The following is a 72,089-nucleotide window of genomic DNA, read 5'->3' as shown; positions in this document are numbered from 1 at the left end:
GCGATAAGAGTTGATGGCATTCCTTGGCGCTGCTTACGAGCCTCATTGTGTGATTGGGCAAAATACAGAGATACGTAATGAACGTGGATCCATATCCCCTTTGTTGCTGTTTCTCAGTCGCTCGGTTGTCAGACTACTTGCGACCCCATGGACTGCAGCACGCCACACTTTTCCTGTCCATCACCAGCTCCCAGAGCTTACTCAAACTCATGTCCATTGAGTCAGTGATGCCATCCAACCATCTCATCCTCTGTCGTCCCTTTCTCCTCCCGCCTTCAATCTTTCCCAGCATCAGGGGTCTTTTCCAATGAGGCAGCTCTTCGCATTAGGTGGCCAAAGTATTGGAGTCTCAGCTTCAGCATGAGTCCTTCCAAAGACTAGCCCCTCCTGGGGTGTCTTTGTGAGCCTTACAGATCTTGTTCTGGAGAGATTTCTTCAGAAGGGCTCATACAAAGGCTGTGTTTCCTTGTGGACTTTTGTTGGCTTTTTGACTTTCATTCATTCACTCATCATTACAGCTAAGCACAGCTGATAGATCACTTTCCCTGCAAAGCTCAGGGTTGGGTCATAATTGTATACCAATAAGGTATTCCCTTGTTTGCTGGCTGGAGTAAAAGTTTACTATCCTGGAGCTGGCACGCGCAATAGACTCCAAATATCCTACCTCCCAAAATAACCATGTCTCGGGTTGTTTAGGAATTCTTTTCCGAGGCCTAGACCATCGGGCAGCATCTCCTGTGCCAGGGGCGTGTCCTTCAAGGAATGTCTCGTTCAAGCCACACGGATATTCTCAGCCACCAAGCGTATGCTTTGATGCTCTTTGAAACACAGCTTGAAGCCAACAGCAAATATGTCATTTCAACTTTATTGAAACTGCGAATCTTTACAAAAAATACAGCACAGACGTTATACATTTTTTTTTCAAAATTTGCCACTTACAAATAGCACTGAAGGATTCTAGCTCTTTCTCTGTATAACCATGCAAACGTGCACACACACTGAATAGTGTCAATTACAAGATTCAAGTGCATCTTCGGAAATTTCAGGCTTCCCTGGAGGCTCAGCTGGTGAAGAAGTGAAGTGAAAGTCGTTCACTCATGTCCGACTCTTTGTGACCCCATGGACTATAAAGTCCATGGAATTCTCCAGGCCAGAATACTGGAGGGGGTTGCCATTTCCTTCTCCAGGGATTCTTTCAGCTGGTAAAGAATCCACCTGCAATGCAGGAGGCCCCGATTCAATTCCTGGGTCGGGAAGATCTGCTGGAGAAGGGATAGGCTACCCACTCCAGTATTCTTGGGCTTCCCTGGTGGCTCAGCTGGTAAAGAATCCGCCTGCAATGCAGGAGGCCTGGGTTCGATCCCTGGGTTGGGAAGATTCCCTGGAGAACGGAATGGCTACCCACTCCAGTATTCTGACCTGGAGAACTCCATGAGCTATATAGTCCATGGGGTTGCAAAAAGTCGGACACAACTGAGTGACTTTCACTTTTCAATATGGAACTTTCCTTGTAAAACCATATTTCTCATATAATTCAAATACTTGTCTGTTTCCGTTACCCTTCATTCTGAAAGTCTACAATCCTACCTTTATTTTATGTTTTGGTGTTTTGGCCCAGAGGCATATGGGATCTACTTCCTTGACCAGGGACTGAACGCAAAACCCTTGCATTAGAAGGTGACATCTCAACGACTAGCCCGTCAGGAACATCCCCCACTTACCCTTCATTCTGAAACAAAATAGTTACTTCCCAGGTGGAGGAGCAGGGTGACCCTCTTCTAGAAGAAAAAAAAAAAATGACTATGCTTAGATTTCACCTCTGATACTTGACGGTAACTTTATTCCCATGAATTATTTTTTATTTTATTTTTTTCAGATTTTATTTTATTTTTTTTAATTTATTTATTTTTTTTAGTTTTTTATTTTTTAAATTTTAATATCTTTAATTCTTACATGAGATTTTATTGAAGTATAGTTGCTTTACAATATTGTGTTAATTTCTGCTCTACTGCAGAGTGATTCAGTTACACCCACGCACACCTCCTTTTCCCCTCTTCTTCTCCATTAGGGTTTATCAGAGCATACTGAATATAGTTGCTTCCCTGGTGGCTGAGATGGCAAAGAATGTGCCTGAAATGCAGGAGACGTGTGTTCGAACCCCAGGTCTGGAAGATCCCCTGGAGAAGGAAATGGCAACCCACTCCAGGACTCTTGCCTGGAGAATCCCATGGACAGAGGAGCCTGGCGGGTTATGGTCTACGGGGTCACAAAATCTGCCAACCCTCTAAATGGCAACCCACTCAAGGACTCTTGCCTGGAGAATCCCACGGACAGAGGAGCCTTGAGGCCTACCGTCCATGGGGTCCGGGGAGAGTCAGACACGACTGACCGACTAATACCGACTGACACCTTAGAGAATATGGTTGTTTTAAGCCTTAGATCTGAAAGATGTATTTTCAGAAATTCAGAGGTCCAGTCATGTCAAGGAAACAGCTTCCTTAGAATCCGCATAGCACAGAAACGTGGTTTGGCTAACGTTCTTTTCTTTGGTGTTATCTGGGCTTGTATGTCAGTGAAACTAAAGAGCGCATGATGTTAGAAGTGCAACAGTCTCAATCTTGGTCAAAACACATATCCTGATTATTTTCCTGTGTTTCATCTCTAATTATTCCTGAGAGGAGTGATGAAGAATATGCTATCAATGGCTAATTGGTCCCATTATCAAAGAGAAGACGTGCACCTCAGACTTCCTTCAGCCTTAATTAGGCTCCCTGGAACACATTCACAGCCCGGAGCGACCTTCCTCCCATCCATGCCATCATGCGGAAATTTAAAATATAAATAGCAAAAAGGCTGCATACCAGTTCTGTCTCTGAAAACTCATTGCTAGCTTTCCGGTGACGCTGGAGATTCGAACGTGAAGAATATCAACAGTGGATAGTTTTTTTTTAAAGGTCGTGTATCCATTTTGTTATATATTTATGTTTGGTTGCCAGGCGTCTATGTTGCTCTGCATTGAGCTTTTCATTGTAGTTTCTCCTCTTGCTGGGGAGCACAGGCTTCAGCAGCTTCAGCTCCTGTGCCGTAGAACACCCGCTCAGTGGTTGTGGCGCTCACCGACTTAAGTGCCCCAGGGCACGTGGGATCTTCCCAGACCAGGGATGGAACCCATGTCGCCTGCCTTGCAAGGCAGATTCTTCAGCCCTGACCCCCCAGGGACACCGCTACATGGAGGTCTGTAAATATACAAGCCCTGGCTTCAGCCAACATTTGCTGAACTGGAATATCAGGGTTATGCAGACCACAGGAGGTGGTGATGGACAGCGAGGCCTGGCGTGCTGCAGCCCATGAGGTTGCAAAGAGCTGGACGCAACTCAGCAACTGAACTGAACTGATACTTATGTACCTGAATACGTAACAGACTCCCCAGCTGACCCAAGAGCATGCCAGCATTGTTGCTGTTCAGTTGCTGAGTCGTGTCCGACTCTTGTGACCCCATGGACTGTAGCCTGCCAGGCTCCTCTGTCCTCCACTATCTCCCAGAGTTTGCTCAAACTCATGTCCATCGAGTTGGTGATGCCATCCAACCATCTCATCCTCTGTCAACCCCCTTCTCCTCCCGCCTTCAGTCTTTCTCAGCAGTAGGGTCTTTTCCAGTGAGTTGGCTCTTTGCATCAAGTACCCAAAGTATTGGCACTTAGACTTCAGCAACAATCCTTCCAGTGAATATTCGGGGTTTGTTTCCTTTTACCTGATTTGATCTCCTTGCTGTCCACAGGACTCTCAAGAGTCTTCTCCAGCACCACAATTAGAAAGCATCAATTCTTCTGTGCTCACCCTTCTTTATGGTCCAACTCTCACACCTGTACATGACTACAGACGACTCTAATGGCATAAAGTGAAGAGGAACTAAAGAGCCTCTTGATGAGGGTGAAAAAAGGAGAGTGAAAAACCTGGATTAGAACTCAACAGCCAAAAAATGAAGATCGTGGCATCTGGTCCCATCAGCTCACAGCAAATAGATGGGGGTGGCGGCAAAATGGAAACAGTGATAGACTTCATTTCCTTGGGCTCCAAAATCACTGCAGATGGGGACTGCAGCCATGAAATTAAGACTCTCGCTCCTTGGAAGGAAAGCTATGAGAAACCTATGCAGCATATTAAACACCAGAGACCTCACTTTGCCTGACAAGAGTGCATACAGTCAGAGCTATGGTTTTCCCAGGAGTCATGCATGGATGAGAGAGTTGGACCACAAAGAAGGCTGGGAGTGAAAAATTGTATGTAAGTTGAGAGTTTGATCTAAAGGAAATAAACTTAGCACACCACCAAGATCAATAACCTTATATATTTCCCATGAAAAACTACCAGCAAAAGAACAAATTCGATGGAAATGCATTACTTTCCATCTCCTCCAATTGTAAAACCATCTCTATTAGAAGATTCCATCTTTGTCCCATGACACGCACCCCTTGCGGTATTTATAGCTATCATAGAACTATATTGACCGATTCTGTCGTAATCTGTGCTGTGGATGGTACTGCAGTAGAATGGTGTGATCAACTGCAATTTCATTAAAAGGGGATTTTTCTCCTTATAATTTTCAAAGGGACCCAATTGCCTTTTCACTTGCAGAAGAAAAAAAAAATCTATTACCTTGTAAGTCTTCATGCTAAAGTACGGAAAAGTGATAACTGACTTACAGTCAATGAGCAAATACATTCAACTGATTAATCCATTTAATCATTAATTTGATTGGGGAAAAATGAGAAGTATATTAATAGTCTAATTCACATTGTCAGCCTTACCTGTCATGTTCCATGGTAAATCACATCAGATGTAAGATTTTTGTTTTGCTTGTTTCAAGTACCAATTGATAAGGAGGTAGAATTGTCACCGAAACACACGATGGAGAATGCTGGTAGTTATGTAGACGTAGGGGATGGATTTCCCTGCTGGCCCAGTGGCTAGCATTCTGAGCTCCCAGTGCACAGGGCCAGGGTTTGACCCCTGGTCAGGGAAGTAGTTACAACATACCACGAGTAAAGGTCAGGTGTGCGTCAACCAAGACCCGCTTCTGTTCAGTTCAGCTGCTCAGTCGTGTCCGACTCTCTGCGACCCCATGGACCGCAGCACACCAGGCCTCTGTGTCCGTCACCAACTCGCAGAATTTACCCAAACTCACGTCCATGGAGTCGGTGATGGCATCCAACCATCTCATCCTCTGTCGTCCCCTTCTCCTCCTGCCTTCAATCTTTCCCAGCATCAGGGTCTTTTCCAGTGAGTCAGCTCTTGGCATCAGGTGGCCAAAGCAGTGGAGCTTCAGCTTCACCCAAATAAAGAAATGACAGCCTCGAGCGGTAGGGTGGAGTGTGTCGGGGGTGGAGCTGGGAGGGGGGCTCAAGGGACAGGAGATACGTGTATTCCTATGGCTGAGTCACATTGTACAGCAGGAACTCACACAACATTATAAACCAATTGTCCTCCAATTAAAAATAAATTTTTAACAAATTTTTAAAATGATTAAGTACTTTAAATTAAAAAAAAAAAAAAAACAGGGGAATGTCCCAGGAATTCACAGCTATGTCAGAGGGTTTGTTTGAGAGTAACTATGAAGGGATGCTAAGTCACTTCAGCATGTCCGACTCTGTGCAACCCCATAGATGGCAGCCCACCAGGCTCCCCCATCCCTGGGATTCTCCAGGCAAGAACACTGGAGTGGCTTGCCATGTCCTTCTCCAATGCATGAAAGTCAGAAGTGAAAGTGAGGTCGCTCAGTCGTGTCTGACCCTCAGTGACCCCACGGACTGCAGCCCGCCAGGCTTCTCTGTCCATGGGATTTTCCAGGCAAGAGTACTGGAGTGGGGTGCCATTGCCTTCTCCGACTATGAAGGGAATAGGGCAACACAAAAGTGGAAAAAAAAAAATCACCTGGTAGCTGGGTTCGTATTATTAACAAGGTGAAATAATTACTGATGAGTTGTTGGACTCATCCACAACCTTAATTGGGAAAGAGATCAATGTCCTTCCGACTGAATTTAACAGAAGCTCTAGAAAGTAATATACAGACACGCAGGTTACCTAGACACACACTGAAACTATGGACCTGAATGTGTATATTCATGGACATATTTGTGTGTGTGTGTGTGTGTTGATTTATATTTCTGCATGTCTGTGTTGATTTAAGCTGTAAATGCATGGAAATATATAACTGTATGGAAAGCTCTGTGCCTCTAACAGAGAATATTATATATACATATATTATATTTGCATATAAAATATAAATCAATTGAGAGCTATTGATAGAATATATATGCATGTGTGTGTGTGTATATATATATATATATATATATATATATATGTAAAATGTAGGGTTTCCCTGGTAGCTCAGTTGGTAAAGAATATACCTGCAATGCAGGAGACCCGGGTTCGATTCCTGGGTCAGAAAGATCCCTTGCAGAAGGGAATGGCACCCCACTCCAGTATTCTTGTCTGGGAAACCCCGTGGATAGAGGAGCCTGCTGGGTTACAGTCCATGGGGTTGCAAAGAGTTAGGCACAACTGGGTGACTGAGCAGATAGATATATAACTAGTATATAGTTATATACTAGATAACTCGATATATATGTAGTAGCTAGAGTTGCAAAGAATTGGACACTCAGAGCATGTATATGCTATTCAAAATTCATAATAAAAATATTATTTTCTTACCAGCAACCATTACTATTTTTATATTCACTTTACCTGTATGGCTAGAAAAGTATTATTATTTTTTTAAACATAATTCTCTGTATCTAGCTAGTTTTCCTAAATCTAACATGAACTCCAATATTTATTTCTATGCATGAGTGAGAATTTTGTACGTATATGATTATATTGCCTGAAAAATAAAATAACTGTGTCATCCACTTAAATTTTCATACCACTAATTTGTTCTTGTTTCACTCTATCTGCTAAAAGTCTCCAGTTCAGCTCAGTTCAGTCGCTCAGTCGTATTCGACTCTTTGCGACCCCATGAATCGCAGCACGCCAGGCCTCCCTGTCTATCACCAACTCCCGGAGTTCACTCAGACTCACGTCCATCGAGTCGGTGATGCCATCCAGCCATCTCATCCTCTGCCGTCCCCTTCTCCTCCTGCCTCCAATCCCTCCCAGCATCAGAGTCTTTTCCAATGAGTCACTGGAAAAGTCTCCAAGGCCGCCTTAAACAGTAATGGTGAGACTAGGCATCATCTTCTCCTTTGTTCTTTTCGTTTAAACTCAGTGTTAGTGTTTGCCAATGACAGTATTTGCTCTTGGAGTCTGGGCAGTGAGCGTGCCTTGTAGCTCAAAGCTTTTTACTTTTTATTTTTTAATTTTTTGTTCATCTCTTTCCACCCGCAGAGATGCTCCACTTAAAATATAAGAACCTGGGTCAGTTCAGGTGATGGCACTCTTTCCGTTGGACACAGAATAGTTATACTTTAGGTCAAAAATTTTAAAGAGACATCTACCTATGGAACAATCCTAAAAGAGATCAACCCTGAATATTCATTGAAAGGACTGACGCTGAAGCTCCAATCCTTTGGCCACCTGATGCGAAGAGCTGACTCATTGGGAAAGACCCTGATGCTGGGAAAGATTGAGGGAGGAGAAGGGGATGGCAGAGGATGAGATGGTTGGATGGCATCACCGACTCCATGGACGTGAGTTTGGGTAAACTCTGTGAGTTGGTGATGGACAGGGAGGCCTGGCGTGCTGCGGTCCATGGGGCCGCAGAGAGTCGGACACGACCGATCAGCTGAACAACAGACCGTGTGGAGAAATGCTAGTAGCAGCTGAAGAGAAACTGGATGGATTGAGGAAATGAGTCCTGACTTTTCCCCTCATCAGCACAATCTTCGGTCATGCCTCCTGCTGCTTTCTGCCCATTTGTTGCCTTTTTGTGGCTTCAACATCCCATTGCTTGAGGGGCCTGCTTCAGTTTCCTTCCTTCTGTGTAAATGTGTCCCGGAACCTGGGTTCATTTTGCACAGCTGATTAACGGGGATCAAAGTAGGTCACCGGTCTGCCGACACAGTTTGGAACAGTAGCTGGGTTCTGTAATTGTCTGCTGTAAGCCAGGATGCAATCAGCGGGCATCATTCTGTCACTCTCCCAGGGAAAGGCTTTGTCTCCGGGCAACGTGAATAATTAAAATGACCAGAGGGTTTTCCATGGTTCCTTCCCCAAAGATACAATCAACTGCAATCAGACGGTTCCGTGAACTTTCCCTTAATTCTCTTTACGGAGTCACTCGCTTTGTCACTGAACCTCTTCAGTTTCTGTATGAAGAAGGGAACTTTGCTTTGTTTGGTTTACTCATTTTTAGTCCCCAAGTCCCATCCGACTCTGCAACGCCATGGAATGTAGCCCACCAGGCTCCTCTGTCCATGGGATTCTCCAGGCAAGAACAGTGGAGTGGGTTGCCATGCACCCCTCCAGGGGATCTTCCCGTTCCAGGGATGGAACCCACATCTCCTGTGTTGGCAGGTAGATTCTTGACCCTCTGAGCCACCAGGGAAGCCCTTTTTTACAGGGCTTAGGAAAATCCTACCCCCACACCCATTTACATTTCGATTTCTCAAATCGCAGATGTGTGTGCTGGTTGCCAGTGTAACAGCTGAAAGACCATTTCAGGAACTGCCTTGAGTAGACATTCCTGGCTGACATCCTTGTGATGTAAGACAGATGAATAAGAGAAACACAAATCAATTCACACGTCTGCCTCATGTATACAAGGGAGTTGCCCAGGGAAAAATGAGTAGCTCCCTACGGGGGCTTAGAACTCCAGTTTAGGTACCATCTTCTACAAAGACCAAACGCCTTTGCAGAAAGCGCAGGGCAAAGAAAGCTGGCTTTAGGCTTCAAGGTCCAGGTAAACTAAGGGTTGCTATTCCTTAGTCACCAAGTCATGTCTGACCCTCTGGGACCCTATGGACTGAAGTTCGCCAGACTCCTCTGTCCATGGCATTCTCCAGGGCAGAATACTGGAGTGGGTTGCCATTCGCATCTCCAGGGGATCTTCCCCACCCAGGGATTGAACCCAGGTCTCCTGCGTTGACAGGTGGACTTTTTACCACTGAGGCACCAGGGGAGCCCAAGAAGACTGCAATGGGTTGTCATTCCCTTCTCCAGGGGATCTTCCTGACCCAGGAATTGAACTGGGGTCTCCTGCATTGCAGGCAGATTCTTGACCATCTGAGCCACCTCAGGTTACTGGAATGGAATGGCATACTATATATATATATATTATATATATAAGGTTTCTTTTCAAACACCGCTGGGCCGTGTTAACATGTCTTGCTAACAGAACCTGAACGGCAGAGCCCTCGGTATGAGATAAACCACACATCAAGACACTGTTTAATGAGCTACAGTGCACGGGAAAGGAAAGGCTGTCCATCCCCTGAAAATTGGACATTGCCAGGAGAAAGCTCACACCCGCTTGCACATAATTGCCAAAGAAAATAACCCCCAGCATGACTTAACAGTGTATCATTTCTTAAAAAATAAAAAGCTAAAGTGAACATCATTTGCAGTGTCTTACACATAATATCTCTTGAGGACCTAGAGATTTACAGATCTGCAGAGTTCAGTTCAGTTCAGTCGCTCAGTCATCTCCGACTCTTTGCGATCCTATGAACTGCAGCAGGCCAGGCCTCCCTGTTCATCACCAACTCCCGGAGTTCACCCAAACTCATGTCCATTGAGTCGGTGATCCAACCATCCAACCGTCTCATCCTCTGTCATCCCCTTCTCCTCCTGTCCTCAATCCTTCCCAGCATCAGGGTCTTTTCCAATGAGTCAGCTCTTTGCATCAGGTGGCCAAAGTATTGGAGTTTCAGCTTCAACATCAGTCCTTCCAACGAACACCCAGGACTGGTCTCCTTTAGGATGGAATGTTTGGATCTCCTTGCAGTCCAAGGGACTCTCAAGAGTCTTCTCCAATACCACGGTTCAGAAGAATCAGTTCTTCAGCACTCAGCTTTCTTTATAGTCCAGCAGACCTGCACAGTGGTATCTAATTTACATGTTGGATCAGCCTGGTACTTGTTCAGAATTCTGCAAGAGGGGCTGTCAGCTCACATGAGCATCCCTGACTTGCTCTCCTGCTTGTTTTAAAAGGAACCTCCAAGTGAGATGAGGGCTTCCAAGGTGGCTCAGATGATAAAGAATCTGCCCGCAATGCAGGAGACCTGGGTTCAATCCCTGGGTCGGGAATATCCCCTGGAGAAGAGAAATGGCAACCCACTCCAGTACTCTTGCCTGGAGAATTCCCACGGACAGAGGAGCCTGGTGGGTCACAAAGAGTTTCACACGATTGAGCATGAGAACTTAAAATGTAAAGAAAACAGCAAAGACCATCTGTATAGCTCAGATCACAGAACTCAACATCTTATAATAACCTGTCAGGGAAAAGGATCTGAAAAAGATTATATACGGATAACTGAATCACTTGCCTGTACACCTGAGACTAATAACAGCCTTGTCAATCAACTAAACTTCAATAAAAATAAATAAAATGTTTAAAGAAATAATTGCACTTCTGGTCTACACTTAACCAATATAAATGCTAGTTAGGGATTTTCGCTTGCAGCTAGCATCAGGCCTCATATCTTACAAGTATTAATTCCGTTATTTGGGGAAGACCAATAAATTGCAATAAAAATGTATAGTGCCTGCAAATACTAATTTCCAAGCAGATTAGCCTTCTGACTCTTTTCCCCTTAAATCAGCATGTCAGTTGCTTCTCCTTAATTAACAGTGAGAGTATTTTTCAACCGTAAACATAATTATATATTATATCCATGGATTCCTTTTGTATTATCAATGAAAGCATCAATTATATCTGCCATCCTTCCTGGTGTGATGGAAAAGCGTCCTGTCTAGAAGGGCTAAATTATAATGGACTCACCAAAAGTGGTGTCAACAACTGCTTTCTTTATCATAAAGTGAAAACGTGTAACGTGGAATTCACACATATTTTTTCTTAGCTAATGAGCACCTGTCATGATTGCATTTCTGCCTTAAAATGATTGGGGGACATTCTGCGTATCCTCACAGGGTTCAGCTCTGTTAACTTCAGCCCATTTCTCAAGTACGGTGATTATTTCAGACGCTAAAACAGAAGCTAACTTATAGGTTGTGAAATAGAATCTTAGTGAGTGAAGAAGCTGGCAACAATCGAAGAGAATCGAGTCAAATACGTTTTAAACATTTACTACATACAGTGGTGTTCTCTGCAATGAAAAGTGTCAGACGGAGAAGAATGGAACACTTTCCTCCTTATTTACTGTGATGAGCCAATTATAAATAGATGAAGAGCTAAGTGAAGTGAAAGTCGCTCAGTCTCGTCCAACTCTTTGTAACCCCACAGATTATTTATACACTGCATGGAATTCTCCAGGCCAGAATACTGGAGTGGGTAGCCTTTCCCTTCTGCAGGGGATGTTCCCAACCCAGGGATCGAACCCAGGTCTCCCACATTGCAGGCAGATTCTTTACCAGCTGAGCCACCAGAGAAGCCCAAGAATACTGGAGTGGGTAGCCCTATCCCTTCTCCAGGGGATTGTCCCAACCCGGGGATTGAACCCAGGTCTTCCGCATTGCAGGCAGATTCTTTACCAGCTGAGCGGCAAGGGCTAAAACTCATAGAAAAGATGATTGCAGTTTTCCATATACTGTTTATTTATTTTATTTTTTTTCAAGTATTGTTAAAGATGTATTTATTTTTAACCGAAGAATAATTGCTTAGCAGTATTGTGTTGATTTCTGCCAGACATCAACATGCATCAGCCGTGGGTACACATGTGTCCCCTCCCTCTTGAGCCTCCCTCTCACCTCCGATTTCATCCCACCCCTCTTGGCTGGCACAGTGCTCTGGTTTGAGGTCCAAGTCATATAGCAAATTCCCACTGGCCATCTAGAATCCACAGATTTGCATTAAAATAAGATATTTTTCTCTTTCTCACTTACTATACTCTGTATAATAGGTTCTATGTTCATCGATTTTATTAGAACTCACTCAAATACTCCTTTTTTCTTTTATGGTCCCTTTTTTATGGCTGAGTAATATCCCATTGTGTGTATGTACCACGACTTATTTATCCGTTCATCTGCTGACGGACATCTAGGTTGCTTCCGTGTCCCAGCTATTGTAAAATACTGCTGCATGAGCATAGGGGTACATGTGTCTTTTTCCGTTATGGATTTCTCTGGGTGTATGCCCAGTAATGGGTTTGTTGGGTCATATTGTACTATTAAGTAAGTTGGCTTAAAGCTCAACATTCAGGAAATGAAGATCATGGCATCTGGTCCCATCACTTCATGGGAAATAGATGGGGAAACAGTGGAAACAGTGTCAGACTTTATTTTGGGGGGCTCCAAAATCACTGCAGATGGTGACTGCAGCCATGGAATTCAGAGACGCTTACTCCTTGGAAGGAAAGTTATGACCAACCTAGACAGCATATTCAAAAGCAGAGACATTACTTTGCCAGCAAAGGTCCGTCTAGTCAAGGCTATGGTTTTTCCTGTGGTCATGTATGGATGTGAGAGTTGGACTGTGAAGAAAGCTGAGTGCTGAAGAACTGATGCTTTTGAACTGTGGTGTTGGAGAAGACCCTTGAGAGTCCCTTGAACTGCAAGGAGATCCAATCAATCCATCCTAAAGGAGACCAGTCCTGGGTGTTCATTGAAAGGACTGATGCTGACGCTGAAACTCCAATACTTTGGCCACCTCATGAGAAGAGTTGACTCATTGGAAAAGACTCTGATGCTGGGAGGGATCGGGGGCAGGAGGAGAAGGGGACGACCGAGCATGAGATGGCTGGATGGCATCCCTGACTCGATGGGCGTGAGTCTGAGTGAACTCTGGAAGTTGGTGATGGACAGGGAGGCCTGGCGTGCTACGATTCATGGGGTTGCAAAGAGTCGGACACGACTGAGCGACTGAACTGAACTGAGCTGAACTGATAGTGCTGTTATTCCTCGTTTGCGTCTTTTTTCTTTAAGGAACATCCATACTGTTCTCCCGGCAACTGTATCACTTTACATTTCTACCAACGGTGTAAGAGGGTTCCGTTTTCTCCACACCTTCTCCGGCATTTATTGCTGGTAGACTTTTTGATGACAGACGTCCTGACTGCTGTGAGCTGATATTTCACTGTAGTTGTGATTTGCATTTCTCTGATAATGAGCGACGTTGAGCATCTTTTCCTGTGTCTGTTAGCCATCTGCAACTCTTCTTTGGAGAAATGTCTGTTTAGTCCTTTTGCCCAGGTTTTGATTGGGTTGTTTGTTTTTCTGGTACTGTATTGCATGAGCTGCTTGTATTTTTTGGAAACTAATCCTTTGCCAATTGTTTCATCTGATATTATTTTCTCCCACCATCTGAGGGTTGTCTTTCCATCTTGTTTATGGTTTCCTTGTTGGAAGTCCTAGTTAAGGCAACAGAGAAGATTTTTTTGATCTGGACCATTTTTTTTAAAGTCTTTATTGAATTTGTTACTGTTGACTATTGCTTCTGTTTCTTGCCTTTTGTTTTTTTGTCCTTGATACATGCAGGATCTTAGCTCCCTGACCACAGATTGAACCCCCACCTGACGCATTGAAAGCCAAAGTCCTGACTTCGGGACTGCAAAGGAAGTATATATAGACAAACACTATTCTGATCTGTAATCAATGACGTACTGATCTTTGCTTTCGAGAGCTAGAGGCAGGTGTCATAAGGGACCTTCATCACCCGCATTAACAAAGAAACATATCCTTAGGAGAAACATAGGCACAACCCACTGGAAATTCTTTACTCTCAGCCACACAGCTCAGCTCACACAAACTAGACATCGCACGACTTTCTTCAGCCTTACCTCCAAAGTCATGATTGTAAGGCAAGAAATTCCAAGTCACGCTCCTCTCTCTTGGGGAATACCTTCGGCAATTCTCTGATGGTCTTGGATATGCAGAGAAAGTCCTTCTTGGTCCTCCACACACATCATAGGTGTCAAGAGTTTATTCTGGCTGGTGTGCAGAACTTAGGTAAGACACAGGGGCTGAGGGAACATCCTTGCCCATCGTGACACCACACCTGCTAAATTGGCCAGGGTTTTTTCTTAACTTTTTATGTTGTGTTGAAGTCTAGCCACTTAGGAATGATGTGATAGTTTCAGGCGAACAGTGAAGAGACTCAGCCATCCATATGGATGTATCTGTTCTCTCCCAAACTCCCCTCCCATCCAGGCTGCCGTGTGACATGGAGCAGAGTTCCCTGTGCTGGACAGCAGCTCCTTGCTGGTTCTCCATGTTAAATACAGCAGTGTGTCCAGGTCCATCCCAAACTCCCTAACTATCCCTTCCCCCATCCTTCCCCCTGGTGACGATCAGGTTATTACAGAGTATTGAGCAGAGTTCCCTGTGCTGGACAGCAGGTCATAGTTAGTTCTTTAATAAAGTTGCATTTCCACTAACAGAAATATGAAAAGAATTCTAAGAGAAGCAGATCCTAGTGACTTAGGAGAAAAGGCACATTGGTGATGAAATTCAAATCTCTCACTGATGTGGAGGAGGACATTCCCCTTTACAAAAAAAGAAAGACATTGCAGAAATAAAGAATGCCTTTAAATAGTCAGCTCTAAAGGAAAACATTTTACCTCACTCTCATCGTAGCGTCTGTGTTATAATGTACGTGTGTGTGTGTGTGTAGCATCTGTGTTACACTGTGTGTATGTGTGTGTAGCATCTGTGTTACACTGTGTGTATGTGTGTGTAGCGTCTGTGTTATAATGTGTGTGTGTGTGTGTAGCATCTGTGTTATACTCTGTGTGTGTGTGCATGCGTGCAGCATCTGTGTTATAATGTGTGTGTGTGTGTGTGTGTGTGTGTAGGGTCTGTGTTTTAATGTGTGTGTGTGTAGCGTCTGTGTTATAATGCGTGTATGTGTATAGCGTCTGTGCTATAATGTGTGTGTGTGTGTAGCGTCTGTGTTATAATGTGTGTGTGTGTGTACCGTCTGTGTTATAGTGTATGTGTGTGTGTAGCATCTGTGTTATACTCTGTGTGTGTGTGTAGCTTCTGTGTTATAATGTGTGTGTGTATGTGTATAGCGTCTGTTATACTGTCTGTGTGTGTGTGTGTGTAGTGTCTGTGTTATAATGTGTGTGTGTGTGTAGCATCTGTGTTATAATGTGTGTGTGTGTGTGTGTACCGTCTGTGTTATACTGTGTGTGTATGTGTGTGTGTGTCTGTGTTATAATGTGTGTGTGTGTGTAGCATCTGTGTTATAATGTGTGTGTGTGTACCGTCTGTGTTATAATGTGTGTGTGTGTGTGTAGCGTCTGTGTTATACTGTGTGTCTGTATGTGTGTGTGTGTGTGTGTAGCATCTGTGTTATACTGTGTGTGTATGTGTGTGTGTGTGTCTGTGTTATAATGTGTGTGTGTGTGTACCGTCTGTGTTATACTGTGTGTGTGTGTGTAGCATCTGTGTTATAATGTGTGTGTGTATGTGTATAGCGTCTGTTATACTGTCTGTGTGTGTGTGTGTGTGTAGTGTCTGTGTTATAATGTGTGTGTGTGTGTAGCATCTGTGTTATAATGTGTGTGTGTGTGTGTGTACCGTCTGTGTTATACTGTGTGTGTATGTGTGTGTGTGTGTTAGTCGCTCAGTCCTGTCTGACTCTCTATGACCCCATGGACTATAGCCCGCCAGGCTCCTCTGTCACTGGGAGTCTCCAGGCAAGAATAATGGAGTGGGTTGCAGTTTCCTTCTCCAGGGGATCTTCCCAAACCAGGGATCAAACCCCGGTCTCCTGCATCTGTGTTATCTGTGTGTGTGTGTGTAGCATCTGTTATAGTGTGTGTGTGTGTAGCATCTGTGTTATAATGTGTGTGTGTGTCTAGCGTCTGTGTTATAATGTATGTGTGTGTGTTTGTGCGTGTGTGTATAGTGTCTGTGTTATAATGTGTGTGTGTGTGTGTGTAGCGTCTGTGTTACAATGTATGTGTGTACCATCTGTGTTATAATGTGTGTATGTGTGTAGCGTCTGTTATAATGTGTGCGTGTGTGTGTACCATCTGTGTTATAATGTGTGTGTGTATGTGTGTAGCGTCTCTGTTGTAATGTGTGTGTGTGTAGCTTCTGTGTTATAATGTGTGTGTGTGTGTAGCGTCTGTGTTATACTGTGTGTGTGTGTCTGTGTGTAGTGTCTGTGTTATAATGTGTGTGTAGCTTCTGTGTTATAATGTGTGTGTGTGTGTAGCGTCTGTGTTATACTGTGTGTGTGTGTCTGTGTGTAGTGTCTGTGTTATAATGTGTGTGTAGCTTCTGTGTTATAATGTGTGTCTGTGTGTGTAGTGTCTCTGTTGTAATGTGTGTGTGTGTGTAGCATCTGTGTTATACTGTGTGTGTGTGTGTAGCGTCTGTTATAATGTGTGCGTGTGTGTGTACCATCTGTGTTATAATGTGTGTGTGTGTATGTGTGTAGCGTCTCTGTTGTAATGTGTGTGTGTGTAGCTTCTGTGTTATAATGTGTGTGTGTGTGTAGCGTCTGTGTTATACTGTGTGTGTGTGTCTGTGTGTAGTGTCTGTGTTATAATGTGTGTGTAGCTTCTGTGTTATAATGTGTGTGTGTGTGTGTGTAGTGTCTCTGTTGTAATGTGTGTGTGTGTGTAGCATCTGTGTTATACTGTGTGTGTGTGTGTGTGTGTAGCGTCTGTGTTATACTGTGTGTGTGTGTTTGTGTGTAGTGTCTGTGTTATAATGTGTGTATGTGTAGCGTCTGTGTTATAATGTGTGTGTGTGTAGCATCTGTGTTATACTCTGTGTGTGTGTGCATGCGTGCAGCATCTGTGTTATAATGTGTGTGTGTGTGTGTGTGTGTGTAGGGTCTGTGTTTTAATGTGTGTGTGTGTAGCGTCTGTGTTATAATGCGTGTATGTGTATAGCGTCTGTGCTATAATGTGTGTGTGTGTGTGTAGCGTCTGTGTTATAATGTGTGTGTGTGTGTAGCATCTGTGTTATAATGTGTGTGTGTGTGTGTGTACCGTCTGTGTTATACTGTGTGTGTATGTGTGTGTGTGTGTTAGTCGCTCAGTCCTGTCTGACTCTCTATGACCCCATGGACTATAGCCCGCCAGGCTCCTCTGTCACTGGGAGTCTCCAGGCAAGAATAATGGAGTGGGTTGCAGTTTCCTTCTCCAGGGGATCTTCCCAAACCAGGGATCAAACCCCGGTCTCCTGCATCTGTGTTATCTGTGTGTGTGTGTGTAGCATCTGTTATAGTGTGTGTGTGTGTAGCATCTGTGTTATAATGTGTGTGTGTGTCTAGCGTCTGTGTTATACTGTGTGTGTGTGTGTCTGTGTGTAGTGTCTGTGTTATAATGTGTGTGTAGCTTCTGTGTTATAATGTGTGTGTGTGTGTGTGTAGTGTCTCTGTTGTAATGTGTGTGTGTGTGTAGCATCTGTGTTATACTGTGTGTGTGTGTGTAGCGTCTGTTATAATGTGTGCGTGTGTGTGTACCATCTGTGTTATAATGTGTGTGTGTATGTGTGTAGCGTCTCTGTTGTAATGTGTGTGTGTGTAGCTTCTGTGTTATAATGTGTGTGTGTGTGTAGCGTCTGTGTTATACTGTGTGTGTGTGTGTCTGTGTGTAGTGTCTGTGTTATAATGTGTGTGTAGCTTCTGTGTTATAATGTGTGTGTATGTGTGTGTAGTGTCTCTGTTGTAATGTGTGTGTGTGTGTAGCATCTGTGTTATACTGTGTGTGTGTGTCTGTGTGTAGTGTCTGTGTTATAATGTGTGTATGTGTAGCGTCTGTGTTATAATATGTGTGTGTGTAGCGTCTATGTTATAATGTGTGTGTGTGTGTAGCATCTATGTTATATTGTGTGTGCGTGTGTGTGTAGCATCTGTGTTATAATGTGTGTGTGTGTGTGCGTGTGTGTGTGTGTGTGTTAGTCGCTCAGTCCTGTCTGACTCTCTATGACCCCATGGACTATAGCCCGCCAGGCTCCTCTGTCACTGGGAGTCTCCAGGCAAGAATAATGGAGTGGGTTGCAGTTTCCTTCTCCAGGGGATCTTCCCAAACCAGGGATCAAACCCTGGTCTCCTGCATTGCAGGCAGATTCTTTACTAACTCAGCCACCAGGGAAATCCCTGTATTATAATAAATATCTTTAAACAAGCTGCATTTTAACAACGACGTTGTAAAGACATCTGATCCCAAACAAATCGAAATAACAGATATTTAATTTAAATGTCTTTTTGAAAACCTATGTATTTAATTTTTTGCTTGCACTGAGTCTTCATTGCTGTGTGAGGGCTTTCTCCAGCTGTGGAGAGCAGGGGCTACTTCTCGTTGGGCTGTGTATGCTCAAGTAGCTGTGGCTCACGGGCTTAACTGCTCTGCTTACTGTGGAATCTTCCTGGATGGGGGATCGAACTCATGTCTCCTGCATTGGAACACAGATTCTATCTGGTCTGCCACCAGGGAATTCCCAGACACCAGATTTTAATCGTAGCCCAAAGCCAAAGAAATCATATCATGAAAAAGAAATACAAGTCACTACCCATCTATGTGTTTATCTCCTGATAGCTAAAAAAGTAAGAACTGTGGTAGAGATTGAGAACATAAGATGATAAGGCAGTTGGGTAAGCTGGAAATGAAATGCTAGTTTGAACAAACACAATTTAGATGCATCTCAGAAATACCTCCGCCTCTAAGATCATTAGGGCTGAGACGAAATTATTGCTAACAAGGAAAAAAAGATGTAAATCATAGGACAATGAGTCCAATAAGCTATTTTGGATTAAATTAAATTCATTAGACTTTTGAGGAGAAAATTAGTTGTTAGAGTAATTTCAAAAATAATTACAGTTCCATCTGTGCTAATATATGCAGCGACCTTGCCAATTAGGAATATAAATTTGTTCTTCTGGTCTATTATTTTTAAATTAGAATATGAATTGTAAATGTATTAATACGAAGCTGTAACCAAACTCGGGTTGCGTTATGTAAAAGTTCATTTGAATTATGGTCAGATATATTTTACAGAAATACCTTCAGAAATTTAAAGATTAAAGTCACAAGAATAATTAAAGTCACAAGTCATTAAAGTCACAGGAATAAAGACAAGACAGAAATAACTATGGTTATGAGCCATAATGCAAAAAAAGGTCCCTCACATCAGCCTACTGTAAATATGTTATATTTACAGTTTTAAAGAAAACAAGAGTGAAAAATATGAGTGTTATTTGTTCAGTTGTGTCCAACTCTTTGGGACCCTTTGTGACTCCTCTGTCCATGGGAGTGTTATTTTTTCTGCTGCTGCTGCTGCTAAGTCGCTTTAGTCATGTCCGACTGTGAGACCCCAGAGATGGCAGCCCACCAGGCTCCCCCGTCCCTGGGATTCTCCAGACAAGGACACTGGAGTGGGTTGCCATTTCCCTCTCCAATGCATGAAAGTGAAAAGCGAAAGTCAAGTCGCTCAGTCGTGTCCGACCCTCAGCAACCCCATGGACTGCAGCCCACCAGACTCCTCCGTCCATGGGATTTTCCAGGCAAGAGCACTGGAGTGGGGTGCCATCGCCTGCTCCAGGGGATCTTCCCAATGCAGGGCTGAACTGGAATCTCCTGCGCTGGCAGGCAGATTCTTTACAAGTGAGATACCTGGGAAGCCCCCATTTGAACCTAGGCAGAAACAAAAGATGGGATATGCGGAAACACTCCAAAGATTTCCCCCAGCTGGATTGTATGTTGGAGGAGGACACTCGTAACAAAAATGTCCAAGGGGAGGGACTTACCCAGTGGTCCAGGGGTTGAGACTCTGCCTTCCAGTGCAGGGAGCAGAGGTCTGTCCGTGATCCGGGAGCTAAGCTTCCACATGCCTCGTGACTTGGCCAAAAACTTTTTTTTCTTTTTTAATGTCCAAGAGAAAACATAGAAACTATAAAGTGCAAGAAAGAAACACTGACACAACTTCTTGGTTCTTTCAGTCTTCACAGAGCATTTAACCCACACCTACTCTTCTGACAATTCCAGGAGTCCTAAAAGAGCAGAAACAAGAGGGAAAGTTGATACTTATGTATATATGGAGCAAAAAAATGTATCTGGGTATTAAAGCAGAAAGAACCATAAGTATAGCAAATACTGCTACTGAGATGGGAAATGCTGCTACTCAGGTGGGAAAAAGATAAATTCCTGGTTGCGCTTAATTTGCAGAAAGAATCAATATCTATGTGCCTATCCATCCAGATAAGGACTTTCCAGCTGGCGCTAGTGGTAAAGAACCCAGCTGCCCGTGCAGGAGACACGGGTTCCACCCTTGGACCAGCAAGATCCCTTGGAGAAGGAAATGTCAACCCACTCCAGTATTCTTGCCTGGAGAATCGCATGGATGGAGGAGCCTGGCGGGCTACACTCCACTGGGTCACAGAGAGTCTTAGAATGACTTTGCAAGCAAGCAACAACGAAGGGAATTAATTACATTACAGGCGAAAATAGACCTGAACGCAAATAGCAGATGCTCCAGACTTTCACAGAGGCACTGAAGAGCACCTCCATCAACGCCTGGGAGAAAATCCTTCTATAAAAGCATAGCTTGGTAAAGGGAAGTGATGTGGAGTGAAGTCGATCAGTCGTGTCCGACTCTTTGCGACCCCATGGACTGTAGCCCGCCAGGCTCCTCCATCCATGGGATTCTCCAGGCAAGAATACTGGAGTGGGTTGACATTTCCTTCTCCAGGAGCTTGGTAAATAAGACTACAAGAAAAAAAAAAAAAAACTATCTTGTATGACAAAGGCAGTGTGATTAGTTGGGAGGATATGCAAACTCTGAAATTAAACAGCTAGTCTCTCATGGCCAAAGGCCTTTGAGAAACTTTCATTCACCCTGAAAAACTGATAAATTCATGGCATACTGAATATGCTTTTCCAAGACCATCTTTAATGCCTTAATTTATATGCTCCTCCCTTCTGAACTTTTGGAACTGTTGGAAAAAAAAAAAAAAACATACCTGATTGAATTATGCTTATTCAATTTCTTACAATATGGCCAGTAGTGAATCACAATGGTAGAAACGTAGCCCATTGTGTCGAAGTAAATCTGATTAAGGAAACATCTTTGTCGAGAACCATTTTTCTTTTTATTTTTTTATCCTTTTTCAATAACTCTGGATAAATAGCTCAGGTGAAATGCAGCATTCCTAACTCGCAGGGCGAACCCATCAAAGAGGGACCGGCAATTTGTAGATGCAATTTCTATACTGTGTGGGAGCATTCAGACCTCACCAAGTCCTAAAATGTAATAATTCTGGGGATTCCTACAGAGCGAAATAAGATGCTTTAGAAAAGGTTGGCTCTGGACTCTATAGCATAAATGGATCCATTTTGTAAAATTATGAATTTATAGTGGCAGCCGCTATAAAGTGTGGAGGTGAAAAGTAGTTTTGGTCATGACTGCACACATTTTTTAGGACTATTACTCTGAAATATTGGCAGCAGAATGTGAAAATTCCCCTGGGTCACTTTAGTATATTCATTATCACCATTACCAGTAAAATAACTAATACCACTCAAAACTTATGTTCACTCCTGCTTTTGCTTAAGGAACAGACCTTAAAATTCTCATGGCTATTCCTGGTTCTGAGTTGGTAAAATATTCTTGTCCAAGGCAGAGTTAAATATGTATTGAAAAAAATAAATAAATATGTATTGAGCAGGAATTATCTTGGAAACTAATCTTTTATTTGTTACTGTTGACCCCCTGTAAAGGGGTTCTCTTTACAACCCCATGGACTGCAGCACACCAGGCCTCCCTCTCCATCGCCAGCTCCCAGAGCTTGCTCAAACTCATGTCCATCGAGTCGGTGATGCCATCCAACCATCTCATCCTCTGCCGTCCCCTTCTCCTCCTGCCCTCAATCTTTCCCGGCATCAGGGTCTTTTCCAATGAGTCAGTTCTTTGAACCAGGTGGCCTAAGTATTGGAGTTTCAGCTTCAACATCAGTCCTTCCAATGAATATTGAGGACTGATTTCCTTTAGGATGGACTGGTTAGATCTCCTTGCAGTCCAAGGGACTCTCAAGAGTCTTCTCCAACACCACAGTTCAAAGGCATCAATTCTTTGGTGCTCAGCTTTCTTCACAGTTCAACTCTCACTTCCATACATGACCACTGGAAAAATCTTAGCCTTTAGGATGGACTGGTTGGATCTCCTTGCAATCCAAGAGACTCCATCTTATTACTTAGCTGTTGCTGTTTCATATATATCCCTCTGAAAAAAAGTGTAATTTAACAAGGTACATATTCCTCCCCATTGCTGTGCGTTTTGTTAGTAAACTTATTTTGAATTCTGCATTGCAGATTTGAAAGTTTCTAAGAAACGAGATGCAAAGAGTTGACTCATTGGAAAAGACTCTGATGCTGGGAGGGATTAGGGGCAGGAGGAGAAGGGGACGACAGAGGATGAGATGGCTGGATGGCATCACTGACTCGATGGACATGAGTCTGAGTGAACTCTGGGAGTTGGTGATGGACAGGGAGGCCTGGCGTGCTGCGATTCATGGGGTCGCAAAGAGTCGGACACGACTGAGCAACTGCACTGAACTGAGCTGAACTGAAGAAAGGAGACCTTAAACATTCTCATCACAGGAAGAAAAAAAAAAAAAAGAAACCCGCTGGTAACATTGTGTCCTTATCTAGACTTAATGGTAACTAAGTGTGCTGACATGTGTAATATAAACTCAGAGTGGTGTCGCTGGAGCAATATACACAAATGATTTTTTAGTATACACAAATATAGAATTGATACGTTGTACATCTGAAAGTAAAACAGTGTTAAATGTATTCTTAAGGGTCCCTGGTGGCTCAGTGGTTAAGAACTCGCCTACCAGTGCAGGAGACCCGGGTTCAAGCCTGTGTCAGGAAGATCCCCTGGGGGTGGGCATGGCAACCCACTCCGGTACTCTTGCCTAGAGAATCCCATGGACAGAGAAGCCTGGTGGGCTACAGTCCATGGGGTTGCAGAGAGGCGGGCATGGCTTGTCAAGTAAACAACAATGAACAAAAAAGGGGAGAGGTGAAAACAGAAATGAGGTAGCCCCAACAGGAGACGTACAAGTCAGAATGAATGTGAGCAGAGGCTTAAACCAGAGACAGTGGGATTTGTGAGAATTAGGAACAGTTGAGATAGAGAGCCTCAGAATCCCAATTTGGCCTCAATCCCCCCAAAAAAAAAAAATTACTAACACATCTGTGAATTCACCTGGCATCTTTTTTTAAACAAAGCCATTTATATATGAGGCAGGCTGTTTTACTCAACGTCTTTATTATGTGTTAACTCTCTAGCCACTCCTTGATGTAGCTACGGCGAAATGGACGTGCACAGTTCCTTATGGTTCACCATTTAAAGTTTTCCCTTCTTTCCCATCACTTGCTCTACCCACTGAAAGCATTCAGAGTAAGTCTGTTTTTGTTTTGTTTTGTTTTTTTATATTTTTCCCCCAAATTCACAGCAGTTCTTCATGTGAGTTTGGAAGAATTGAAATTACCTGCTTTAACCCTATGAGCCTTGGAACAGGTTTTCAGTACACACTGCCTTCGTGCTCCTCACAATGGTATTCAAGAATTCCCATTTCACCTTCAAAAAACTGGGAAATAAAACTGTGTGTTCAAAGAAAAACACTATAGAAAAGCTATTGTTTTCACTGAAGGGGGAAAGAAAATTGTTAACGCATTTAGCAAAAAACCCGGTTGACACGTGAAATGATTTTGCAACACGCCGAGTTTCTGGGTTTACCTGGGCTGAGGTGTGGGAGAGACTGGGGAAGAAATGTGCCGTTTACATCTTTGTCTCTTTCGCTACCCTGTAGGTAGGGTCCTTGGTACCATCCTTATAGATTCCGTACATATGCGTTAATAGAGGTTGTGTGCCCTTCTCTTTCTGACTTGCTGCTGCTGCTGCTGCTGCTAAGTCGCTTCAGTCGTGTCCGACTCTGTGCAACCCCATAGATGGTAACCCGCCAGGCTCCCCCGTCCCTGGGATTCTCCAGGCAAGAACACTGGAGTGGGTTGCCATTGCCTTCTCCAATGCATGAAAGTGAAAAGGGAAAGTGAAGTCACTCAGTCGTGCCCGACTCTTCGCGACCCCGTGGACTGCAGCCTACCAGGCTCCTCCGTCCATGGGATTCTCCAGGCAAGAGTACTGGAGTGGGGTGCCATTGCCTTTCTGACTTACTTGGCTCTATAGAATAGGCTCTAGGTCCATCTGGACTCGGTGGGAGAAGGCAAGGGTTGGGAAGGTTTGAGAGAATAGCAAGGAAGCATGTTTATTATGCGGAATAGATGACCAGTGCAAGAATGATGCGTGAAGCAGGTCACCCAGGGCTGATGCTCTGGGGCCACGTGGAGGGCTGGGGTGGGGAGGGACGTGGAAAGGGGGCTTCGGTTTCAGAGGGGACATGTGTATACCTGTGGCCAGCCGATTCATGTGGATGTGTGGCGAAAGCATTCATAGTATTGCAAAGTAGCTATACTCCAGTTGAAATAAATATTTATTTTTTACAAAAGAAAAGTGTATCGGCTTTCAAAGAAAGGTATAGTTTTCTTTAAGCAACAGAAAATCTTGGAGGAAACCAAACTAGGGCTATATGACTCTGTGTTTCTCCATTGTTGTATATAATTCGGGATGGATATGATACAACTGGTAAACCCTCATTGGAACTTAATTTCACGCTGTTCCACCCACGGTTTGTACCTGTTCTGTAAACAAATGCTTATTGAGGTAAGAAAGCTCACGTTTTAAAACACAAGCTGATTTTTAGTTTGTTTTTTCCTATTTTTAGAATTTTATTTTATAATTGGAAAACTGCTTTACAATGCTGTTTGCTTCTGCCAAACAACAACATGAATCAGTCATAATGATATATCCTCATAGTACAGTCGTGATTATATATAGCAAATTTTTGAAAAATTTTGAAATTGTATATATATAGCAAATTACATATATATCAAAATTTCAAATATAGAAGTAATTATATATATCAAGTTTTTGAAAAATGTGAAAACCTTACTGATGACTTTAGTACTGGCATAGTATGTTTTTTAAATTATATTATGTGTGTGTGTGTGAGTCACTTAGCTGTGGCTGACTCTTTTTGACCCCATAGAGAGTAGCTCACCAGGCTCCGCTGTCCATGGGATTCTCCAGGCAAGAGTACTGGAGTGTGTTGCCATTTCTTTCTCCAGGGGATCTTCCTGGCCCAAGGATCAAACCCAGATCTCCCGCATGGCAGGTAGATAGATTCTTTACCATCTGAGCTATAGGGAAGTCCCAATTATATTGTAGAATGCATAATTTCCCATTTCAAATTGAGCGTGTGGATGTGTGTTAGTCGCTCAATCCCGTCCAACTCTCTGCGGCCATATGGACCATAGCCCGCCAGGCTCGTCTGTACGTGGGATCTCCAGGCAAGGATGCCGGAGTGGGTTGTCATTGCCTTCTCCAGGGATCAAACTCACAGTTCCTATGTCTCTCGCAGTGGCAGGTGGACTCTTTACTACTCGTCCTTGGGGTTACAAAGAGTGGGACGAGACTGGGCAAGTACTCGCGTCTGTATGCACATACACATACTGAGCAACTGAACTGAACTGAACTGAACACATATATAAATATTTATGTGCAAGCAAAAGACAGACATATAGATCAATGGAACAAGATGGAAAGCCCAGAGATAAATCCACACACATATGGACACCTTATCTTTGACAAAGGAGGCAAGAATATACAACGGAGTAAAGACAATCTCTTTAACAAGTGGTGCTGGGAAAACTGGTCAACCACTTGTAGAAGAATGAAACTAGATCACTTTCTAACACCGCACACAAAAATAAACTCAAAATGGATTAAAGATCTAAATGTAAGACCAGAAACTATAAAAATCCTAGAGGAGAACATAGGCAAAACACTCTCCAACATAAATCACAGCAGGATCCTCTATGATCCACCTCCCAGAATACTGGAAATAAAAGCAAAAATAAATAAATGGGATCTAATTAAAATTAAAAGCTTCTGCACAACAAAGGAAAATAAAAGCAAGGTGAAAAGACAGCCTTCTGAATGGGAGAAAATAATAGCAAATGAAGCAACTGACAAACAACTAACCTCAAAAATATACAAGCAACTTATGCAGCTCAAATCCAGAAAAATAAACCACCCAATCAAAAAATGGGCCAAAGAACTAAATAGACATTTCTCCAAAGAATACATACGGATGGCCAACAAACACATGAAAAGATGCTCAACATCACTCATTATTAGAGAAATGCAAATCAAAACCACAATGAGGTACCACTTCACACCAGTCAGAATGGCTGCGATCCAAAAATCTGCAAGCAATAAATGCTGGAGAGGGTGTGGGGATAAGGGAACCCTCTTACACTGTTGGTGGGAATGCAAACTAGTACAGCCACTATGGAGAACAGTGTGGAGATTCCTTAAAAAATTGCAAATAGAACTGCCTTATGACCCAGCAATTCCACTGCTGGGCATACACACCAAGGAAACCAGAATGGAAAGAGACACATGTACCCCAATGTTCATCGCAGCACTGTTTATAATAGCCAGGACATGGAAACAACCTAGATGTCCATCAGCAGATGAATGGATAAGAAAGCTGTGGTACATATACACAATGGAGTATTACTCGGCCGTTAAAAAGAATTCATTTGAATCAGTTCTGATGAGATGGATGAAACTGGAGCCGATTATACAGAGTGAAGTAAGCCAGAAAGAAAAACACCACTACAGTATACTAACACATATATATGGAATTTAGGAAGATGGCAATGACGACCCTGTATGCAAGACAGGAAAAAAGACACAGATGTGTATAACGGACTTTTGGACTCAGAGGGAGAGGGAGAGGGTGGGATGATTTGGGAGAATGGCATTCTAACATGTATACTATCATGTAAGAATTGAATCGCCAGTCTATGTCTGATGCAGGGTGCAGCATGCTTGGGGCTGGTGCATGGGGATGACCCAGAGAGATGTTATGGGGAGGGAGGTGGGAGGGGGGTTCATGCTTGGGAACGCATGTAAGAATTAAAGATTTTAAAATTAAAAAAAATAAAAAAGTAAAAAATTAATAAATAAATAAATATTTATGTGCAAGCAGATGTGCTTGATGGGTCCAGAAATGCAGGCTACATACATTAAATTAATACAATACATACACTTAGAGCACACTTTGTGTTGCTCTTGTGATAGTTGTTTAGTCACTAATTCGTGTCCGACTCTTTGCAACCCCATGGACTGCCAAGCCAGGCCTCCCTGTTCTTCACTGTCTCCTGGAGCTTGCTCAGACTCATGTCCATCCAGTCAATGATGCCATCCAACCATCTCATCCTCTGACGCCCCCTTCTCCTCTCGCCTTCCATCTTTCCCAGCATCAGGGTCTTTTCCAGTGAGTCAGCTCTTCGCATCAGGTGGCCAAAGGATTGGAGCTTCAGCCTCAGCATCAGTCCTCCCGATGAATATTCAGGGCTGATCTCCTTTAGGATGGACTGGTTGGATCTCCTTGCTGTCCAAAGGACTCTCAAGAGTCTTCTCCAACACCGCAGTTCAAAAGCATAAGTTCTTTAGTGCTCAGCGTTCTTTATGGACCAGCTCTCATATCCGTACATGAGTACTGGAAAACCATAGCTTTGACTAGACGCACTTGTGTGTTGGTATTCATTTAGTATTATTGCAGAAGCTGGCCTTTTTGGAATGGTGTAATTACGGGGATTTGACTTACTTCTTTAATCTCATCTTTTCGTGTATTCTCTGCCTCTTGAAAGACTCGACAGTTTCTATTGCTCTAGGAATTTAACTGACCTTAGACAATTTCCTTCTGACACTGCTTAACCCTGTAGACCTTTAATGTTTCAATTCTCAGAGATGTGAATTACCTTCAGAATCATTTAATCTCCCCCTGCTCTAAGGATTATTTCAGTTAAAGTCACGTTTTTCCATTTTTAAATATTTTCCAGCTATCTCTCTGCTCCTGTAGTTTTTCTATAGCTCAAGTGATTAAAAAAAATAGTTGGATTAACATGTTGCTTGCTGGATGGGGAGGGAAGTGGGAAGGAGGTTCGAGAGGAAAGGGGCATGTGTATATCTATGGCTGATTCATGTTGGCATTTTGCAGAAACCAATACAATTCTGTGAAGCAACTACCCTTCAATTTAAAAATAAATTGTTATTGCTTATTTTACATTCCTGAATGAAATGAGTGTTTGGGGGTTAAAAAAAAAAAAAAAAGAACCGAACCAGGAAGACCACGTGGTTCTTCTTGCAATTGGGAGTTGACTTGAGTCACAGGAGGACATGTGTGTGATTTGGATTAACCTTGTATTGAATCATTTTTCTAAGGGTCAGTTCTTCACCGCCACAAACTGTTATTCTGGGGTGTACCTGGCATATGGTGAGTCCATATGCCATGTACTAAAAATTGGACTCTGGAAGACATTGCTTTGAAGTATGCAGTTGTTCCTGGCCTGTGTTTAAATTTTCTATCATGATTAAGACATTAAAAAAAAAAAAGAAAGAAAGAAAGAAAATCCGCCTGCCAATGCAGGAGACCCAGATTTGATCACTTGGTAAGGAACACCATCTGGAGGAGGAAATGGCAACCCACGCTAGCATTACAGTCTGGAGAATCCCAGGGACAGAGGAGCCTGGGGGGCTCCAGTCCACGGGGTCGCAAAGAGTCGGACACGACTGAGGGACTGTTGTTGTTTACTTGCTAAGTCGCATCTGACTCTTCTCAGCCCCGTGGACTGGAGCCCTCCAGGCTCTTCTGTCCATGGGATTCTCCAGGCAAGAAGACTGGAGTAGGTTCCCATGCCTTCCTCCAAGTGACCTTCACAACCCGGGGATCGGACCCACGTCTCTGACATCTACCTGCATTGGCAGGTGGGTTCTTTACCACTAGAGCTGCCTGGGAAGACCAGAAAACCAGGATGGCTATCTAAATTAAGAGGTCCACAGGGCTGGTTGCTTCTGGGAGCTCTGGTGGAGAATTCATTTCCTCCAGAATGGAAAAGCTGCCTGTTCCAGCTTCCAGAGGGACCCAACTTTTCATGATTCATGACCCCACCATCCATCTTCAGAGCATCTCTCTGATGCTTCTTCTTCCATAGTTACAGCCCCCTCTGACTGCAGCTGGGAAACACCGTCTGCTCTGAAGGACCTGGGTGATGAAGTTGAATCCGCCTGGGTGGCCCAGCAACCCCCTCTGACCACAGCTGGGAAACCCTCTCTGCTCTGAAAGACCTGGGTGATGAAGTTGAATCCACCTGGGTGGCCCAGAATATTCTCTCCATCTCGAGGTTTGCTGCCTTTATCACCTCTGGGAAGATCCCCTTTTCCATGGACACTGACAGAGTGACAGGTTTCACAAGTGTAAGCATCTTTGGAGAGCTGTATTCTGCCAACCGTAGCGGAGATTATGTTCGTGTCCTAATATCTAAAATAAGGAAGGAGCATGTAACTTCTTTTGTGACAACTTTTTATTTTGTACTGCGGTGTAGCCCATTAACAATGTTGTGATGGTTTCGGGTGGACAGCAAAGGGACTCAACCATACATGTACGTGTATCCAGTCTCCCCCCAAACTCCCCTCCCATCCAGGTGGCCACGTGACATTGAGCAGAGTTCCCTGTGCTGTCCAGGAGGTCCTTGTTGGTTATTCATTTTCAATATAGCAGTGTGTCCATGTCCATCCCAGACTCCCTAACTATCCCTTCCCCCATCCTTCCCCCTGGTGACCATAAGGTTATTACAGAGTATTGAGCAGAGTTCCCTATGCTGGACGGCAGGTCATTGCTGGTTCTCCATGTTAAATACAGCAGTGGCGTGTCCATGTCCATCCCAAACTCCTCAACTATCCCTTCCCCCATCCTTCCCCCTGGTGACCATAAGGTTATTACAGAGGACTGAGCAGAGTTCCCTGTGCTGTTAAATACAGCAGTGTGTCCACGTCCTTCCAAAACTCTCCAAGTATGCCTTCCCACATCCTTCCGCCCTGGTGACCATAAGTTTGTTCTCTAAGTCTGTATCTGTTTTCTAAATAAGCTCATTTGTATCATTTCTTTTTAGATTCCACATTTAAGTGATATTATACAGTATGTATCTTCCTCTTTCTGTCTTATTTCTCTTAGTTTGTAACTTTCTCTTTCTGTCTTATTTCTCTTAGTTTGTATCTTTCTCTTTCTGTCTTATTTCTCTTAGTTTGTATCTTTCTCTTTCTGTCTTGTTTATTGTCTTATTTCTGTAGGGCCACCCATGTTGCTGCGCACGGCATTACCTTGTTCTTTTTCGTGGCTGAGTAATATTCCATTATATGCATGTACCAAGACTTCTTTATCCATCCCTCAGTTGATGGACGTTTATCTTGTCTCCATGTCCTGGCTGTTGTAAATAGTGTTACAATGAACAAGGGGGGGGGGCGGGGTACATGTATCCTATCGGATCGTCTTTTTCTCCACATATAAGGAAGCATGTAACTTCTGATAATGATACTTCTCTCGTTTATTGCACCTCCGATTCCGATTCTGCTGTGTAGCCTGGTACCAATTGCCTTGAAGAGCAAAGTGTACTTGAATTCAGCTGTTAATTTGTGCAGATTTGGCTTGCAAAGGATATTCTGAGGACTGACACATAGAACAGGGACTGAAGAGAGGAGGACCCCTGAAATAGAATTTGAGAACATGACTATTCATTGTAGAAAATGCATATTTAGGATTATTAGAGTTTCCAGTCTCTGATTTCTGAGTGAAACTGTGAGAGCTGCATTAAATCTGATGCAAGCAACGAAAGAAAAGTAAAACAGAACTGCCTCGATGTTAAAATGCGAAATAAAATCCAGACTTTCAGCCGTGCTTTAGAATAAGCTATATCAGAGTGAGACAGACAGACAGAGAGAGAAGGCAGGGAAATAGACAGACGTTAACTCTGACATGCGTTCAGAAAGATTTTCGCATAAAGCCGACAATCTTAAAATTCATATTTTAGCTTGATTGTACACATAGCACCGTTCAGTTCAGTTCAGTTCAGTCGCTCAGTTGTGTCCGACTCTTTGCGACACCATGACTCGCAGCACGCCAGGTCTCCCTGCGCCTCACCAACTCCTGGAGTTCACTCAGATTCACGTCCTTCAGGTCAGTGATGCCATCCAGCCATCCCATCCTCTGTCGTCCCCTTCTCCTCCTGCCCCCAATCCCTCCCAGCATCAGAGTCTTTTCCAATGAGTCAACTCTTCACATGAGGTGGCCAGAGTACTGGAGTTTCAGCTTTAGCATCATTCCTTCCAAAGATAGCACTGTTACATATCATTAATTATGAGGCGAAAAATAAGAAACTTTGAAAAATATTTATTTTATTTTCATTGTGCTGAGTCAGTAGTTGAGGTAGGCGGACTCCATAATTGTGAACTTAGCTGCTCCAAAGCCTGTGGGATATTCCTGGGGCCAGGGATCAAACCCATGTCTCCTGTGTTGGCAGGCAGATTCTTTACCACTGAGTCACCAGGGTAGCTCTAAAAACAGCAAACTTAAAAAAAAATTACATCTCACACTGAAATAAAAAGAGGCAGTTAAAAATATATAGCCTAACTTTAAAATAGATAACCCACAAGGATCTACTGTTAAAAAAAAAAATTTTTTTTTTAATGGAGCCTAGCATCAACTGACTTTTTCCTTAAAATACATGTTCTAAGTGTTTGCATCAGACTGGTGAATTTCTCCAGTTAAATTCAATACTTGCATGCTCTCTTCAGTACTTTCAGTGATTTAATAAATGTGATCAAGACACGCAATTTTTCAAAGATGCAAATGTTCCCAGAGCTCATTTGTATCAATTCTGTTTCTCTCCTTAAATAAAGCAAGCACAGCCTGTCATTTGATAATAATTGATTGGAAATTATTTCTAACAAATTTAGATTTTTCTTACTGGAACATTTTAATTGAGCGCAAATCGGGTAGTATGATAACATAGAAAATATTCTGGCTCTAGTTACAAACAGTTCAGTTCACTCTCTGTCATGTCCGACTCTTTGTGACCCCGTGGACTGCAGCACGCCAGGCTTCCCTGTCCATCACCAACTCCCAGAGTTTACTCAAACTCATGTTCATCGAGTCAGTGAGGCCGTCTAATCATCTCACCCTGTGTTGTCCCCTTCTCCTCCTGCCTTCAATCTTCCCAGCATCAGGGTCTTTTCCAAGGAGTCAGCTCTTCGCACCAAGTGGCCAAAGTACTGGAGTTTCAGTTTCAGCATCAGTCCTTCCAATGAACATTCAGGACTGATCTTCTTTAGGATGGACTGGTTGGATCTCCTTGCAGTCCAAGGGATTCTCAAGAGTCTTCTCCAACACCACAGTTCAAAAGCATCAATTCTTCGGTGTTCAGCTTTCTTTATGGTCCAATTCTCACATCCATACATGACTACTGGAAAAACCATAGCCTTGACTAGATGGACCTTTGTTGGCAAAGTAACATCTCTGCGTTTTAATATGCTGTCTAGGTTGATCATAGCTTTTCTTCCAAAGAGAAAATATAATAAAATATATAATTACAATAATACATACTAATAGAGAAAGAGCAAGATTCAGGTTTAAGTCACTGATGTGACTTTCTATGTGAATATACCTACTGTGCAGGGAAGCATACATCCACTTCCTATAATTTAATTGTGTGTTAAATTATAATTAAAATATCGTAGATGTTCCTTTTCTGACATACAAAAAGCAGATGCCATGCTCAATTATGTTAACCTGTGGACATGCTACCTGGAATCTATGTCCACTTAACTGCTCAGAGATACAAGAATAAAGAATTAAACATGTTGATTTCCACCTCATCTACAAAACAGAAAGAGTCAGAGATGCAGAAAACACACTTACAGTTAACGGGGCGTAAGGGGTGGAAGGGATAAATTCGGAGATTGGGATTGACATACATACACTGTATTGCTAAGTCACTTCAGTCGTGTCCGATCTGTGCGACCCCATGGATTGTACCCCTCCAGGCTCCCCCGTCCCTGGGATTCTCCAGGCAAGAATACTGGAGTGGGTGGCCATTTCTTTCTCCAGGGGATCTTTCCAACCCTGGGATCCAACCCCTGGTCTCCCGAACTGCAGGCCAACACTTTACCATGTGAGCTACCAGGCAAACCCTTAATCAAGTCTGCTGCTGCTGCTGCTGCTGCTGCTGCTGCTGCTAAGCCGCTTCAGTCATGTCCGACCCTGCAGTCTCATGGACAGCAGCCCACCAGGCTCCCCTGTCCCTGGGATTCTCCAGGCAGGAACACTGGAGTGGGTTGCCATTTCCTTCTCCAATGCATGAAAGTGAAAAGTCAAAAGTGAAGTCACTCAGTCGTGTCCAACTCTTTGCGACCCCAATGGACTGCAGCCCACCAAGCTCCTCTGTCCATGGGATTCTCCAGGCAAGAGTACTGGAGTGGGGTTAGGGTTAATCAACTCTACTCCAATAAAAACAGACAAACAAAAAAAATTGTCACCTTCCAGCTTCACTCCCCTAACCCATCACAGCCTCTCCCATGAGTAAGCTGAACCAGAGAATAATAAGAAAACTTTCCTATTTTTTAACCTCACAATATATGGTGATTAACAGAGTTCTATGTGTCCAATGAGAAAACCTAAAGAATTAGCCCTAGATATTATTTTGATCACCTTTCGGTCTTATGTGTGTGTATGAAAGTCGCTCGGTCGTGTCAGACTCTTTTGAGGCCCCTTGGACTAGCCTGCTAAGGCTCCTCTGTCCATGGGATTTCCCAGGCAAGAACACTAGAGCAGGTTGCCATTCCCTTCTCCAGTAGATCTTCTTGACCCAGGGACCGAACATGTGTCTTCTGTGTCTCCTATGTTAGCAGGCAGATTCTTTACCACCAAGGAAGTTCAACTGAGAGCAAAGCAGATTATAGATATAAGTTGGAAAACATGCAAACTATATTTGTTTACACTTTACAGACATAATACTTTAGGATCAGTTTCCATCAATAAATATTTTCCACCATGGAAGAATTTATCCTAAATCTATCCTAAAGCATTATCTCCGTAAAATGGAAACAAAGATAGTATCTACAGAAAAATGTATGGCTACTTGAAAATACAAAAGTCTGGAAATCAGTGAATCAAATCCTTTTTATAATTCCAGGCAATTGGGTTTGCATTTTTATTAAATTAAAATATTTCTGTGATTGTGATTATCTGCTGCCTATTTTTTAAATCTTATTGTTAAAGAGATACTTTATACCTTTTTTGATGAGCTAAATAACAGGAAAACATCTACTTCTGCTTTATTGACTACGCCAAAGCTTTTGACTGTGTGGATCACAACAAACTGTGGAAAATTCTGAAAGAGATGGAAATAACAGACCACCTGACCTGCCTCCTGAGAAATCTGTATGCAAGTTAGGAAGCAACAGTTAGACCCGGACATGGAACAATGGTCTGGTTCCAAATCAGGAAAGGAGTACGTCAAGGCTGTATATTGTCACCCTGTAGAGTGAAAGTGAAAGTGAAGTCGCTCAGTCTTGTCCGACCCTTTGTGACCCCATGGACTATAGCCTATCAGGCTCCTCTGACCATGCGTTTTTCCAGGCAAGAGTACTGGAGTGGGTTGCCATTTCCTTCTCCAGGAGATCTTCCCCACCCAGGGACTGAACCCGGGTCTCCCGCATTGTAGGCAGACACTTTACCATCTGAGCCACCAGGGAAGATAATGGTGACCTCCTTCAAAACATCCCGTGAATATACTGCTACACTCAGTGCCCCCAAATCCTGCAGCAAGCCACCACCAACCCACACCTCCGCTGGAGACTCCTGGACACTCACAGACAACATCATGAGAAATGCTGGACTGGATGAAACACAAGCTGGAATCAAGATTGCCGGGAGAAATGCCAATAACCTCAGATATGCAGATGACACCACCCTGATGGCAGAAAGCAAAGAAGAACTAAAGAGCCTCGTGATGAAAGTGAAAGAGGAGAGTGAAAAAAGTAGCTTAAAACTCAACATTCAGGAAACTAAGATCATGGCATCCGGTCCCATCACTTCATGGGAAATAGATGGGGAAATAATGGAAACAGTGAGACTTTATTTTCTGGGCTCCAAAATCACTGCAGATGGTGACTGCACCAATGAAATTAAAAGACATTTACCCCTTGAAAGAAAAACTATGGCCGACCTGGACAGCATATTACAAAGCAGAGACATTAATTTGCCATCAAAAGTTTGTCTAGTCAAAGCTATGGTTTTTCCAATAGTCCTGTATGGATGTGAGAGTTGGACTATAAAGAAAGCTGAGTGCAGAAGAATTGATGCTTTTGAACTGTGTTGCTGGAGAAGACTCTTCAGAGTCCCTTGGACAGGAAGTCAATCAAATTAGTCCATCCTAAAGGAAATCAGTCCTGACTATTCATTGGAAGGACTGATGCTGAAGCTGAAACTCCAATACTCTGGCTACCTGATGCAAAGAGCTGACTCATTGGAAAAGACCCTGATGCTGGGAAAGATTGAAGGCGGGAGGAGAAGGGGACGACAGAGGATGAGACGGTTGGATGGCATCACTGACTCCATGGACATGAGTTTGAGTAAACTCCGGGAGTTGGTGATGGACAGGGAGGCCTGGCGTGCTGCCGTCCATGGGGTCACCAAGAGTGGACACAACTGAGCGACTGAACTGAACTGAAATAACAGTATCTAGATGAATAGCTTGTTGAATAGAAGCAATTTCTTTTATTTTATTTGCAGACGTTGAACCTGTTGGAATAATGTGCGCAGGACCTTCTTTAGTTTGTATGACTATGGGGTAATAGTTTTTGATAGACCATTGCCTAATTCGTAATTTTATGTAGATTTAAACCTTTTTCATGATTCATTTTCGCTTTCCCATTTCCTGCTGGGTGATGTTTTGATTGATTCTTTTCAACATTGGAAACTGGACTGGTGTCCAGTTTAGATATATTTATTTGCACACATTTCATGAAATACAAGCGGAGTCTTTATTTTTTTTCCCACTTGCTGGGGCTTGTAATAGTACAAAAGTTTAATAGACATCCTGTTTGTCCCACTGGTATTCCTCAGCACAGTACAAATTTTTTTTTTTTGAGAGCAACAGAATGTTCGTCCAATCTCGTAAAAGGGATATTTTTCGTACAATTTCACAAGGTAGTCTTCTGAAAAAATGAATTGGTGTTGATTGAAAGAAATGATGACTTGTATTTCAAAAAGAATCAAACTGAAAAATGACTGCTTTTTGGAACAAATAAGACACAACCTATAGATATTTTAGTGTGATGAAATTTCTTTCCTCGCAAGTGTTTTGTAGAAGAGCATCATTTTTCTCTCACTAAGCGCTGAAAGAAGAAAACAAATATCTTTTTGGAAGTATTGGTGTTTAGATTCTGCAGTCAACATTAATTAGTGAGGGGAAGGGCTTGTTAGGGAGTTTGGGGAAGTCATGTATGAATGGCTGTATTTAACATAGATAACCAACAAGGACCTACTTGGTAGGGAATTCTGTTCAATATTCTGTAAAAGCCTTATGGTTTTCAGGCCAGAAAGGTAACGGGAAGAGATAGTTAGGGAGTTTGGGATGGACATGGACACACTGCTGTATTTAACTCGGAGAACCAGCAAGGACCTGCTGGACAGCACAGGGAACTCTGCTCAATACTCTGTAATAACCCTATGGTCACCAGGGGGAAGATGGGGGAAGGGATAGTCAGGGAGCCTGGGATGGACATGGACACACTGCTGTATTTAACATGGAGAACCAGCAAGGACCTGCTGGGCAGCACAGGGAACTCTGCTCAATACTCTGTAATAGCCTTATGGTTCCCAGGGGGAAGGATGGGGGAAGGGATAGTCAGGGAGTCTCGGATGGACATGGACATACTGCTGTGTTTAACAAGGAGAACCAGCAAGGACCAGCTGGGCAGCACAGGGAACTCTGCTCAATACTCTGTAATAGCCTTATGGTTCCCAGGGGGAAGGATGGGGGAAGGGATAGTCAGGGAGTCTGGGATGGACATGGACACACTGCTGTGTTTAACATGGAGAACCAGCAAGGACCTGCTGGACAGCACAGGGGACTCTGCTCAGTGTCACGTGTCAGCCTGGATGGGAGGGGAGTTTGGGGGGCGGGGAGAATGGATACGTGTATATGTATGGCTGAGTCCTTTTGCTGTCTGCCTGAAACCATCACAGCATTGTTAATCAGCTATATTCTAATGTGAAATAAAATGTTTAAAACTTAGAAAAGAATAAACTCCCTCTAGTATCATGGCTGACATTGGAAATAAATAATAAGTATCAGAATTGCTTGCTTGCTAAGTCGCTTCAGTCATGTCCAACTCTGTGCAACCCCATAGACGGCAGCCCACCAGGCTTCCCCGTCCCTGGGATTCTCCAGGCAAGAACACTGGAGTGGGTTGCCATTTCCTTCTCCAATGCATGAGAGTGAAAAGTGAAAGTGAAGTCACTCAGTCGTGTCTGACTCTTAGCGACCCCATGGACTGCAGCCCACCAGGCTCCTCCATCCATGGGATTTTCCAGGCATGAGTACTGGAGTGGGGAATTAAGCATACTTTAAAAATTCCCTCAAATTGCACTGAACCCCAGATAGAATCGTAATGTATTTAAGACTTACACAAAGGGGACGCATCCACACCCTGTGAAGACGTGAACAATCACGGCTTTTCTTACACTGTGGCCGTTGATCGTCTTTAAAAACGAATGATCAGAAGGCAGTGACTGCGGTTTCTAAGTAATTTCGGGATTGCGTTGACAGGCGACGTACATGAAAGATGAGTACGGTAACTCTGATCCTAACAAGCCTTTGAAAAACGGCTCAGCTGTAAAACACAAGAAAAATACTAGGAGGATGGTATGACAAATTAGAAATTCGATATTCCGTCTTCTTTCCCTCTAGACCTCTGCTGGTAACACGCGTCCAATCTGGGTGAGGTGAAAGATTTCTTCATTTAAAAAAAAAAAAAAAAGAGAGAGAGAGAGATCCTGAATTAAATGGGATATTTATGGGGATCATTGGAACAAAGGAGCCGGTAAACCGAATTTTGAGTATTCAGGTTACCAAATGAGCCGAGAAGCCCTCCGATTGCCTCATCCCCCCGCCACAATTCCGTTCAATGTATTGCTAATCAAGATGGGTTATTCAGGTCTCCATTCAAACGCTCATCCACCCAGTCCTGGCTGTTCCCATTGAAGAATAATCACATCTGATTTGTATGGAAGGAGAAAGAGAGCGTTCTCCGGGAATGGTCCATGCCTGAATTTTAGCTTAAGAGAGAAAAGAGTGGAATGTGGAGACCTGCCCAGAATTTTACCACCTGCTCCCTCCAACCTTTCATGACTCCAAGATTTCCCTAGCTCCGTTATCTCATCCTCACTAAATTTCATGACGTCCGGACATGTGAGGAAACATCTTGGGTGCGTGAGTTTGCAGAGCTTCTATCACCATGAACACTCTATATCAATAATATTGCCTCTGCTTGTTGTTACTCATTTCCCACTTTCCCTCAATCTGGGCTTCCCTGGGAGCTCACTTGGTGAAAATTTCACCTGAGCCGCAGGAGACCCAGGTTCAATCCCTGGGTCAGGAAGATCCCCTGGAGGAGGGCATGGAAACCCACTCCAGTATTCCTGCCTGGAGCAACCCAAGGACAGAGGAGCCTGGCGAGCTACAGTCCATCAGGTCACAAAGAGCTGCTGCTGCTGCTGCTGCTGCTACTGCTAAGTCGCTTTAGTCGTGTCCGACTCTGTGCGACCCCATGGACGGCAGCCCACCAGGCTCCCCCGTCCCTGGGATTCTCCAGGCAAGAGCAGTGGAGTGGGGTGCCATTCCCTTCTCCAGTGCATGAAAGTGAAAAGTGAAAGGCAAGTCGCTCAGTCGTGTCTACCTCTTCGCAACCCCGTGGACTGCATCCCACCAGGTTCCTCGATCTATGGGATTTTCCAGGCAAGAGTACTGGAGTGGGGTGCCATCGCCTTCTCCACAGCAAGAGCTAGCCACGATGAACACGACTTAGCCCTCTCTGCTTCCAATCGGCCTTACTAGTTCTGATGAAGGTTTTAATAGCTTGCCTCTGTCACAGGTTAGCAGACATTTGGTCCTGTGCAAACTGTCCATAACGTGTGTTTGCTTACTGCCGTAGAGTTGATCAACGATGTTGTTTGTGTCAGCTACACAGCAAAGCAAGTCAGTTATGCAGTTACAGATACATATATGTATCAGTTATTCACATATATATATGACGGATTCACTTTGCTGTATGTATGTATATACATATATCCCCTTCTTTTCAGATTCCTTTCCCATATACGTCATTACAGAGCATTGAAGCAGAGTTCCCTGCGCCGTGTAGCAGGTCCTTCTTGGTTGCCTATTTTATTTACAGGAGCATATATGTTTCAATCCCAGCCTTCCAATTTGCTCCTCCACTCACCCTGGCCTGGTAACCGTAAGTTCCTTCTCTTAAGTCTGTGACTATTTCTGTTTAGTCAATAAGTTTATTTGTACCCTTTTTAAAGATTCTATGTGAAAGCAAAGGCATTTGATACTTTGTCTTTATCTGTCTTGCTTCACTTAGCGTGACACTGTCTAGGTCTGTCCATGTTGGTGCAAACGGCATTCAGTTCAGTCGCTCCATCGTGTCCGACTCTTTGTGACCCCATGGACTGCAGCAGGCCAGGCTTCCCTGCCCATCAGCATCTCCCAGAGCTTGTTCAGACTTGTGTCTGTCATGTCAGTGATGCCATCCACCCGTCCCATCCTCTGTCGTCCCCTTCTCCTCCTGCCCTGAATCTTTCCCAGCCTCAAGGTCTTCTCCGGAGAGTCCTTTCCAATAAGTCAAAATAATATAAGTGGCGTTATGTTGTTCTTTTTTATGGCTGACTAGTATTCCATTGGGAGAAGGCAATGGCACCCCACTCCAGTACTCTCGCCTGGAAACTCCCGTGGACGGAGGAGCCTGGTAGGCTGCAGTCCATGGGGTCGCTGAGAGCTGGACACGACTCAGTGACTTCACTTTCACTTTTCACTCTCATGCTTTGGAGAAGGAAATGGCAACCCACTCCAATGTTCTTGCCTGGAGAATCCCAGGGACGGGGGAGCCTGGTGGGCTGCCGTCTATGGGGTCGCACAGAGTCGGACACGACTGAAGCGACTTAGCAGCAGCAGCGGTATTCCATTGGGATCTTCCCCGGTGGCTCAGGTGGTAAAGAACCTGCCTTCACGGCTCAACAAGTCACACTGTCCCCGTTCACAGTTGCCTTGCACTGTAGTGTCAGTTACTGCTGTTCAGCAAAGCGAATCAGCTGTGTGTGTGTGGGTCACTGAGTCATGACTCTTTGTGACCCATGGACTGTGGCCCACCAGGCCCTTCTGTCCGTGGGATTTTCCAGGCAAGGATACTGGAGGGGGTAGCCATTGCCTTCTCCAGGAGATCTTCCCAACCCAGGGATCGAACCTACATCTCCTGCATTGCGGGAAGATGGTTTCCCATTTGAGCCAGCAGGGATCAGCTATAGGGATACATACGTCCCCTCTATTTTTGGATTTCCTTCCCATTTAGGTGACCACAGAGCCCTAAGTAGCGTTCCCATCGCTCATCTGTTTCAAACAGACGATCAGGAGTGAGCGTGTATCAATTCCACTTTCTCGATTCCTCCCACCTCACCCTCCTTCTTTGGGCTTGGATTTCCTTCCCCTGCCTCTTCCTTATTCCTTACCTTGAAGAGTCCTCATGCCATTGCTTTCTACATCCTGTCCGAGATTTACCTGCATCAGGAGCCAGTGTCGGTCTGCACTGCGTCCACTCCATCCTCATCAACCCAGCTTTCTGCCCGTTTATCCTCTGCCCTTTTTTCTTAGCTGATCCCACGGGCTCAGAAGACTTTGCATGCCTCAAATATTTATCTCCCGAGATTGGAAACAGGTTTTTCACCCCTGTGTTCACCTGCAATTTAATTTTTGGGAGGTCCTCAGGTGGCGATGACCTGGAACTGAACCGGCCGTAAAGATTCTGCCAAGCAAGGGCACAGCCATCTCTCCCCCCTCCTCTTGTTCGGCATCTGCAGCTAGAAGTAGTGTCATTTCTTGTGAATAAGCAATCTCCTGCCAAAGCCAGAGACCGTTTTTATTTTTTTTCCTTGTTTTTAAGGTGGCAAAAAAATATATATATATATATCTTCCTTGAGTCCTGTTCTCTGCCTTCAGGTCAACCACTTTCAGTTTAAGAGGCTATGAAATCTTATTTTTTGACCTTTTAAACAAAACTTTAAAAATGTTTCACTTTATCTTTTGCATTCTTATTGCCGCAGAGGTGCTGTACCATGCTGTGTTGGTTTCAGGGATACAGGGAAGGGACTCAATTATAAACAGGCATACGTTCACTCTTCCTTTAGATTCTTGACCCATTTAGGTCACCACAGAGCGCTGAGCAGAGTTCCGTGTACTGCGCGGTAAGATCTCATGAGTTGTCTACTTTATATATATATAGCGGTGTGTATATGTGAATCCCAGCCTCCCAATTCATGCCTCCCCTCTTACCCCCTTGGTAACCATCATGCGCTTTCAACGTCTGTAACTCCATTTCTGTTTTATTCATCATATGCTTATTTATTTATTTTACTTGGCACCTCCTGGCCTTAACTGCAGTACTCGGGGTCTTTTATCTTCTTTTTTGGTGTTCAGGATGTTTATCTGTGGCATGTGGGAGCTAGCTCCCAGACTAGGGATGGAACCTGTACCCATTGCATTGAAAACGTAGACTCTTGATCACCAAGCAACCAGAGAAATCCCTGATTATGTAAATAAGTTTATTTGTACTCCCCCCCCCTTTTTTTTTTAAAGATCCCACCCTCAGTGAAGTGTCTGACTTACTTTACTTGGAATGACAATCTCTAGGTCACTGCAGGTGGCATTCTTCTAGGATGCTATTAAATCTTACGCTGTTGTTCAGTTGCTCAGCAGTGTCTGACTCTTTGGGATCCCATCGACTGCAGCACGCCAGGCTTTCCTGTGCTGCACCATCTCCTGGATTTTGCTCAAACTCACGTCCAATGGGTCTGTGACACCATCCAGCCATCTCATCCTCTGTCGTCCCCTTCTCCTCCCGCCTTCAATGTTTCCCAGCATCAGAGTCTTTTCCAATGAGTCAACTCTTAGCATGAGGTGGCCAAAGTATTGGAGTTTCAACTTGAGCATCAGTCCTTCCAAAGAATATTCAGGACTGATCTCCTTTAGGATGGACTGGTTGGATCTCCTTGCAGTCCAAGGGGCTCTCAAGAGTCTGCTCCAGCACCACAGTTCAAAAGCATCAGTTCTTCAGTGCTCAGCCTTCTATATGGTCCAACTCCCACATTCATACATGACTACTGGAAAAACCATAGCTCTGACTAGACGGATCTTTGTAGCCCAAGTGTTGTCTCTGCTTTTCAATACACTGTCTAGGTTTAGTGATGAAAGGTAGATCAAACGATAAGGATGGAATTACTGAGATCTGGTGCAAAGCAGCCTCTTGCTTTGTAACATTTTTAAATCACAACCAGGAATCCTGGGAATGAACATGAGTGGATCACTCCTTCAGGGACAGCTACAAGGAGGATGGGGTGGGGTGATGCGTTTTATCCCTGGGGCAAATCTGCTCAGCCCCCAAACAGGTCAGCCTCAACTGGGGGTGAGGGTGGGGAGAGGGGAGGTCCCGTCTGCATTCTCCCCATCCGCCTCCAGGAAGTGCTCGAAGCTTTGATAAACCCGAGGGGAAAAGCTTGCCTCTTGACAAGAGCAGCCTGCATACCCAGCATCTCAGTAACTCAACTTTGAACATCCCCACCAGGCATGTGTATTTAAACACCTTGATCTGCCTTTTCTTCATTTTGCACACACACCACTGATTTCATTTTTTAAAGAAAAAAAAAAAAAAAAAGAAGACTTTGCAAAGAAGTCTTTCTAGCTCTCATTCAGAAGACCCAAGGAAGACCAACCCTCACCAACCACACCTGGGAGGTGAGGTCTCCGAGCCTTGCCCCCCACCACAGGCTGAGTTTTCCTAACAACCTGTGGCTCCGGTGGGCACTGGCTGTCCCCCGCCAGGCACACACCTGCAGACAGCCCCCCATTTTTAATTTAATGAGATGTCTTTTCTTACAAAACCAGCACTCACAGTTCCCAAGCCCAGAGCTCCGCTCAAGTGGAAAACAGGCCTGGGAGTTGGCTCACTTTTTCTCCCCCACCCAGAGATCCAACCAGTCCATCCTAAAGGAAATCAGTTCTGAATATTCATTGGAAGGACTGATGCTGAAGCTGAAACTCCGATCCTTTGGCCATCTGATGCGAAGAGCTGACTCCTTAGAAAAGACCCTGATGCTGGGAAAGACTGAAGGCGGGAGGAGAAGGGGAAAACAGAGGATGAGATGGTTGGATGGCATCACCGACTCGGTGGACGTGAGTTGAAGCAAAGTCCGGGAGTTGGTGATGGACAGGGAGGCCTGGTGTGCTGCAGTCCACGGGGTCGCCAAGAGTCGGACACGACTGAGTTTCTGAACTGAACTGGACTGATTTTCAGGGCTTGCTTCAGACTGAACAGCCTCTTCCTGATTTGAGTATTTCCCTCACAAACCTGTTCGATCCTCGCCCTGCCAAAGGAGCCCAGTGCTGTCAATGGCGTCTCTCTTCAAAGGTCTGCCAAGAGCATCCTCACCCCATGCCATCATCTCTGTATCACTAGTCTCAGCTCGTGAGCCGCAGGAGAGGCTCAGACAAGCTGCGTGCTTCTCCCCAAGAGCCCCAGCTGGTTCCCCTCGCCCCCCACCACACTCCGCGATGTTGCCGCAGGCTCAGCTGCCTGTGTTTCCTAAAGATGTCATTTATCTTTCAGTTTGGTCCAGACGGGCGATGAGCTGGGAGACCGCTCAGTAGGGGCAGACAGCGGGCGGGGATGGGGCGGTGTGCCCAAAGCCAGTGGGCTTGGTCAGTTACCCAAGCCCAATGTGTAACTTTGCACCAGGGAAGGGCCCTCTCCCGCGAGCACTTCAGAGGAATCTATAAATCTTTTTACGTAATGACGGTGCCTTTTGTTGTCCTGTGTATGCATGCTAAGTCTCTTGAGTCATGTCTGATTCTTTGCGAACCCATGGAGTGTTGGGCTTCCCTGATAGCTCAGTTGGTAAAGAATCCGCCTGCGATGCAGGAGACCCCGGTTTGATTCCTGGGTTGGGAAGCTCCGCTGAAGACGGGATAGGCTACCCACTCCCATATTATTGGGCTTCCCTGGTGGCTCAGCTGGTAAAGAATCTGCCCGCAATGTGGGGAGACCTGGGTTCGATCCCTGGGTTGGGAAGATCCCCTGGAGAAGGGAACTGGCTACCCACTCCAGTATTCTGGCCTGGAGAATTCCATCAACTGTGCCGTCCTTGGGGTTTGCAAAGAGTCAGACAGGACTGAGCAAATTTCCACATTCATACTGGACTGTAGCCCGCCAGGCTCCTCTGTCCATGAGATTCTGCAGGCAAGAATACTGGAGTGGGTTGCCATTTCCTCCTCCAAGGGATCTATCTATTCCTGATGCAGGGATGGAGCCCAGGTCTCTTAGGTGGCCTGCATCAACAAGCATGTTTTTTACTGCTGGTACCACCTGGGAAGCCCTCCCACCTTTTCTTAGGGGAAACCATAAATGCTTCAGGACAGCAAACCCTAATCTTTCTTGGCACCAGGGACCACTTTCATGGAAGACAATTTTTCCATGGATGGGCCCAGCAGGGAGATGGGTTTCGGATGATTCGAGGGCGCTACACTTATCGTGCACTCAATTTATGTTATTATAACATCAGCCTTAGATCCCAGGGAAGGGGACCGCTTCCGTAAGGCAGTAAACCACCTATTTCTCTGGCATGGGCCTGGCTTGGCTTGGTAAGTATTTGAACTTCACAGCTCCTTAAATAAGATGGGGAAGTTTCCAAGATAGGCAAGTGAAAGATAAGTTAATTAGGACTGAATACAATCCCATAAATTTCACAGTTTCTTTTTTTAAATAGAAAATTCTGATGGTGGTGGTCCAGTGGTTAAGACTCTGCCCTTCTACGGCAGGGGGATGCGGGTTCAAATCCCTGGTCGGGGATTAAAAAAAAAAAAAAAAAAGACAATTTTTGGAGTTTCTCCTTTTACAAAGAAAATTTTGATTTGAAAGTAATGGCAATGTTCTTTGAAAACAAATCTCCTGGATTCCGCCTTCTAAATCTTTTCTCCATCCTTCATTAAGATTTTTAAAGACTCGGTGGCCTCATTGGATGTGGTAGGAGGTTTGAAAGAAAAGTGTTCCGTATCCTTTGTCCCATATTGGACTAGATGCCATGGTGGTGAAATGAGGTCCCGTTTAAATTTATGACGGGCCAGCTCTCCTGTGGGGCTTCCCTGGTGCCCCCGTGATAGAGAATCTGCCTGCGGTGTAGGAGACACGGGTTCATGGGCAAAGGACTGGAGTTTCAGCTTCAACATCAGTCCCTCCAAAGAACACCCAGGACTGATCTCCTTTAGGATGGACTGGTTGGATCTCCTTGCAGCCCAAGGGACTCTCAAGCGTCTTCTCCAACACCACTGTCCAAAAGCATCAATTCTTCGCAGCTCAGCTTTCTTTATAGTCCAACTCTCACATCCATACGTGATTACTGGAAAATCCACGAGTATTTCGGGTATGCCTAACAGCATAAACTTGATCAAAAAAACTAATATCTTTAATTCCCCATTTTCTCTGTGAACTCAAAATAATAACATGAATTTCAGCACACTTTGGTCAATTGTAAGTGACAAAATATGGAGGGATATTTTTTTACACAAATAGTAGGCACTCAACACCAGCTAATTTCTTGGAAATTTGATTGTTTTTCTATGCATGCTTCTAAAGCCTTTAAATATTATATGAAAATTCACTTTGTCATCTTAAATTATTTCTAGCAGCTATTTTTTTTCCTTCAAAATTTTGTGTTTCTCCAGATTAACAGTAAGATTTATGCTGGAATTTAATTATGGCTGCTCAAAACTTAATTATTAATAGAGTTACAGGGACCTCAGGGCACTTTTTCCTCTCACCGAACATTGACAACTATGGAATGTGACGCCGCTAGAAAAAATATGCCTGTCGCATTAATAGTCCCACCAGCCATGAGCCATCTGGACTCCACTCCAGAAATCTTTCCTCACAAAAAAATCTCTTTAATGACCCAAGCCTGGAAAATGTCACGAATTTTCCACATATAGGGCCGCACATACGTCGTATTTCTTCCCTTCTGTGTGTCCTGATGACTCAATAAATCTAAAGTTACGAAGTGTGCAGTTACGCACGACACGCAGCAAACAAATTTTCTTTTCTGATGCTGCAAATATCTTTTCTCCTCTCTCCTTTCCTTCCTCCCTTTTTCCTTCTTGTATTTTCTCTCTGTTTTCCCTCCTTCATCATCCCTCTTGCACTTGATTTGAACCATGGAATTTGATTTGCACCATGGAATTTGATTTGCACATGCATGTAAGAATTCTGGAGAAGGAAACGGCAGCCCACTCCAGGGTTCTTGCCTGGAGAGTCTCACGGACAGAGCAGCTTGGGGGACTACAGTCCATGGGATCGCAAAGAGCTGGGCACGACTGAAGTGAGTGACCACGAGGAACAATTCAAACTCCTCATCTATAGATTAGGTTGACTTTGTAGAACTTCAGAGGTCAATAAAGGCTTCATTTCCCTCTGTCTAAAACTCTTCTTCATGAATCTCAACCCTGCCTGCATAGAAGAATCACTCAAGGGGCTTTTATAAAATATTGAAGCCTCGAGTGCATTCTTGGAGACTTTTGAGTTAACATTCTGGGTTGGGGCTTTCTCAAATACATGATTCGAAACCCTTCCTTGTTCGTTAATAATAACATGAGTAAACGGGAGAGGTAGAGGGCGTTGTCGAATCAGCATAAAGTAGTCTTTGATCCTGCTTTGTAAATAAGTCCACGTCCATCATTTTTTACGGTTCCACATGTAGGTATATCATAGAATATTTGGGTTTTCCTGATTCACTTCACTTCATACGATCATCTCTAGGTCCATCCACGTTGTTGCAAAGGCCCGGCTCCTCTGTCCATGGGATTCTCCAGGCAAGAATACTAGAGTGAGTTGTTACGCTCTTCTCCAGGGGATCTTTCCCACCCAGGGATCAAACCCAGGTCTCCAAGTGACGGAAAGAATGTTCAGAAGATGTGGGACAGAAAGTGAGCAGAAACGACCCTGTCTGCATCACGTGGCAACGGCTGATGCGATGTGGTTATACATCATTTTCCAGCTCATTACTAGCACTCCAGCATTGAGGGAGCCTTGCAGAACTGTGAACAGTGTCCTGTCCAGGTGAGCATAACAGGTATTCTCACATGGGCATCCCTTGATAATGCATGAGTATCTGACATTCCATTAAAGACTAGGAGCCACGTGGGGCCAAGAAACTCATTAAAAAAGTTTCTGCCAGTGGTGGCACCCTATTTAAAAAAACAAACCTGGCGGGGGGGGGGTGGAGGGGAGTCATTTGCAACCTCGTGCCCCACTCCAGTACTCTTGCCTGGAAAATCCCATGGACGGAGGAGCTTGGAAGGCTGCGGTCCATGGGGTCGCTGAGGGTCAGACAAGACTGAGCGACTTCACTTTCACTTTTCCCTCTCATGCATTGGAGAAGGCAATGGCAACCCACTCCAGTGTTCTTGCCTGGAGAATCCCAGGGACGGGGGAGCCTGGTGGGCTGCCGTCTATGGGGTCACACAGAGTCGGACACGACTGAGCGACTTCACTTTCACTTTTCACTTTCATACATTGGAGAAAGCAATGGCAACCCACTCCGGTGTTCTTGCCTGGAGAATCCCAGGGACGGGGGAGCCTGGTGGGCTGCCGTCTATGGGGTCGCACAGAGTCGGACACGACTGAAGCAACTTAGCAGCAGCAGCAGACAAAGTGAAAGAATATGCCATTTCCCCTGTCTTTTTTTTTTATTAATGTATTTTTTATTTTTGGCCTCACTGGGTCTTGGCTACTGAGCAAGGGCTTTGTGTAGTTGCAGCGAGCAGGGACTCCTCTCTAGCTGAGGTCTGTCGGCTTCTGCTTGCCGTGTCTTCTTTTGCTGCAGAGCGCAGTTTCTGGGACCCGTGTGCTCAGGAGTTGTTCCGCACGGGCTTAGTTGCCCCATGGCACGTGGGATCTTCCTGGACTGGAAACTGAGCCCAAGTCCCCTGCATTGGCAGGTGGATTCTTTTTTTTCTTTTTTTCCTGTTTGGTTTGGAACGTTTGATTTCTTTATTTTTGGGTGGAGGATGACTGCTTTACAGTACTGTGTTGGTGTCTGCCATACATCGACGTGAATCAGCCGCAGGTGTACACATGTTCCCCTCCCTCTTGAACCCCCCTCTCACCTCCCACCCCATCCCACCCCTCTACGTTGCCACAGACCGCTGTTTGAGCTCCCTGAGTCACAAAACAAGTTCCCACTGGATACCTATTTTATATATGGTAGTCTACATGTTTCCACCATACTCTCTCAATCCACCCCACCCTCTCCTTCCTCCCCTGCCGCAAGCACGTCCACAGATCTGTCCTCTGTGTCAGCTTCTCCATTCCTGGCAGGCAGATTCTTAACCGCTGGACCTCCAGGGAAGTGCCTCCCCTAGCATTCTTAAATACAACCTGAAGTGAAGTCGCTCAGTCTGTGTCCAACTCTTTGCGATCCCGTGGACTATACAGTCCATGGAATTCTCCAGGCCAGAATACTGGATTGCGTAGCTGTTCCCTTCTCCAGCAGATCTCCCCTACCCAGGAATTGAACCCAGGTCTCCCGCCTTGCAGGAAGATTTTTTACCAGCTGAGCCACCAGGGAAGCCCAAGAATAATGGAGTGGGTGGCCTTTCCCTTCTTCAGTGGATCTTCCTGACTCAGGAATCAAATCAGGGTCTCTTGCATTGCAGGCGGATTCTTTACTGACTGAGTAGAACCAACCTCTGTTTAACCCAGTCATTGAAGACAGGAATCATCTCTTTATAGAAACAGCTGGCCTAATCAGCACAAGAGAAGGAGGCAAATATAGAGAAAAGCTGCGGCTGCTGCTGCTGCTAAGTCGCTTCAGTCGTGTCCGACTCTGTGTGACCCCATAGATGGCAGCCCACCAGGCTCCCCCATCCCTGGGATTCTCCAGGCAAGAACACTGGAGTGGGCTGCCATTTCCTTCTCCAATGCATGAAAGTGAAAAGGGAAAGTGAAGTCGCTCAGTTGTGTCTGACTCTTAGCGACCCCATAGACTGTAGCCCGCCAGGCTCCTCCATCCATGGGATTTTCCAGGCAACAGTACTGGAGTGGGGTGCCATTGCCTTCTCCGATAGAGAAAAGCAGTATTTTCTAATACTCCCTCCAGTACTCTTGCCTGGAGAATGCCACAGAGAAATGACTCTGGCGGGCTACAGTCCGTGGGATCACAAAGAGTCGGACACAACTGAGTAACAGTTTCACTTTTTACACATGATGACCCCCGAAGATGCTTCCTATGAAACAAGAAAGACATGCTGGCAATTTGCACCTCATGGTAGAAATCGTCTTGTTGAAGCAGACTCTCATGGGATCAAACCTCTGGACTCCAGGGTTCATGAGAAAACAAAGGCCGTGGGAGATTCTAAGGGCGTCAAGAATATACAGTCAGATGGCAGAGAGCAATATGAGGGGAAAAGACCCTTTTCACTCAACAAACATGTTGAAAGAGGAAGATGAAGAGATGGAGTAATGCTTAGTGCTAAGTCATGTCAGGCTTTTTTGGACCGCATGGACCACAGCCCACCAGCCTCCTCTGTCCATGGGATTCTCCAGGCAAGAATACTGCAGTGGATTGCCATGCCCTCCTCCGGGGGATCTTCCCAACCCAGGGATCGAACCTGTGTCTTCTGCATGGGCAGGTGGATTCTTTACCACCAACCCACCTGGGAAGCACTTATTCAGTGAATCACGGCGAGATAAAAGTACATGTTTATGAAAATATCCATCAGCGCTTTTATTTAATTTCATCAGAGTAACTCACAGCTTTATTTAAGTGAACATATGGCTCCATCGCTCATAGCGTCAGCAGCTGGGAACATTGCTGGATTTGTAATCTGTTCATATTACACAGTATTCTTTTATGGATGGGACATTTTGCTTCCGTGACATTCTCTGTGCATGGGAATGACTCTAGCTTTGCAGAGGAATCTTCTTTAAAAAAAAAATGTAAATATCCCCATCCATCTCTTCTTCATCTCTGTTATAGACTAAGCTGAACCCTAAGTCACTTCAGTCGTGTCCGACTCTTTGCGACCCTGTGGACTGTAGCCCACCGGGCTCCTCCGTCCATGGGATTCTCCAGGCAAGAATACTGGAGTGGGTTGCCATCCCCTTCTCAAGAGGATCTTCCCAACCTAGGGATTGAACCCAGATCTCCTGCGTTGGCAGGCAAGTCTTTACCACTGAGCCATCTGGGAAGCCTTATTTATATATCTATTTGCCCATATGCACAAATGCACGCCAAAATGTCCATACAGCAAGAGACGCTTGTGTGTATAGATTTATATAAATACACATACATATGGCTCAGACGGTAAAGCGTCTGTCTACAATGTGGGAGACCTGGGTTCGATCCCTGGGTCGGGAAGATCCGCTTGAGAAGGAAATGGGCAATCCACTCCAGCACTCTTGCCTGGAAAATCCCATGGACAGAGGAGCCTGGTGGGCTACAGCCCATGGGGTCACAAAGAGTCGGACACAACTGTGTGACTTCACTCTTCACTCGTGTATATAAATGTATACCAGAGAAGGCAATGGCAACTCCAGCGTTCTTGCCTGGAGAATCCCAGGGACGGGGAAGCCTGGTGGGCTGCCATCTATGGGGTCGCACAGAGTCGGACACGACTGAAGCGACGCAGCAGCAGCAGCAGCAGCAGCCTAAATGTCTACACTTCTGCATGTATTTATTTAAATATGTACAGATGGTGTGTGTGTATATATACACACATATTCATATTATTTAGAGAAATCTTTCTGTATGTTTTTAAACAGTATTATTGTATTTCAATGGAAAATAGAAGCATCAAAATATAAGCAATGTGTGTATATGAAACAGACATACAAGTATAGTTTCTTTCTTTCTTCCTTTTTTTTCTTTTTGGAGTTGTGCTGTGTGGCTTAAGGGATCTTAGTTCTCTGTCCAGGGATTGAATCCTCACCCTCTGCATTGAGAGCAGCGTCCTAACCACCAGGGAAATCCCTGTATAGATATTTATACACTTACACATATTTACATATAAATATCTATACACATGCGCCTACGTTTTATATATGTACATTTATATTTGTATAGAAATATATGCATATATGAATGTCTATACACTTACGCCTATGGTTTTATATATATGTCTTATATATATGTATGTATGTATGTATATATATATATATATATATACACATATATATACACACACACACACATACATGTCTGTGAAGCTTCCCGGGTGGTACTAGTTGTAAAGAACCCGCCTGCTAATCCAGGGGGCCTAAGAGACTTGGGTTCGACCCCTGGGTTGGGAAGATCCGCTGGATCAGGAAAGGGCAACCCACACCAGTATTCCTGACTGCAGACTCCCATGGACAGAGGAGCCTGGTGGGCTACAGTCCACGGGGTCGCAAAGAATCGGGCATGAGTGGGTGACTAACACACACACACACACACACACACACACACACTGAAAGAAACGCTGCTCTTCCTTCACAACACTAGTGACCTGAGCAAGCCGAGACTGGCCCCAGTACCTTACCCTGCAGAGATGCGTCTGCGGCTTGGGGACCTGTTCCATTTTCACCAAGAAGTTTTCTTTCTCCGTCTTGCCATTCTCTCCCTTTCTTTTCTTTTTCTTTCTTCGAGAATCACTTAAAAACAAAAAATAAATAGAACGTGAAATACTGTATGCACAGAAGCAAAAGGAAAAACGTAGGCTGTTCAAATAAGATCTGCAGATTCCCGAGGTGTTTTTTTGTTGTTGTTGTTCAGTAATAAGTTGGTGATGCAATCTCTGTGGCTGATGAATCCAGGCATGTAAAAATTTATGTTCCATATTTCCTGAGAATATACAGAGTCTTTCTACTCAGATCTGTTTTAAACCTGCACGATGGTCCACAAAGCGTGAACAGACACTAAAGATCCTGCTAGGTCAGTCTGATGCTGGGAAAGACTGGGGGCAGGAGGAGAAGGGGACAACAGAGGATGAGATGGTTGGATGGCATCACCGGCTCGATGGACATGGGTTTGAGTAAACTCTGGGAGATGGTGATGGACAGGGAGGCCTGGCGTGCTGCAGTCCATGGGGTCGCAAAGACTTGGACACAACTTAGCACCTTAGCACATTCTTAGCACAACTTAGAACAAGCAACATGTCAGCAAAATCCAGATTTTGAAACAAACCTAAATGCCTAACTTTGGAAATGAACCATTGCTGGTGATACACCAACGTCCTGTATTCGCGTTTCTCAGTCCCCTATGATTTGGAACATCTTTTCACGTGCTTACCTGCCTGCCATGGGTATATCTGCTTTGCTGATGTGTTCAAATCTTCGACCACTGTTAATTTCATAACGCGTTCTCTCTCTTTTTAAAAAATATTGAGGGCTTTTATACATTCAACATTCAAGGCTATTTTCCAGATCTTTGTTCTGCAAGTATCTTCTTTCAAACCATGGTGTATTATTTTTTTATTTTCTCTGTGATGTTTCGCAGTGGGTTGCCATTTCCTTCTCCAGGATCGGATCTTCCCAACCCAGGGACCAAACTCAGGTCTCCCACATTGCAGATAAGAATTCGTTATCATCTGACCTGATGAGCTTCTTTAAGCATGATAGAATTCCACAAGTTAGAAATAGGCAAGCGGGACTCTGCTGGTGGTCCAGTGACTAAGATGATACGCTCCCAATGTTGGGGGCCAGGGTTCAATCCCTGGTCAAGGAACTGGATCCCACGTGCCACAGCTAAGACTGGGGCAACCGAATAAATAAAAAATAACATAATAAATATGCATTATGTGAATCTAAAAATTAAAATTAAAATAGTTATAACAAATGGGCAAATGAGAAAAGATGTTATAATTGCTTTAGTTATAACCAGCATAATAGTAATTGTGTGTATTCATCTCACATGTGTGTATTTCAAAACACAATATGTATAATTGTGCTCATTTTTGAGTTTTTTGTGTGAAGTTTATTAGACTTGTATCTACTGAAATGTAGTTTTACGACTGTTGAGCCTAATTATAAAAAGATCGAGATGTTACATAAATAAACAAATGAAGGAAAATATTTTTCATAAATGGTTTTCCTGGTGGCTTATCGGTAAAGAGTCTGCCTGCCAGTGCAGGAGACGTGGGTTCAACTCCTGGGTCGGGAAGATCCCCTGGAGAAGGAAATGGCAATCCACTCCAGTATTCGGGCCTGGAGAATCCCATGGGCAGAGGAGCCTGGTGAGTTATAGTCCATGGGATTACAGAGAGTCGGACACGGCTGAGCGACTTAACAGCAACAGTTTTTTGATAAAGACATCATATTTGACAAAGCCTGTCCTCCTGGCAGACGCAGTAACACTACAGGAGATAACGTGTCTTTCTTTGCCTTTAAATTTTTTAATAGAAGGATTTTTACAGAATTTTGTGGTTTTCTGCCTTATATCAGCAAGAATCAGCCATTGGTACACCCATGTCCCCCGCCTCCCAGACCTCCCTCCCAACTCCCTCCCACCCAACCCTTCAGCCTGTTGCAGAGCCCCTGAGTCACACAGCAAATTCCCATTGGCGTCTTCACAGTCCAACTCTCCCCTCCATACGTGACTCCTGGAAAAACCATAGCCTTGACTGGACGGACCTCTGCCGGCAAAGTAATGTCTCTGCTTTTTAATATGCTGTCTAGGTTGGTCATAACTTTCCTTCCATGGAGCAAGCGTCTTTTAATTTCATGGCTGCAGTCATCATCTGCAGTGATTTGGGGGCCCAGAAAAAGAAAGTCAGCCACTGTTTCCACTGTTTCCCCATCTATCTGCCGTGCAGTGATGGGACCGGATGCCACGATCTTCGTTTTCTCAATGTTGAGCTTTAAGGCAACTTTTTCACTCTCCTCTTTCACTTTCATCAAGAGTCTCTTTAGCTCCTCTTCACTTTCTGCCATAAGGGTGGTGTCGTCTGCGTATCTGAGGTTATCGATATTTGTCCCGGCAGTCTTGATTCCAGCTTGTGCTGGAATTTTACGTATGGTGCTGTAAATTTCTGTGTTACTCTCTCCATACGTCTCCCCTTCTCTCGCCTCTCCTCCCACCGTATCCACAGGTCTCTTTCTCCATTGCTGCCCTGAAGGTAAACTCATCAGTACCATCGCTTTAGGTTCCATGTATATGCGTCCGAATTCAATATTTATACTTCTGCCTGAGATGACAGCTTGCTGCCCATCGGGAAATCCTTCCCTCTGACTCTCTCACTTTTCACTCTCCCTACTGGTTTATGGAGTTAGAACAAATAGAGACGTCTCCGACGTGTCCCTGTAATTGCACATTGATTTTGAAGCTGCCCCTGGCGAGCGAGCATTAATCTAAATTACTTAGCAGCTATGTGTCCTCCCTGAAGAAATGTTGTTGCCTTCTGACTATCAGAGATTTGGAGATTAAAAAAAAAAAAAGGAAAACAGACATTAACCACACTCTGTGGTAACAGACCAGCTTTGTCTAGAGTATGGATCTTTAAAGAGTCATTTGCACAAAAACTGAGTTATTATTTACACCCCAGTGGTGTCGAAAAGGATCACTCTATCATCACTACCTATTGTTCCATTTATTGACAGATAAACACACACAAGTACTGAAACAAGTATTTGTTTGTACATAATTTATGTATGTAATGTAATTTCATATACATATATGCACGTATATATGAATATGTATGCATATCTGAACATATGTTAATATTTGCACATACACAAATATTATTCTATATTATGTATATAAAAATATTATCTTTTATATTTACATTTAATTACATTTAATATTTAATTGATGTTAATGTTTTAATATATTATTTAAATATTTAATTTGTTATAATATTTATAAATATGTACAAATTATGTTAGAACATTTATTTTGTTATATTAACATATGCTAATATTTGTGCATATACAAATATTATTATATATTATTTTATATATTTTATATAAATATTTTATATAAAATATATTTTATTTTTATATTTATGTTTTATATACTATTTTAATATAATATATAATAGTACTATATTATATAATATACATGTGATATATATAAATATATTGTATATAGACTACATAATATAATATAGCATATATTAATATATATAATAAACATATGCATTCTTATTGATAGCACTCATATATTTGTTCCTATATATATTCTAATATGTCACTCAGTCATGTCAGACTCTTTGAGACCTCATGGACTATAGCCCACCAGGCTCCTCTGTCCCATGGGGTTCTCCAGGCAAGAAGACTGGAGTGGGTTGCCATTTGCTTCTCCAGGAGATCTTCCTGACCCAGGGATCAAACCCAGGTCTCCCTCGTTGGCAGGCACAATCTTTATCACTAAGCAACCTGGGAAGCCTGTATGTGATGTATGTATGTATGTGTATATGTATATACATGTATATGTATGTATACAATGTTAAAAAAAAGTCAGATATGACTTAGCAACTGAACAACAAAAATCGTATAAAATGTACAAACTAAGAACATATCCATTCAGTTCAGTAGCTCAGTCGTGTCCGACTCTTTGCGACCCCGTGGATGCAGCTCGCCAGGCCTCCCTGTCCATCACCAACTCCCGGAGCTCGCTCAAACTCATGTCCATCGAATTGCTGATGCCATCCATCCATCTCATCCTCTGTCATCCGCTTCTCCTCCTGCCTTCAATCTTCCCCAGCACCAGGGTCTTTTCAAATGAGTCAGTTCTTCGCATCGGGTGGCCAAAGTATTGGAGCTTCACCTTCAGCCTCAGTCCTTCTAATGAATATTCAGGACTGATCTCCTTTAGTATGGACTGGTTGATCTCCTTGCAGTCCAAGGGACTCTCAAGAGTCGTCTCCAACACCACAGTTCAAAAGCAGCAATTCTTTGGTGCTCAGCTTTCGTCACAATCCAACTCTCACATCCATACATGACCACTGGAAAAACCATAACCTTGACTAGACAGACCTTTGTTGACAAAGTAATGTCTCTGCTTTTTAATATGCTGTCTAGGTCAGGAAGCAACAGTTAGAACTGGACATGGAACAACAGACTGGTTCCAAATAGGAAAAGGAGTACGTCAAGGCTGTATATTGTCACCCTGCTTATTTAGCTTATATGCAGAGTACATTGTGAGAAATGCTGGGCTGGAGGAAGCACACGCTGGAATCAAGATTGCCAGGAGAAACATCAATAACCTCAGATGTGCAGATGACACCACCCTTATGGCAGAAGGTGAAGAAGAACTAAAGAGCCTCTTGATGAAAGTGAAAGAGGAGAGTGAAAAAGTTGGCTTAAAGCTCAACATCAGAAAATGAAGATCATGGCATCTGGTCCCATCACTTCATGGGAAATAGATGGGGAAACAGTGTCAGACTTTATTTTCTGGGCTCCAAAATCACTGCAGATGGTCATTGCAGCCATGAAATTAAATGACGCTTACTCCTTGGAAGGAAAGTTATGACCAACCTAGACAGCATATTCAAAAGCAGAGACATTGTCAACAAAGGTCTAAGAATATATAAGCTGCTGCTGCTGCTGCTAAGTAGCTTCAGTCGTGTCTAACTCTTCGCAACCCCGTGGACTGCAGACCAACAGGCTCCTCCGTCCATGGGATTTTCCATGCAAGAGTACTGGAGAGGGTTGCCATTGCCTTCTCCAAGAACATATATATTAGAATATATATGTTTGGATATATATTATATATGATATATTTATCCTAGACAATATATATACAAGAACTAGAGTCGGACATGACTGAGCGACTTCCCTTTCACTTTTCACTTCATGCATTGGAGAAGGAAATGGCAACCCACTCCAGTGTTCTTGCCTGGAGAATCTCACGGACAGAGGAGCCTGGTGAGCTTCCGCCAACGGGGTCACAGAGAGTCGGACACGACTGACGCAACTTAGCAGCAGTAGCAGCAGACATGTATATGATATATTTATACTGGACTATATATTTATGCTAGACTATATATGTTATATTTGATATATATAGCAAAATATATATATGTGCAACAACATATTTATGCTATATATCATATATAGCAAATATACAATATGCATATATTCTTGTTAATATACTCTAATATATATTATATATATATCTTCTCATATATATTATATATTTTAGAAGTCCAGGACTTCAATCCAAATAAGAAGCTACAATTTCTAGAAAAGGCTATATTAAGCTGTAATTGCCTTTATGTCCGTTTTTAAACATGACTGTAAATAAATCATTTACAGAGTAACATTGTCTTACACCGTCGGGAACATCTGAATAGAACTGAAATAGGAAGCCAGCGGCAGGAAAAAAAAAAAAATTACCTTTGGTAAATGAGGCAAAACATTAAAAAAAAAATAACCCAACCCAACAGCCAGCTTCCATAGCAAAAATTACAAGTGCCAAATGTGAACACACATAGAAGGTTGTGGTTCATATTAGCATCTGGTTTGCTCCTAGGAAATAAGACAAGTACTGCAACAGTTCACTCTAGGGGCGCTTTAAGCAATGACCTCTCTCATTACTTGGAGGCTCAGCTTTAAGAAGCAGTATCCACCCCCCAAACCCCAGGGGCTCGTCCAGGACAGTTATCTACACGTCCTCAAAGAGCAGGGATAAAGCAAGCAAATGTTGTGGTTTAAATATGGACAAGACTCTGTACCTTCGGGGCCCTGATTTAATAAAGCAAGGGAAAAACTCCAAAGTTGAGGCAAGCAAAATTCTCAAGCTTGTTCATCTGTCTTGTGGACCACTGCTTAATTTATAACTCTTGAAACCAAAAGGACAAAGCTATTTTTCTTCCTCTCCCGCTCTCTCCTCTGAAGAGAAATCTGGCCTATCCTGGCAAAGAAGGCAATATTTTGCCTGGGATAAATCATTGACAGTTTAGCACTCTGAAGTGCTGGTTTTAGCATCCCTGAATCCCATGCACAACGTAGTAGAACGTACCCTGCCTTTATTTCTGCCTGTGGTTTAGACTCACCAGACTAGATTGACGAGAGGACCATATTGAAAGTTGAACCTTGAATGTCCAGCACATTCATGGACATGGAATGTTGTACCTATCTGTCCAACAGCATTGCAAGACAGCATAGCGGCAAGGCAGGTTTTGGTTTCCATGGACGCAGACAAAATCATTTGTTTCTTTCCACAAAGCATAAATTTAAATTGCCTTTGGGTCAAAATATGTCCCAATCATGCTTGTTGTTGAGCCTGTTAGCGACAGAATCTGATTAAACGTCCCAAGCACAAGGTGTTAAAATACCTTCCAGAATCCCTAGTAAAGAGACACAGAAGCTCCCATATTTTGCCACTTGATGCGAAGAGCTAACTCATTGGTAAAGACCCTACTGTGAGGAAAGATTGAAGTCAGGAGGAGAAGGGGACGACAGAGGATGAGATGGTTGGATGGCATCACCGACTCAATGGACATGAATTTGAGTAAACTCTGGGAGATGGGGAAAGATCGGGAAGCCTGGCATGCTCCAGGTCATGGATTCGGAAAGATTTACTGAGTGAAAACTAACAGCAGTGAATATGCAACCACACTGGTGAAACAGAGACATCCACAAGTGTGCTTTGCATAACCACTTACATCCAGGGGCAGACTTCAGTCATCAAAGAGCAAGCCGCAAAGTAAATACCCCACACTCTGCCGACATACTTGGTTTGCAAATTTTGCAAGACGGCTTGGGGCTTTTAGTTTCCAAATAACTAAGACGTTATTTTAATGCACAACAGCAAGTTACATTTGGAGAAGGAAATGGCAACCCACTCCAGCATTCTTGCCTGGAGAATCCCAGGGACAGAAGAGGGATGGGAGGTTGCCATCTATGGGGTCGCACAGAGTCGGACACAACAGAAGCGACTTAGCAGCAGCAGCAGCATACAGGCACACTCCCCGCACTTTCTTTATTCTTCCCTCTGTTGATGGGAACTAGGGCTGCACTCAAAGCTTGCATATTATAAATAACACTACCATGAGCATTAGGGTGCATGTATGTTTTCAAATTAGACTTCGTCTTTCTTTTTCTCTGAATACATACCCAGAGGTGGAGACCTGAGTTAGCTCCCTGGGTCGGGAAGATCCCCTAGAGGAGAGAATGGCAGCCCACTCCAGTACTCTTGCCTGGAGAGTCCCATGGACAGAGGAGCCTGGCGGTCTACAGTCCATGGGGTCTCAAAGAGTCGCACACAGCTGAAACAACTTAGCACCCCCGTAAACACTTCATCCTTAGGAAGACCTTTGCATTTTTTTACTTTCTCAACATTACTGGGTTCTGTCTTCAGTGGATTTACAGTTTCAGAGTATTGACACGTCTGGTTTATTTTGTTGAAATCGAGGGCCATGGTTTGTAATACATCCGATTTCCTCGGCCTGTATGTTGCTTCCTCCTGTCCGGGGTCATGGTACTTTTCTTCCTGGGGTCTGATTTCAATCATGCGTCTGGTGACTGCTGGTCTTTTAGGGGTGCGGCTTGATGAGAATGGGATTTGTTTGGCAAAGCAACAGCCTCTGGTTTGGTCCTGCAGGCTTGGCAGCTAAGAAGGAGTAAGTCACCACACAGAAAGGACAGATGGTTTGAAGGATCAGTTGTAGGTCTGTTGGGTTTGGGACTTCAGGGAGTTTCAGGTCATCTGAGTTCCACTCCTTCAGTTCATTGAGTCCTTCAGCCCACGACTGCAAATCTTACACCCTTGCTTCTGTGCCAAGGTAGACCTGAGCCAAGCAAAACAAATGTTTGACACCACTGTCCACAGTCCTTGGAGCTGAGATCCATACTGTGTAATCCAGCAGCACAAAAAGGCATAGTGCAGTCTCTATGCGTCTTCCCGTGAGAAATCACAGAAGCAGTGTAGAGTCTGCCTTTTGAGTACTGCTTTCAACCAGCTGAGCCTAAATCAAGTCCCAGAAATCCTATTCATGATTATATTCTCCGTGAACCACATAATATAATGCATGATATTCACAGCTGCATTTTTGAAAAGAGCTTCAGGTGGAACTGATCTACCTCGTCTGCCAAGGATGGGCATGAACCCATCCATTAGGCCAGACGGTGTGCTGCACTGAGTCGCTCGGTTGTCTCCGACTCTCTGCGACCCCATGGACTGTAACCCACCAGGCTCCTCCGTCCATGGGGATTCTCCAGGCAAGAATACCGGAGCAGGTTGCCATGTCCCCCTTTGCAGGATCTTCCCAACCCGGGGATCGAACCCAGGTCTCCCGCATTGTAGGTGGATTATTTACTGTCTGAGCCGCTACGGAAGCCCCAGAATACTGGGGTGGGTAGCCTATCCCATCTCCGGGGGATTTTCCCAATTCAGGAGTCCAGCATTGAGAGACAACGTGTTGGGAATAGTGACTTTATTGAGAGCCAGAAGACCTAGAAGACGGTGGCTGTGTCCCAAAGAACCGTCTCCCCCAAGTCAGAATTCAGATTTATTTTATCCTGATAGGAAAGGGGATGTGTGCCGCTGTTGCAAACCTCTTCGCCGCTGTTGCAAACCTCTTGGTGCCGGAATCCTTTGTTCTTGCAGCCGACCTTGTGCGTTACAGGTCAAGTTGTGCCTGTGAACCTCCAACAAAACTATTATTGCCTGTTCCGCAACCTTTTATCTCTGTATGACTGCTACAGTGTTATACTCTGAACGTTCAGGACCTCGAGAATGGACTATTGTGTATATTTCAGGCTATTAAAACAAACAAACAAAAACAGTAAGATCATGTCATCTGATCCCATTGCTTCAAGGCAAATAGACGCGGGGTGGGGGGGAGCGGAAATGGTGGCAACATTCCTTCTTATTCTTAATATTTGACATTTTAATCGTGATGTATCAAAAATAAAATCTTTGAAGGAAAGAAATGGACAAAAGACAACTTAGTAGCAAAAGCGATACGAGACAGAGGTTAAAGGAAAAAAAAAATTAACATGGAGTAGGATTTCTTCTTCCCTGTTATGCTTGGAATATCTGAATGGAGCTCTATAACGTGGGGTGAAAGAAGTCTAGAGCAAAACAACACATATGCCCACAGGCCTGTTTATATGAAATACAAGATTTGCACTCATAGGCATTAAAGTTGAGAAAAGAACAAGGAGGCAATTGTTAATGAGATTCAGGTTAGAGGTTGCCTCCGGGGCAAATGGAGAGAGTGCTGGGGAAGGCTTGCGGTGGCTGGCAGCGGGCTATTTCTTGACACCGTGGTGCTTCTCTATTTTTGCCTCCTTCAGAAATACGTTCATTTATTTTAAAGCCATTTATATGGCGTATGCACGTCCCCATCATAAAAAAAAAAAAAATTTACATAGGAAGGGACAAAAAGATATGAATTGCAGAGATAAATCTTGGTCTGCAAGGAAAACAGAGAACCTACATTTTCTTTCTGGGTTCGGCAACACAAGGGGACACGTGGAAGAACTTTGAGGTGGGTAGAAAGTGTCATTTCATCATCCCTTCCCGTCACTAGGACCACTAGGGAAATACATTCTTCCCCCCGCCCCCATTTGGAAAGTTCTATCACTCCCCACTTCTTAAGGGAGAAATGGGTTGGATTCAGACGGCATTTTGGTCGGTGGCTTGGGCCCAGAATTGCATGGCACCTCCTGTGTTTATCTAGCCCCTTACCCTGTGTACATAATTAATATTAAGTAGGTATGATTATGTCTGTGTTCATCTGTCTGTCCATCTCTCCATCCACTGATCCATCTATCCATGCCTTCATTCCCTCATCTAATGGTCTAGATAGATAAATTATAGATACATAGATAGATGTAGACGGTTGACAAGTAGATAGATTCATAGAGGGATGGATGGATGAGTGGGTAGAAAGACAGGATTGATAAACATAGAGAGGGGATAAGTAGCAGATAGATACTAGATAGATCGTTTAGTCGCTCAGACGTGTCTGACTCTTTTGTGACCCCTTGGACTGTAGCCCACCAGGCTCCTCCGTCCATGGGATTTCCCAGGCAAGAATACTGGAGTGGGTTGCCATTTCTTCCTCCAGGGGGGGTCTTCCCGACCCAGGGATGGAACCCAGATACTGTAGGTGGATTGTTCACCCGCTTGAGCCGTTCGGGAAGCCCCAGTAGATAGATAGGTCATACAAGGCAAATAATACAAGATATTAATAGAAGGACAGAGGGAGGAAGAAAGGAAGAAAAGGAAAGGAAAGATAGAGTAGACGTATCAACTCTGAACAAAGTATTCTTCTCCTTAGAAAATTTTAGCCTTTAGCTGGATAAATTTTTCTTCCCAGTTCATGACTTGCTGTCACCATCCTAAACCAGCGGAAGCCCCGCTTCTCCAGTTTCACTCTCTTCCGACGTAGGTTGTTTGTTTGTTATTTTTCTTCCCCCTTCCATTTCCATAACCCGTCCTTTCTTCTCCGTTTACCTGCCCAGTTACATCCACTCTGTTGAATTTCACGTGTGCATTTTAAACCTTCTCCGTGCAGTTGCAGTCTTTACCCCTTACTAGAAGCCCTCTTTTCTTCCACCTTTGAGTAACATGCATCCATCATTTTTACATCTCAGATGATCCCTCACCTCAGCGAACCTTCCCATTTTGGCTCCTCCTGCACACCCTTTAGCTCTCTACCATTCTCTACGAATCCCCTTTTTATTTCCTTAGGGGCAGTGAGACATTAAATATTTATGTTTCCCTTCTCTCATGTAAAGAGGTTTTTAGGTACTAAGCCTTCAAGGCTCAGGAAATTTTTCTAGCAGAGCAAGAAGAAAGACAACGGGTCAATAAATAAATTGTCCTTCTAATTTGTGTGTTTCTACAATTCTATGAGCGTACGACTGGGAGAAATGATGGTGTATGTCATGGGCAGTGTGATCGTTGTAAGGGACCCATCCCCTGGGAGAGAGGCAGGTTTCTGATACACACCAGGATTTTGCAGAGCCTGAAGGAGAAATGCGGAAGCATGGTCTGAAGATTGTGTAAGCAAGGTGGGCACCTGTGTTGCCATTGCTGAGCCTCACGGGGCTGAATGATCTTCCCTGGTATGGTTGTTCACTCACTAAGTCATGTCTGACTCTTTGTGACCTCATGGACTGCAGCCGGCCAGGCTCCTCTGTCGTTCACTATCTCCCAGAGTTTGCTCAGAGTCATGTCCATTGAGTCGGTGATGCCATCCAACCATGTCATCCTCTGTCGTCCCCTTCTCCTCCCGCCTTCAGTCTTTCCCAGCATCAGGGTCTTTTCCAGGGAGTCGGTTCTTTGCATCAGGTGGCCAAAGGATTGGAGCTTCAGCAATGAACACCCAGGACTGATCTCCTTTAGAATGGACTGGTTGCATCTCCTTGCAGTCCAGGCGACTCTCAAGAGTCTTCTCCAGCACCGCAGTTCAAAAGCATCAATTCTTCGGTGCTCAGCTTTCTTTATGGTCCAGCTCTCACATCCATACACCACTATTGGAAAAACCAGAGCATCAGGGGGCCAAAGGATTGGAGCTTCATCTTCAGCATCAGTCCTTCCGATGACGTTCAGGATTGATGTCCTTTAGGACTGGCTGGTTTAGGATTGATTCTCTCGTGGAAAACCATCTACTTTATATTCATCATGGAAGAAGACTAAGTGAGGAACAGCTCAGTCGTGTCCGACTCTTTACGACCCCATGGACACCAGGCTCCTCCATCCATGGGATTTTCTAGGCAAGAGTACTGGAGTGGTTTGCCATTTCCTTCTCCAGGGAATCTTCCCGACCCAGGGGCTGAACCCAGGTCTCCCGCATTGTGAGCAGATGCTTTACCATCTGAGTCAGCAAGGCAGTCCGTGGATGACACAGTGAACCACAAAGAAGCAAATAACCAGATCCACGGCCGATCCCTGGAAAGTGTGGACCAGACGGAGCCGAACTTTCTCTCTGGCTTATTGAAACAGCCCTCAGGGTTCTGAGGTCAGTTGACCTACAAAAACAAACACTACATTTGCTCTGTAATTTAGCCAGGACTAGCAAACTCTGGGAGATAGTGAAGGACAGGGGAGCCCGGCGTGCTGCAGTCCATGGTGGGGCAAAGAGTCGGATACCACTTAGCAACTGAACATCAGTAACTAATTGTAGGAGGCACTGTACCTACTGGCATTCATCAACATTGTCCAACGCTTTCTGCGTGGTGGTGATAAACGGTGTCTTCTCTTTACTCCATGCTTCATGACAACAAGCTGCTGCTGCTGCTAAGTCGCTTCAGTCGTGTCCGACTCTGTGCGACCCCACAGACGGCAGCCCACCAGGCTCCCCCGTCCCTAGACAGGGATAGTCAGGCACTGGACACAGTCTGAGGGCTTCCCAGGTGGCGCTAGCGGTAAAGAACCCGCCTGCCAGTGCAGGAGACTCAAGAAATGCGGGTTCGACCCCCGGGTGGGGAAGATCCCCCGGAGGAGGGCATGGCATCCCACGGACAGAGGAGCCTGGCGGGCTACAGTCCACGGGGTCACAGAGTCAGACACCAAAGAGTCAGACACGACTGAATCGATTCAGCACACGAGCAGGCAATCTGAAATCTAACACGATGGAAATAGACAACTTCCTGTAAGCTCACTCTTCTCACGCCAAAGGCTTCATTGATTATGAATATCAGAAGCCAATGTAAGCATCATGGCAGGGCTAAACATTGACTTGTACAGAAGTTTGACCTGTCCAGTGAGGTCCTTGTGTTGATAGCTACCTGGTTCTGTAATTTTGGGGCCGTTTGTTAATTTTTATTAGGCTGCACTGCGTCTTAGTTGCGACATGTGGAGTCTAGTTCTTCAACCAGGAATTGAACACATGCCCCCTGCATTGGGAGCTTGGAGCCTTAGCCACTGACCGTCAGTGAAGTCCAAGCATTGTAGTGTGTTTTTTTTCTTGACTCAGATGGTAAAGAATTCACCTACAATGCAGGAGACGTGGGTTCGATCCCTGGGTCGGGTAGATCCCCTGGAGAAGGAAATGGCAGCCCACCCCAGCATTCTTGCCTGGAGAATCCCATGGACAGGGCAGCCTGGAGGGCTACAGTCTGTGCGGTTGCAAAAGAGTCGGACACAAGTTACTAACTAACATAAGAATCCCAACTTCCCAGGCACTTTAACGGTGTCAAATGCCAACAGGTACCAGATATCCAGTCTTGAAAATTATCTGCAATTACGTCCCATAATCAGTTTGTGTTTATTAATGCTGCTGGAATCTTTAAGGCTGTAAGTTACTGTCTCTTTTTCCCAGTTCTACTATAACCAAGTCACTGTAGACTGGATGCCTTCAACGACAGACGCTTACTTCTCACTCTCTGTCATCATATAGAGTTAAGAGATAATAACTGCCAGAATGTCCCTCCAAACAACCCACAGACCCAGTAACCTGACCTGCATTGTACTCATAGATAAGAATTATAGAGATAAGATACAGGCTCCAAATAGCAGGACAAAAATCCTGGGCTGGGATATCAAAGTAGTCCATCCTAAAGGAAATCAGTCCTGAATATTCACTGGAAGGACTGATGCTGAAGCTGAAGCTCCAATACTTTGGCCACCTGATGCAAAGAACTGACTCCTTGGAAAACACCCTGATGCTGGGAAAGATTAAAGGCAGGAGGAGAAGGGGACAACAGCAAATGAGATGGTTGGATGGTGTCACTGACTCGATGGACCTGAGTTTCAGCAAGTTCTGACAGTTGGTGAAGGACAGGGAAGCCTGGCGTGCTGCAGTCCATGGAATCCTCCAGGCCAGAATACTGGAGTGGGTAGTCTTTCCCTCCTCCAGGGGATCTGCCCAACCCAGGGACTGAACCCAGGTCTCCCATATTGCAAGAGGATTCTTTACCAGCTGAGCCACCAGGGAAGCCCAAGAATACTGGAGTGGGTAGTCTTTCCCTTCTCCAGGGGATCTGCCCAACCCAGGAATCTAATCAGGGTCTCCTGCATTGCAGGCAGATGCTTTACCAACTCAGCTATCAGGGAAAACCTTGGATAATTTAAATAATCAGATCTTTCTACTCTTTGTGGCTACATTTCAATCTTCTTTTTCAATTTTTTTTATTTAATAAAATATTTCGAACCCAGGTCTCCCACATTGCAGGCAGACGCTTTAACCTCTGCACCACCAGGGAAGCCCTTATCTTTTCCGTAAACATTGATAAAAAGAGTTTAGTCACCTTAGGTGACCTTGATTTGTTCCATCTGCCCAATTTGAATGCAATCTCTTTTGTAACTGATGAGTTTTACATTTTTGTACAAGACTCAAGGCTGAAATTTTGAGATGGGAGTAATGAGGTCTTTGGTTTGGTTGAGTCACTAAGTCGTGTCCGACTCTTGTGACCCCATGGACCAGCTAGGCTCCTCTGTCCATAGATTCTCCAGGCAGGAATACTGGAGTGGGTTGCCATTTCCTTCTCCATACATTTCAATCTTGTTTTTTCTTGTTTTTTTATTTTTTTCTCCTACCACCAACTCTAAATTTCAGTGAGCAACAGAAGACTGTAAAAGTTAATTCTCTTTTACCTTTTTTCCCTTGTAAGATTTTTATTAACTGCCAGAGTTCCTGGACTGAACCAAGAACATTTAGAATTCTCTCATGCGTTTCAGAATCTGCTGGTTTCTGACATGATGAGGAAGGGAGTAAGAAAAAAAAAATTATCTTAATATATGTACATTTATTTATGTATGTATTTATATATTTTATGTATTTATTTACACATTTATATATTTATTTACACTCAAGGGTTTAGCTGCTCTGTGTGTGATCTTAGTTTCTGGACCAGGGATTGAATCTATGTCCCCTGAACTGCAAGGCAGATTTCCTAACCACCGGACCATCAAGAAGTCCCATAAGGAAATTTAAGATCTTTGTAAGCAGGGATTTTGAGGCTCCCAGCTCTACAACTCTGATTCTGTGCTAATCACAAATATTAGCACATTTCTAATATACTCATGAGCAATTCAAAGTGAATTTAAAATGAGTTGATGAGAGTGTGTATAATAAGGAAATCACTTAGGCCAGGAGCTGAGGAAAAGTCTTACCTATACTTTTCACAGAAGGAGTTCTGTATACAGAAAAGAACCAAGAAAGAGAGGAGGTTTAGAAACACAAGTTGTATCTGGAAGCTGAAAGACACGCTCCAGTGGTCTCGGGTACTTGACGCGTGGGGCTGATATAAGTCAGGTCACACAGTGTATCACGTACCACGTGGGCTGGGCTCTGGGGTACACAGTCATTCGCAAACACACACATACAGGCTTGCATTTTCTTTGAAATAAAGTTGAATGCCCGTCTTTCATGATGCATGTTTACTGTGATGTAGCAATTCCACTCCCAGTTGGGCAGGAAAGCATATCTCCATCATAGAACATGTGCCTGGGCGTTCAGTGATGTTTCTAAGAAGAGCTAAACTAGCGGAAACCTTGCAAATGTCCACGGGTGGATGAATAGAGAAACAAAGTGTGTTCTGTCCATATAATCACAAATATTACCGGATCATAGAAAAGAATGAGATGGGATGGCTAGACAGTTTCACTGACTCAGTGGACATGAGTCTGAGAAAACTCCAGGAGATGGTGAAGGACAGGGAGGCCTGGCGTGCTGCAGTCCATGGCGTCGCAAAGAGTCAGACACGACCCAGCGACTGACCAACAATAATAAAGAATGAAGTAGGGATACAGGCTTCACTATGGGTGAACCTTAAAAACGTTCAGTTCAGTTCAGCTCAGTCGCTCAGTCGTGTCCGACTCTTTGCAACCCCAGGAATCGCAGCACGCCAGGCCTCCCTGTCCACCACCAACTCCCGGAGTTCACTCAGACTCACGTCCATCGAGTCCGTGATGCCATCCAGCCATCTCATCCTCTGCCGTCCCCTTCTCCTCCTGCCCCCAATCCCTCCCAGCATCGGGGTCTTTTCTAGTGAGTCAGCTCTTCACATGAGGTGGCCAAAGTACTGGAGCTTCAGCTTTAGCATCATTCCCTCCAAAGAACACCCAGGGCTGATCTCCTTCAGAATGGATTGGTTGGATCTCCTTGCAGTCCAAGGGACTCTCAAGAGTCTTCTCCAACACCACACTTCAAAAGCATCAATTCTTCGGCGCTCAGCCTTCTTCACAGTCCAACTCTCACATCTGTACATGACCACAGGAAAAACCATAGCCTTGACTGTATGGACCTTTGTTGGCAAAGTAATGTCTCTGCTTTTGAATATGCTGTCTAGGTTGATCATAACTTTACTTCCAAGGAGCAAGCATCTTTTAATTTCATGGCTGCAGTCACCATCTGCAGTGATTTTGGAGCCCCAAGAAAACAAAGTCTGCCTTTCTTTATTTATTTTTAAAAATTTACTTATTTTAATTTAATATGTCAGCATTAAATTGCAATAACATAGAATGCACGATATTTAAATATATACAAGGTAGCAAGTTAAAATGTACATTTAAAATAGACAAGCTAACGCTTTTTAATGTATTCACGGACTTACCACCACCACAGTCCAGGTCAGGACACTTCTTTCCTCCAAAAAGAAACCTTATACCCACTAAGTCACTTCTCATTCCCGGTCACCTCGCTGCGCTTGGAAACCATGAATCTCCCTTCTGTCTGTAGGTTTTCTTACTCTGCGTGTTTTAAGTGAAAAGGCGCAGAGCCTGTGCGGTCTTTTGGGACTGGCTTCTTTCATCTGGTGAGCGGTGAAGAATTGATGCTTTTGAACTGTGGTATTGGAGAAGACTCTTAAGAGTCCCTTGAGAGATCCAACCAGTCCATCCTAAAGGAGATCAGTCCCGAATATTTATAAGAAAAACTGATGCTGAAGCTCCGATACTCTGTCCACCTGATGTGAAGAACCAACTCATTGGAAAAGACCCTGATGCTGGGAAAGATTGAGGGCAGGAGGAGAAGGGGATGACAGAGGATGAGATGGTTGGATGGCATCACCGCCTCGATGGACATGAGTTTGAATATCTGATTTCGGGTTTCTCTGATTAGAGGAGGTCTTCTCCCTTCAGTGTGTATGTGTATATGTTTTTACTTTCCTTCCCAAATATGGATATTGCATCATCTATGGTCCGACTTTCAAGTTGATCAATACCAACTGTAAATATATTCAAAATCCTTCCTTGCTTTATCCTCATCTTTATCTATTTACTTTGGCTGTGTCTTTGCGGCTGAGCGTGGGCTTTCCCGAGTTGAGGCCAGCGGGGGCTACTCTCTAGCTGCCCTGCGGGGCTTCTCATTGCGGGGGGGTGGGGGGGGGGCTTCCCCTGCTGCAGAGGAAGGTCTCTAGGGCACAGACTCCACAGTTGTAGCACAGGGCTGAGTTGCCCCAGGGCATGTGGGATCTTCCGGGACCAGGGGTCAAACCTGTTATCCCTGTATTAGTAGGTGGATTCCTAACCACTGACGCCCCTTAGGTAAGTCCCTGTCTTATCCTCATAAACCTGGCACTGATTCCTATTCACGAAGATATTGATGTTCAAAACATACTTATCATCCTGGCTTATTCTTTTCTGCCTCACTTTCACTATTTCATTGTGTCTCGTTGTTCTAGTGGGTCCTACAAACTCTTGAATAATATCCATAAACCTCTATCACCATCTATCATCTTTGAAAGGTCCGCTTGTTTTGTGAAGCGGGATAGAGAGACATATTTCAGCTTAGTCCCGACACTGTCTCCCCATCCATCCCTACTTTGGATCAGTGTGATGATGTTATTTTTTTGCATTTGTATAACAGATAAATTATGCGTGGCAAACACCGGCCTCGGTGCTTTTTACCATCCTCAGTATGTTGCATTGGGTTTAACATTCATCCACGTGACCGGCTGGGTTCCGATTCCCTTTTCCTTTTGAGAAGGGCTCTTTTATGTTTCCGCAGGTCTCCGGTATTGGGTAGGAAATGTTTCCATCTCTGTGACTTGACCCCCGGGGGGTCTCTCAAGTAATTGTTGCCTTTTAGGTCACTCCATCACTGATAAAAAGTCTGCCTCCGAAATCCCTTATCAAAGGATTACGAGCAAGGCATAAACTCAGCTTGTTTTCTGTCTGGATGCCACTATCATTTTTTGGTCAAAACACATGTTGAATCTGAGTAGTTTATTTCGTGTAGCTTAGATTATAGAAGTCTAACCTCCCCGTCTAACTCCTTCAGGTCTTTCTGCTCTGCGATCTGTTACTCTCCACCTTCATTTCATCTTTATAAGGCTATTGCTTTTCTCTCCAATCTTGCCGTCTCTGTGTGGTGTACTTCAATTTTTTTTTTCATCGTCCACTGCAGTTTATTTTCATTGTTTCTCAGGTCCCATGCCATCCATGGGATTTTATTTCAAAGGGGCCATAACTGACTTAATTTACTTGCAACCTCCAAAATAATGTGCGAATTGTTGCTTCACATTCTGCCAAAATGATGTTCCCCGCGTTTTCCTCTTCTTTTGCTTCCTACGAGTTGGCTTGTTTACTTTCTTGTTTTCTTTCTTTGTCTTCTTTCTTTTTCTTTCCCTTTTTCCCCTTATTCTCCCCCCTTCCCTCTTTTCCATGCTTACATCCATCCTTTCCCTCCATCAGGCCTTCCTTCCTGGCCTCATTCTGTATTTAATGAATGAGGTGTACTTTTCACGTTATCCACCCAAGTCAGTCTCTGCTCCTGTTGTTGTTCAGCCTCTCAGTCGCGTCCGACTCTTTGTGACCCCACAGACTGCAGCATGCCAGGCTTGCCTGTCCATCACCAACTCCCGGAGCTTGCTCAGAGGCACGTTGGTTGACTCGCTGATGCCATCCGACCATCTCATCCTCTGTCATCCCCTTCTCCTCCTGCCCTCAATCTTTCCCAGCATCAGGGGCTTTTCATCCTATTAGTTGCAATCAGCCTTCCCAGGTGGCTCAGGGGTGAAGAACCCACCTGCCAATGCAGGAGACCCACGTTTGATCCCTGGGTTGGGGAAATCCCTCTGGAAAAGGAAGTGGCAACCCACTCCCGTTTTCTGGCCTGGGACATCCCATGGACAGAGGAGTCTGGTGGGCTATATAGTCCGTGGGGTCACAAAGAGTCAGACAAGACCGAAGTGGCTTGGAAAACACACATCAGGGGGCTATAAGAAACTGATTTCAGGCCAAGGTCAGTGGAACTGAAAAACATTTTCTGCCCAAAGTGATGACTGAGCTGCATCAGAAGGAAGTGATGGTGCCTGACCAAAGCCTTCATTTTTCTAATGCAAAAAAGGAATAATAGCCGTCGAATGAGAATTAATACAAGAGGGAATTGAATACAGAAAAAGGGGGAGGCATAAAGAACCATTAAGTAGGATATTCAACTTTTTCTCTGAAATAATGAATTAGAGATTTTTTTTTTTTCCTGAGAAAATGCCAGAAGAAAATGGTCTTTCAAAACTGTTCTTTCCTCCTGGGCACAGAGCCACACAAAACTTTAAATTCAAAAATGCACACGTACCTCAATGTTCCTAGCAGCAGTGTTTACAACAGCCAAGACGTGGAAGCGAACTAAGGGTCCATCGGCAGAGGGATGGATACAGAAGACATGGTTCGTATACACCATGGAATACTACTCGGCCCCGAAAAAGAAGGAAAGAATGCCATTTGCAGCAACGTGCATCCAGCTAGGGACTGTCATACTGAGTGAAGCCGTCGGACATAGAAAGGCGAAATCGCATCATGTCCCTTATACGTGGACTCTGAAAAGATCATACGACTGAACTTATTTACA

Source organism: Ovis aries, chromosome Y, assembly GCF_016772045.2.
Source record: "Ovis aries strain OAR_USU_Benz2616 breed Rambouillet chromosome Y, ARS-UI_Ramb_v3.0, whole genome shotgun sequence".
Lineage (NCBI taxonomy): Eukaryota > Metazoa > Chordata > Mammalia > Artiodactyla > Bovidae > Ovis > Ovis aries.
The sequence above is the reverse complement of the archived record's forward strand: the minus strand, read 5'-3'. Positions refer to the sequence as shown.